This window comes from Acomys minous, assembly GCF_964271855.1.
Source record: "Acomys minous genome assembly, chromosome: 19".
Taxonomy (NCBI): Eukaryota; Metazoa; Chordata; class Mammalia; order Rodentia; family Muridae; genus Acomys; species Acomys minous.
In genome coordinates this window covers 64227434-64298471 of record NC_140499.1, presented here as the reverse complement: position 1 = coordinate 64298471, position 71038 = coordinate 64227434, and the positions used below count along the sequence as shown (strand labels likewise).

The following is a 71038-nucleotide window of genomic DNA, read 5'->3' as shown; positions in this document are numbered from 1 at the left end:
AGGCAATTAATAGTTTCATTTTCTCCCAAGAAGTGCTTCAGAACATTTGCATGCCTAGACATCGCTGATGAAAACCACCCAGAAGGAACACCTGTGGTTTCCAGGATGTGAGTGGTTTGAGATGTGAGATTCTACAAAACTGGCCTGGAAGGGTTAATGCTTGTGGGGAGGGGCGGAAGGGAGAACAAGTCCCTTCTTCAGTTTGCAAGCCTGCACCTCTACTTGGGAAGCCAGGCGTGGAAGACTAGCCCTGTTTAGGCATGTTTGTCTCAGCCTTGAGGAGACATTTAAGGAGAGGTGGCCCCTGGAGGCTGATTGAGGCAGGCTGCCTCCCTCTGCCTTTCACCCAGCTAGCGTCAGAGGGCTCAGTGTTTCACCTGAGCAGAAATTCTTAGTCATCTCACTATCGGAGCCAAAGCATAAAAGCCAGCTAACAGGAATTACCTGTTTCTTAGCCCCTAGTTGCTGGAACGTCTGCCGTTTCCCAGTTACATTTCTTAAAGATGTATTTTATTTTTGATTGCATAGTTATTAGTGCCTCTTCTTGTGGTCTGGCGGGCGTGGCCTACTAGAAGAGAGAAAATCAAATACTGGTCTATAGCTATGCAGTTTATTTGTTTGTTTGTTTGTTTTTGTTTTTGTTTTTTCGAGACAGGTTCTCTCTGTGTTAGCCTTGGCTGTCCTGGACTCGCTTTATACACCAGGCTGGCCTTGAACTCGAAGCGATCTGCCTGCCTCAGCCTCCCCAGTGCTGGGATTAAAGGCGTGTGCCACCACTCTAAGCAGTTTTAATTTTCATTGTAAATGTAGGGCTGGCAGGAGTGGTGGCGCCTTTAATCCTGATTTCTGCGAGGTTCAGTGCCAGCCTGACTTACAAGGTTCCAGCGGCGCGCGTGCACAAATAAAGTGGGCTGGAAAAGACTACAGTGCACACAAGAAAATGACTTAGTAAGTTTTCACTCTGTGGCTAAGTTCAGTGGGCTAAGATGCAGAGCCTGTGTGGCGGATGAGGCACAGGTATCCTGAGACTGGGTACCTCCCCCACCCCACCCCACTCCACTCCACCCTACCCCCACCCCACTCCCCGCTAGGGCCTGACTGGGTGGGCAGTAGACTTGAGCCCAGAGGATGCTCCGTGCCACTGTTGGGAACCGTTAAAGAGAGATGGCTGTGGGGCAGGAAACTATGGGATTTGATGACCGGATGGGGAAAAAATGCACCCGATTCTGTTTTTGGGTGGTGTCCTGGAGCAAGTTGAGGTATCTAAGCAACAGCCAAGGAAATGACTCAGAGATCAGCCATAAACTGAGTCACCACCGCGCCCCGCCCCGCCCCCGGCCCCGCCCGCAAGGCGAATGGGTGGGTCACTGAGCCCCGCCAGGTGCGCTGGCTGCGGAGGTCTCAAGGGCCAGGCCGACTGCAGGATGCAGCCTTCTGGCTTCAGCAGCCAGACTTGGATTTAGAGATAAGAATCGCACCTGCAAGGCAGCGGACACAGCAGAACCGCCCCCCCCACACACACACACTCCACGCCCACACTCCACGCCCTTCCGCCCTCATTCCCCAGCTCTCAGACACGGGGAAGTGTGGCTGTGGTGTCCCATCCCCACCTACCTTCACAGCACAGGATGGAGAAGCCCACAGCTCGGTGGTCAGGAAGGGCGCGTTCTTACCCACTCTGCTTCCTACTTCCTCTACTAAAGGGGAACTTGAGAACCGCGACAAAAGGAACCTACATTAACTCCCCCCCCCCCATCGTCCTTGTTGCTCACCTTCTGAATCTAGCAGTGTCTCTCTCTATTTCTGTCACGTAATTTAAAAAAAAAAAGTTTTATTATATATACATTGTTTTGCCTGCATGTATCCCTGCAGGCCAGAAGAGGGCACCAGATCTCATTATAGATGGTTGTGAGCTACCACGTGGTTGCTGGAAATTGAACTCAGGACCTCGGGAAGAGCAGGTGGAGCCTTTAACCTCTGAGCCATCTCTCCAGCCCCCTGTCACATTTTTTTTTTAAAAGATAGATCTATCTGTCTAATGCTCACGGGTACTTTGCATGTGCAGCTACATACCAGAAGTCAGCATCAGACTGCATGTGGGGCCTGAGAATTGAACTCAGGATCTTTGGAAGAGCAGTGTGTACTCTTAACCACTGAGCCATCTCTCCAACCCCGGTCACATCATTTTTATATGTAACTTATTAGAAGAAGGACCATTAACAGTAACTTTACTTGGTCTGTGGAGGGGCACGCCTGTAATCTTTTGGGAGGCAGAGGTGGGAGGATCAGTGGAAGTTTTAGGACATATCAAATTCCAGGTGAGACTTATCTCAAAAATCAAACCAAACCAACCAGCCAACCAAGCAACACTTCCCCCAAACCATACATTCGTCTGCTTATACTGTGTGTGTCTACGTGTAATATATACGATACAGTTCGATGTAATCAGCCATTGTGAAATCTCATGCGGGTACCTGGATCAAATTCACCTTGAAAACAGCAAATTTGTAACAGGCTCTAGCTTAGTGTTTCTTCTGGGTTTTTGTGTGTGGTGGTGTTTGTTTTTCTTGCACTTGCACTGATAAAAAGCAGTTCATTTAAAAAAAAAAAGACCTCAGATAGCTCTGGGTTTCTGTTAAAAAACTGTGACTCTAGGGCCCTACGGTGGTGGCGCACGCCGTTAATCCCAGCACTCGGGAGGCAGAGGCAGGTGGATCTCCCTGAGTTCAAGGTCAGCCTGGTCTACAGAGCGAGTCCAGGACAGCCAGAGCTGTTACACAGAGAAACCCTGTCTTGAAAGACAAAAACAAAAACAGTGACTCTCTTCTCTGTTCCATAGTGCAAACCATTTATAAATTCAGTTCAAGTGGCTAATCCAACAAAGGGCTTTATTTCTATACATCTATTTCTACTAGTTGCCTAGTTGCAGTTGTCTTTGTCTGGTTAGAAATTACCTCAGGAGCCAAGCGCCTGTAATCAATCCCAGCACTCAGGACACAGAGGCTGGTGGATCCCTGTGAGTTCAAGGCCAGCCTGGTCTACAAAGCGAGTCTAGGACAGCTCTGTTTTGGAAAAAAAAATGCCTTATGAGAGAGAAAAGAATAAACACTTCTGAAAATGGGATGATTTGAGGTTTTTTGTTGTTGTTGTTGTTGGTTTTTTTTTTTTTTTTTTTAGGTTTTTTGAGACAGGGTTTCTCTGTGTATCCTTGGCTGTCCTGGAGTTGCTTTGTAGATCAAGCTTGAACTCACAGCGATCCACCTGCCTCTGCCTCCCAAGTGCTGGAATTAAAGGCGGGCATCACCACTGCCCAGTGATTTGAGTTCTTGCACAGCACAGTGCTCCTGCTGAGCTAACGGGATGAGAATACTGTATCCCCTGCCACAGAACAATACTGGAAAGCTCTTTATTTTTTATTTTATTTTTATTTTTATTGGAGAGCACAGTGGCTGGGGGTATGTAACCTGACTAACTGTATTGTTTTCCCTAGGGCAGTTCCTCCTCCTCCACTCCTCACTTGTCCTTGGGGAAGACACATGTTCAGCTTTAAGAAAGGATGACTGGCACCACCCGCCCAGATAGAGCCACCAAAACCCTGAGGTGAAAATGTCCCAGGAAGAAGTTGTTTCACTCTCCAGGGTACTGTCATATGCAATGGCTCTCCATAGTCATCGTGGGGGTCCATTTGTTGTGCCTTTGGCCAAAGTTCTCTTTGCCTTTATGTGAGGAAAATAAAATTCTACATTCCTAAGTGTGTCCAAGGAAAACTAAAACTAACACTGTGCAAGAAACATAAAAGAAAGAAAGAAAAAAGCGACACACAAAAGCTGACTCTGGAAGGATTCAGAAGCTGACTTCGATGGTTTGGCCACCACCAGGGCAAAAGCGGAGGATGAAGTAAGAGATGCCATGGTGATGATTTGCTTCCCCCTTGCAGATACCATCTGTGTTTTGTTTTGACTTTGTATATTTGAGTATGGTAATGATGTGATAGTCCTAGGATGATAAAATAGGAAGGTGTTTTCCAAAAGCTAATGTAAACATTTGGTTGCTGTCCGTACTGGTCATATCTGTAGCATTTGGCACCTGTTGGTTATAAAATATTTCTGAATTACAGAACAAATCTACTTTATATAATCCACACAACACTGTTTAGATTTGACACAGAAACCCAGAGGTAGAAGAAAAATACTAATATGTTGACTTAAAACATCTACACACACCTGTAGTCTCTGCACTAGGGGTGTGTGTGTGTATGTGTGTGTGTGTGTGTGTGTGTGTGTGTATGGTGTGTGTTGGTGATACACAAAACCTCATTTCAAACAAGCAGAAGCAAACCCAAAAGCCAAAGAACAAATCTCTCATTTGTAGTTTGACGTGTCTTACACAGAGTGGCCTTATCTCTAATCAAATGGCTAGTGGAGGAATAGGAGCCCAGGGGAATGAATGCCTCTTAACAAAACAGGACATAAGACACAGACTATGCACATTACGTGAAGTCCTAAGCATGATCTTTAAAGTGTGATGGTTAAAAGCTTAACACGTGAACAGTGACTCAGCCACTGGCTCTTGGGTTTTAAAGACCTTAAAAGCCATTTCCACCAACTCCCATATGGGCGTTTGGGGACCATGTCTATCTAAAGTGGATGTAAACAGGCCAGCTTTGCTTGTTTCTAGTTACTTTCCACTTTGAAAACACATACATGAGGCTAAAGAAACCTTAATCTTGTAATTAATCATATCAATTCTTAGTATATCGATAAGCATATTTCTGAATGTATTAAAGAATTTGATCATTTTTAAAGATGACTATTAACTTGCATTTTGTTTTTGTTTTTTGTTTTTTCGAGACAGCCTTGGCTGTCCTGGGCTCACTCTGTAGACCAGGCTGGCCTTGAACTCACATTGATCTGCCTGCCTCTGCCTCCCAAGTACTGGGATTAAAGGCGTGCACCACCACGCCCAGCAATGATTCTTCTTTTTTTAAAAATTCATTTATTAATTTTTATTTTATGTACATTGGTATTTTTCCTACATTTATGAAATAGTTGGATCTCCTGAAACGGGAGTTACAGACAGTTGTGGGAACTGAACGTGAGTCCTCTGGAAAAATAACCAGTACTTTTAACTGCTGGGCCATCTCTCCAGCCCTAGAGATTTTTTTTTTCCTGAGACAGGGTCTCTCTGTGTAGCCTTGGCTGTCCTGGAACCTGAGCCAAGGCTGGCCTCGAACTCACAGCGATCTGCCTGCCCGTGCTGGGATTAAAGGCGTGCACCACCACGCCCGACTCCAGAAAAGATTTTTAAGAGTTGTGAAGTAGTAGAAATGAGAGGCTTTGTGATCACAGAGCAGAGTTTAGATAAATGGGAATCACTTGTGTGTGGGTTGTAAGACTTTGGAGATTTGGTATGCCAATTGTTTTTTTTGTTGTTGTTGTTGTTTTGTTTTGGCCTTTGTATGCACCCAGGTGTTTTTAATAGTGTGTCCATTGAAGGAAGCCCGCGCTTGCAGTCTGGCTGCAGGGTGGGGAGGGAGGGGGAATCGGTGACCCAGGTCCACACGCAGGGAGAAGCTGAGAGTCAGAACCAAGTGGAGGGATTGGACTCTAAGTAGAGCTTAGAACCAAATTAACAAACAGACAAGTGGTCCACACGTAGCTTAGGAGTAGTCTCAAGATGACTGCTTGGTTTGGAGAGCCGCGGCCTGCTGCAAGCACGGCATGGCGGAGCCACCGCATGGGAGTGAAACAGGGTTGTGTAGTTCCCCAGATCCGTTGGGCAGTGTAATTCAGCAATTTAGAAGCCAGGTGTAGGGGTGTGAGGTTCTCCAAAAAGCAACCAGACGGGGAGCTAGGGGGTCCGGATGGGGACACTGTTCCCATGGGTGAATAGAGAGATAAATCAGTCGCAAACATGACCCCATGGCATCCCAAATGCTGCAGGGGGACTAGAAACAAGCCGGTACAAGCAGATCATCATGGTGTTGCCAAGGATGGAGGGCAGATGCCCCAGTAGGCACAGTTCCACAGAGAGAGAGGAGAGAGAGAGAGAGAGAGAGAGAGAGAGAGAGGGAGAGGGAGAGGGAGAGGGAGAGGGAGAGGGAGAGGGAGAGGGAGAGGGAGAGGGAGAGGGAGAGAGAGACCATGCTGGTAGCTGAAGGAATGTCCCTCAGGGAAAGAGTCCAAACAAAGGTCAGCGAAAACAGCTGGCCAGTGCCGCTGACGTTGACCAGGAAGGTGTTCAGTGGAGCGCTGAGCGATAACTGGGCCAGAGAGCAAATCTGTTGCGGGCAGGCGTAGAAGAGACCCCGGTGCACCAAGGCAACGGGAGAGCCCCTTCCCACCACTGTCATGGTACAAATGTGATAATAGTGATTCTGATGACACCACACAACATGTTTGTGATAAAGGAGGTTTATTGGGCGGAAGGGGGAAGGGGAGAGAAAAATGAGAGGCGCTCATGACAGAGAGAAAGGGGAGGGGGTGGGAGAGACTGGTGGCTCCGTTTTATCTGGCACACACCTGGCGTGCACCTGGGTGCCACCCCAGGTGATGACGTCAGAGGTTGCTATGGCTCTGAGAGGCAGGCTAGCGGGAAGCACTCTAACACCCACTCCTATTTCTGTTTAAACCTTTCCATCCCAGTATCTCGCCCTCTGATTTCATATCACCTGTGTTCTGTATTTGTTGTGGAGTACCCACCAGAGGAGATTCCTCAAACATGGGTTTAAGCCATCAGAAAGCCTTCATTAGCCAGCCATTGACTACCATGGGTGTTTGGCATTCTAGTGGAGCACTGAGCCTTTCTCAGGGTGAGCTTTTTTAAAAGCAAAATCCAGGGCTGGAGAGATGGCTCAGCGGTTAAGAGCGCTGACTGCTCCTCCCGAGGTCCTGAGTTCAATTCCCAGCAACCACATGGTGGCTCACAACCATCTATAACGAGATCTGGTGCCCTCTTCTGGCCTGCAGGTGTACATGCAGGCAGAGCACTGTATACATACTAATAAATAAATCTTTAAAAAAAAAAATCCATACGCTGGGTTGACACACTTCAGTTACAAGAATGTTTAGCCAGAAGCAAAACTATAGAAGCCAAAAAACAAAACAAAACAAAAACCCAAAGTCAGTGCATTTAGAGACTTCCTAGAACCGTGGACTTTGACGGATGAGATCTTCATTTTCATCTTAGTAGGTGGTGCAGTCTATGTGCCGTTTTATACCCTAAATGGTACGTCTGCCATGGAGTCACCGGGCCTTCCAGACATGCCAGGGTTAAACAAAAATCTGAAAATTCAAAGCCAGGACCCACACATGGTCTCTTTGCTCAGTGTAGTATTTCTCAGGTCCATTAATTTTCCCTACAGATTTCTTGTCTGTATTCTTTATTGTTCAAAAGAATTCCATTGTGCAAATGTACCATGTTTTCATTATCTGTTCATTAGTTAATGATCATGGAGGCTGCTTCCATTTCCTGGCTATTGTGAATAAAGCAGCAATGAATATTGGTGTCCAAATGTATCTACATGTAGGCTATAGAGTTCGCTGGGTTTATATCCACGAGGTGTAGGTAGGCCATATGGTAGCTTTACTTTTAGCTTTTTAAGACACCCCCGCACTGATGTCTATAGCAGCTGCCTCAGTTTACGCACCCACTGAGGGTGGATAAAGGTTCCTCTTTCCCACATCCATCCAGTATTTGTCATTTGTGTGAGAACAAACTCAAAACAAGTGACACCTGGTGAGCGACGCCTTGGGGGGAACTGTGAGAGAGGCCCCAGGAAAAAGAGGCAGAGGGCCTTTTACCTCAGGTACACTCTGTTCCCTGGATTGTGCTCGGTCAAGATTTCATGCCTCCTCTGTTAAATATTTACATTCGATTTATAAGACACGTTTAGTCTTGTTGGATGTCAGAACATAGCTATAGATCCCAATTTGGTCAGTGCACACTCAATCTGGGTACCAAACTTCTGCCTTGGTTTCGTGATTTCCCACATATGCTCTCTACTACCTGCCAAAAAACTGTGTTTAAATTGGCCTGTCCTGAGAAAGGTCTGGAAAAGGCTGCTCTGTTAATATTTAGTATATGCTTACTGATATTTATTTACATGTTTTTCCTGAACTCAACCTTCCTTGGATCGGCGCTTTCTTTATTACGTTCATATATAAAAGCACATTGGAGCTGTCTGTCGCATTAGACTCCAGTCTGCACCTTTCTTTCAGGCCCTCAGATTCCAGGTTCAGCAGATAAGATCTGCGTGGATTTGGGAAAAGCTGACAATACATTTCCTTGATCGCCAATCTAACTGGGGAGAGAAGAAATTACGAAGTGCTTTTAATTAGCATTTCTCTGATGGCTAAGGCTATTGAGCCCCTTTAAATATATTGATTAGCCATTTGAGTTTCTTCTTTTGAAAACTGTGTTTAGTTCCATAGCCCACTTTTTGATTAGGTTGTTTCCTTGGTTAGGATGGTTTCTTGTTTTTGAGTTATTTACGTATTTTTCTGGATATTAATCTTCTATTAGATTTATAGCTGGCAAAGATTTTTTTTTTGCCCTTCTTTAAACTGTTTTTTCACTTGATTGATAGTTTCCTTTGCTGTATAGACTCTTTAATTTCACAGTCTTCTGCTTGTTAATTAATGGATGTAGAGAGAACATCTTGTGTATTGTATGGACGCATCACCTGTCAATTAAAAACCCTGTGGCCTATAGGAAAGGGTAGAGTAGAAGGTGGGACATCTGGGAGGCAGAGAGGATTCTGGGAGAGAGCCAGGTGCATAAGATTCATTTGGGAAGCCTTTAATCTCAGCACTCGGGAGGCAGAGGTAGGCAGATTGCTGTGAGCTTGAGGCCAGCCCAGTCTACATAGTGAGTCCAGGACAGCCAGGACTACGCAGAGAAACCCTGTCTCAAAAAACAAAAAACAAACAAACAAAAAGATTCATCTGTGAAGATGACGCATGGTCCCCGAGCACAGGTAACCAGCCACGTGGCAGAATGTAGATTAGAATAAGTGGGTTATTTTAAGTTATGAGATAGTCTGAGAAAAGCCTAGCTATATGGCCTAGGTATTTGTAAATATATTTTGAGTCTCATGAGTCTTTATTCTAGGAGCTTGGTGCCTGGGGCGGGGGGGGGGGGCAGGGGGGGCCTGCAACAAATGGACTTGTTTTCCGAGTGATTGAGATTTTATTTGTAAAGTCTTTACCTGCCTCTATATCTTGAAGTGTTTCTTCCCATTTTTTTCCTCTAGTGATTTCACAGTTTAGTGTCTTGCCTCAAAGTCTTTGATCTGTTCGGAGTTGATTTTTAAACAGGGTGAGAGATAAAGATACAGGTTTACTCTACACATCGATATCCAATTTCCCCAGCACCATTTGGTGAAGAGGCTGTCTTCTCTCCAGTGTGTGGCTTAAAAAAAAAAAAAAAGGTGGCTATAGCTAAGTAGGATTATACTCGGATTCCTTGTACTATTCCATTGATTTACATATCTGGTTTTGTACCAATACCGTGATGTTTTTATTACTATGCCTCGTAGCATAATTTGAAAATCAGGTAAAGTGGTAACTCCAGAATTACTCTTACTGCTCAGGTTTGGCTTTGGCTCTCTGAAAGCTCTTGTGTTCTAATCCATGAGCCTTGGAAGTCTCTTCTTCAGTAACCAGTGCCTTCCTCGGTTTCCTCCTTCAGTGTCTCAAACTTTGCACGGTAGCAATCTTTCACTTCCTAGCCTAGGCTTGCTTGAAGCTACTGTGAATGGGGTTGTCTCTCTGATTTCCTCCTCAGTGCGTTCGTCACAGGCACCTAGGAAGGCCACTGATCTTTGTGTGTCAATTTCTTATCCTGCTTTTTTGCTGAAAGTGTTGATTGTCTCTAAGAGTTTTCTGGTGTAGTCTTTAAGGTCTTCACTATAGTACCTTGTCTTACTGAGGGTTTCCATTGCTGTGAAGACGCACCACGGCCACAGCAACTCTTATAAAGGAAAATGCTGAATTGAGGCTGGCTTACAGTTCAGACGGTTGATCCATTACCACCATGGTGGGAAGCGCGGCAGCATCCAGGCAGACATGTTGCCGGAGAAGGAGGCGAGAGTTCTACCTCTTGACCCACAGGCAGCAGAAAGGACTGTGTGTTACACTGGGTGCTGCTTTGGGCATAGCTTGAGTGTATATATATAAGACTTCAAAGCCTGCTTCCACAGTGACACACTTCCTCCACCAAGGGCACGCCTACTCTGCCAACACCACACCTTCTAATAGTGCCACTAAATGGGCCAACGGTTCAAACACGTGAGCCGATGGGGGCCAGACCTATTCAAACCACCACACACCCTAGCATCTACAAATTGGGATACTTTGATGATTTCTTTCCTATTTCTTTTATTTTCTTCCCTTGCCTTAGCACTATAATTAAGACTTCAGTAAGTATATGGGATAGCAATGCAGAGTGCACAGCCTTGCCTTGTTCCTTATCCAAATGGAAACAATTTTAACTTTTTTATGTAACATGATGTTGGCTATAGGTCTGTCACATACAGCGTTCATTATTTGAGATGTGTTCTTTTTGTTTCTAGTCTCTTTATAGTTTTGTCATGAGGGAATGTTGGATTTTGTCAAAGCCTTTTTATTTTTTCTTTTGGTTTTTCAAGAAAGGGTTTCTCTGTGTAGCCTTGGCTGTCCTGGACTCACTTTGTAGAGCAGGCTGGCCTCGAACTCACAGAGATCCGCCTGCCTCTGCCTCCCGAGGGAAAGGCTTTTTCTTCATCTATTGATATGACCATGTGATTTCTGTCCTCAAGTCCATTTACATAATGTATTATATTTTGGGGTTTTTTGTATGTTGAATTATCTCTGCAACTTTGGAATGAAGTCAACTTGCTCATGAAAAAAATAGTTGCATTTTATTTATGTATATATTGCATTTGTGCATGTGTATATGGGTGTGCAGGGGCATGTTTTTGTGCCTGTGTGCCACAACATGTGTGGAGGTCATAGAACAACTTATTCAAAGACTCAATTCTCTTTTCCATCATGTGGCTCCTAAGGCTCAAACTCGAGTTTTTAGTCTAGACAGCAGTACTTTTACCTGCTGAGCCACCTCACAAGCCCATAGTTAATATTTTGGTACATCCTTGAACTCAGTTTGAAAGTATTCTAAAGAGAATTGTTTAATGTGTGTTCATCAGGAAGACTGGCCTGCAGTTTCTATTTTGTTGTATTGTTGCTTGGTTTTGGTCTCAGGGTAATAATCTTGGTCTCATATAAATGGAGCTTTGGAAGATTTCCTTTCTTCGCTATTTTGTGGAATAACTTGAGAAGATTAGTGGCAGCCCTTTAAAGTCATCAGAGAATTCTGTAATGAACTCATCCAGGCTGGGTTTCCTTTAGTTGGGAGTTTTTTATTAATTCGTTCTTTGATCTTGTTGCATGTTGTGTATCTGTTTAAATGGTTTATCGCATCTTGGTTTAAGTTTGGTGTGTAATATGCCTTTAGAAATTCATGCATTTAGTTCATGTTTTTTATAAGCAAAGTAGAACATACATTTTCCAGGTTTGTCCTTATGGTTTACAAAAGACACTTAATTAGTATCTCTGGCAATGTATCCATTTTACCTCCGCTTTTGTTGGCTTGTGTCATTGCTCTGCCTCTTGTCGACTTCAGCTACTCATGTTTCCATCTTGTTTATCTTTACAATTCTTTGTATTAAGAAAATAAACTTCTTTTTCATTAATTTCTGCTCTAATCATAAGTATTTCTCTATGTGTATTGCTTGTTCATATTTACCCAAGTTCCTATGGTACAGCATTAAGCTGGTTATTTAGGGCTGTTGTGGTTTTTTTTTTTAAAAACATAAGCATTTATGACCCTGAGGCTCCCCCTTAGGACTCTGTTCATTGCATCCCATGGCTTTGTGATTTCATTTTCATTCAGTTCAAGACATTTTTAAATTTCCTTCTTAATTTCTTAGTGAGTTACTCTGCATTTGTGAATGTGTTGTTTAATTTCTGTGAGTTTGTGAATTTTCTGTGTTTTTCAAGCTTTACTCCATTGTATATTTTGAGACTATTTTGTGTCCTAACGTATGATCTCTTTTGGTGAGCTGCAGAAAAAAAAAATGTCTATTCTGCAGTATTTGGATGGACTGTTCTGTAGATGTACATATCTGTGTCATTTAACTGACGTTTCTCTCTCTCTCTCTCTCTCTCTCTCTCTCTCTCTCTCTCTCTTTTTTTTTTTTTTGGTCAGGATGATCTTTGAGTGATAGCAAGGCATTGAAATCACTAACTGCAACTTTCTATCCAGTACTATTTATTGTGTAGACTTGAGTGAGCCTTTGTTTTGTTTTGTTTTATTTTTCGAGACAGGGTTTCTCTGTGTAGCCTTGACTGTCCTGGACTCACTTTGTAGACCAAACTGGCCTTGAACTCACAGTGATCCACCTGCCTCTGCCTGGGATTAAAGGCATGTGCCATCACGCCTGGCAGGTGAACCTCTAATGAGCATGTATTTAGAATTAATTTTAATGTACTCTTAACATGCTGTTCTTATTAGCAAATACAAAGGGACTTTCTTTATCTGTTTTTGTTTTTGTTTTTGTTTTTTGTTTTTTGAGACAAGGTCTCTCTGTGTAGCCTTGGGTGTTCTGGACTCACTTTGTAGACCAGGCTGGCCTTGAACTCACAGAGGTCCACTTGCCTCTGCCTCCCTGAGAGATCATATATTTTAATTCAATATATTATTGAATTAAAATTACTGTATCTTTTGCTTAGAAAATTGAGATTATTAATAGTCAGAGTTATTACTTAGAAGTGTGAATCAAGGGGCTAGAGAGATGGTTCAGAGGTTAAGAGCACTGGCTACTCTTTCAAAGGTCCTGAGTTCAATTCCTAGCAACCACATGGTGACTGTCAACCATCTATAATGAGATCTGGTGCCCTTTTATGATCTGTAGGTGTATGTGAAGGCAGAACACTATATATGTAATAAATAAATAAATCTTTGCCATGTGTGGTGGCGCACGCCTTTAATCCCAGCACTCAGGAGGCAAGGGCAGGTGGATCGCTGTGAGTTTGAGGCCAGTCTAGGACAGCCAAGGCTACACAGAGAAACCCTATCTCAAAAAACCAAAATAAATAAATAAATACATTTTAAAAAAGTGTGAATCACTTCCTGTAATTATGTTGACGTTTGTAATGTTTGGTGTTTTCTTGATCCTCACTTGGTTAGCTTCTTTTCTAGTGTCTTCATTTTTCCTTGAACCTCTTAGATATCCCTTTCCTTGCCTTCCTGTCTCAGGAATCAGTCCTGGTCTCCTCTGTAGAGCTGGCTTAGTGGTCATGGATTCTTTCAGCTTGCTTTTTATCACGGGCATTGTTCTTATAACAGTTTTAGTGAGTTTAGAAGCTTGTGTTGGCGTTTTTAATCTTTCAAAACCTGAAACACATTGTTTTGTGGCTTTTTGGGTTTTAAAGTTTATATTAGAGGCAGTTGTTATTTATTTATTTTGAGGCAGTTGTTACTTTGAAAGGCCTGCCTCTGTCTGCCACAGGGTGTTTCTCTCTTGCAGCTCTCAGCACACTTTCTTTGCTCTGTGTACTTAGTGTTTTAACTATATTATGAGGTTGAGAATTTCTTTTCTGATTTTATTTTGATACACATTATGCCTTTTGTACCTCAATGGCTATCTCCTTCTCTAGACTTAGGAAAATGTTTGCTATGATATTATAATATTATTGAAAATATATTCTATGCCTTTGTCACAGAGCTCATTTTGTACTATGCTCATAATTAGATTTAGTCCTTTTATGGTGTTTCAAAGCTTTTGTGTGTTCTGTATAAACAACAACAACAACAACAACAACAACAACAACAACCCAAAACCAACAACAACAAAAATGACATTATTGTCCTTCACTGAATATATTACTTCCTTTGCTTTGTCTTCAAACTCTAATAATTTGTCCTGCCCATAAGCCGTGCTGTTGGGGTGGGGCTTCCACTAAAACTTTCATTTCCGGAATCATTTCAGCTTAGTTATTCTTTTCTATTTCTTTATTGAACTTCACGTTTATATCCAGTACCAACTTCCTTATTTCATCTAGCTGTTTGTGTCCTTTCGGAATCCACTTAGGGTGTTATTTGCCTTTTTTTCTTTTTTCTTGAACAAACTTATCATACTCTTTTGAATTCTTTGTATGAAATTTGATGTAAACCATCTAACTGGGGTCATTACTCTGGGATTAGTAAATTTTGGAGGAGACAAGTTGTCTTTGTTTGTCATTTCACTTATGGTTTTGCCTTGGGATTTATCCCTAAGGAGTGTGGGCATGATGCTCCTATGGACTGTGCACAGCTCCTAAGGAGTGTGGGCATGACGCTCCTGTGGACTGTGCACAGCCCCTAAGGAGTGCGGGCATGATGCTCCTGTGGACTGTGCACAGCCCCTAAGGAGTGCGGGCATGATGCTCCTGTGGACTGTGCACAGCCCCTAAGGAGTGTGGGCATGATGTTCCTGTGGACTGTGCACAGCTCCTAAGGAGTGTGGGCACGATGTTCCTGTGGACTGTGCACAGCCCCTAAGGAGTGCGGGCATGATGTTCCTATGGACTGTGCACAGCTCCTAAGGAGTGTGGGCACGATGCTCCTGTGGACTGTGCACAGCCCCTAAGGAGTGCGGGCACGATGCTCCTGTGGACTGTGCACAGCTCGCCCTTGTTCACTCAGATGCTGAGTGAACCCTACTCTCTGGACCAATCCAGACATTGCCTTGTGATGTTTATTCTAAGTATCTCCTGTCTCAAGTTTGTGTAAACGTGTCGCCACTTGTTCTCTGTGTTGCCAATAAAAGCCAACTAGCCAATGCTGAGCAATAACAGAGGACAGGGTGGGACATCCTGGTGAGGTGAAGAGAGGAGAAAGCAGGAAGGACAGGAGGGACGAGTGTGAAGAGGACCAGGAAGCACCAGGAGGAATGAGCCGGACCTAGGATGTGAGCAGAAGCAAGGGTAAAGTGGGAAATCTGACCGAGAGGAAACTGTACTAGTATGTAGGTTACGATGGAGTGATTACCACACAGCATTGTGCTCTAGGCTAATTAGATAGATCCTGCTCTCTCTGAGGAGCTATTTGGGTATAAAGCTGGTTAAGGAATAACTGCTGATTGATTAAATGATGCATCAATATTAAATATTAATAATCATTCAACATAAGGAGTTAGATTAATTTATTTTATTAAATTTAGGTCACCTTTCATCTTTCATTTGGAAGTGTTTGGGAGGGACTAGGTTGTGGCAGAGTTCAGGTGTCATTTTCCTGTTAGACTCCATCCAGACCTCCTGTGTAGCCACAGGTGCCATCCTGGAACAGCTATGAAAAACAGAGTACTAGTTTCTAAACAGCAGCAGCAGCAGCAGCAACAACAACAACAACAACCCTGTTTTAGTTAGGGTTTCTCTTGCTGCAACCAAACACCGACCAAAAAATAAGTTGGAGAAGAAAGGGTCTATTTGGCTTACATTTCCACTTTGTAGCCCGCAGAAGGAAGGGTATGTATTCAAAACAGATCTGGATTTGTGGAAACTCTACAGTATTCGCTGATTTACAGTCTGAGCCACAGGTGAGCATGTGGAGGGAAGTCTCCTGTCTGTCTGAAGTTTCGGGAAGGATCAGATGATACAAACTATCCAGAGTTAGGTCCACATGGTACAGTACATCAAACTACCACAAGGTGGCGCACAAGCCTCGGCTATGAAACCACTGTATCCGAGGTGGTTATTTCTGTGATTAGGTCTCTTCCCCTGGATGGTTAAAGGAACAGCTGTGTGCCTTGTGGGCGATCTGGCTGATGTGTGGAGGTGAAGCTAGGGGGTTGAAAAGTATGAATGGGGAGGAAAGTCAGGGTTCATTCATAAAAGTAATAACATCTACTGAGTGAGTACAACTGACACAGGCAGTACAGGTCAGAATACTGCGGCACTGGGAGGCTGTTTGGTTCAACAGCTTTGTCTCTTTGATGTCATAGTCCACAAAAGGGATTCCACAGGTTGGGACTGGGCCCCCTCTTTGGAGGGTGGCATGTGAGGGTTGGGTGAGTATTGAGTGAAACCGTACCTGTTCAGTTTCTGTCTTGAGACGACCTGACCCCTGGTGTTTGTTTTTCCTCGTGGTTAAGTGTGTTAACTTGCTGCCCTGGAGAGTACACAAGACTGTTCCCCACAGGTTCACTCAGGTCCTCCCCACCCTACCCCACCCTGACGCCTGACCTCTGACCCCTGACCCCTGACTTCTGACCCCAATCCTGCTTTGCCATACCTTCATTATGCTCCCCCCCCCATGCCCTGAACCCACACCACTCACCCATCTCCTCAGCTTTCACTTTTGCCAATTATTTCTCACAATTTCCTTCATTTTTCTACCCTCCATTCGCTATTACTTTCTCCTAATGGAATAAGATAAGCCAGTCAGCCTCTCGGTTTCTGCCTCTTTATCTGCATACCATCTTCTGTTTCTTTCCCACACAAAGATTGCCAAAGTTTTGACATCCCAGTTTTAAAACATCTTTTTGTGAATCCCAGGTTCTCAGCTCTGCTTGGGTATCATCTGAAGTTTCCACTGTGTCACCCTGTCTTTTCCCTTTCGCTGCTGTTGTTACTTACGATAGTGCATTACAGACTTTGCCTTGTGATCTTTGTAAACATAACTGAGCAGGCCCTTTTAGGACAGCTATTTCTCCCATAATTTCCTAGACTATTTTTTTTTGTCTACATGCTCTTTCCCCAGCAATATTTAGAATTATTTTATATGGCTCCCAAAACTATATGATTTCTATAACTTTCTGCCCAAATAAGATATAGCTTTATGGGGTAGGAGAGATGGCTTAGAGGGTAAGAGCACTGGTTGCTCTTCCACAGGTCCTGAGTTCAATTCCCAGCAACCACATGGTGGCTCACAACCATCTATAATGAGATCTGGTGCCCTCTTCTGGCAGGCAGAACACTGTATGCATAATTAATAAATTAATTCTTAAAAAAATATAACTTGTTTTAGTTTTTCTTCTCTTCTTACTCTCCCCACCTATCCTCTTTTTCCTATTCCTATGTTTGAGACAAGGTTTCACTCAGTAGTCCTGGCTACCCTGAAATTCATTATGAGATCTGGCTGGCCTTGAACTCATGATGATCCTCTTGCCTCCGCTTCCCAAGTGTTGGGATTACAGATGGGAACCATCCCAAGAATCTCTTCTTTGTTCTTTGCGCCAAGTTTGTATCATAGGCAAATACTGCCACCAGCTTATACAGGAGAGTCAGTTAAACAGAACCAGTCAGTTCTGAAGCAGACACGACGTTCTGTTACAGTAAAGTTCTTCAGCCTCTAACAGCAGGGGGTGCTTCATTCTTGCCCCTTCCATGAAAGAGAGGAGACTTGCAGGCCACAGGTGCTGCTTCTCACATTGCTCAAGTGTGCTGCCCTCCAGCCGTAGATCCCCCAGGGAGAGCTTTCGTTGCTAATGTGTTACAATGCAGGTATAAGGAGACTCAAGGGCCTCTGTTAAATGGTAAATTGGTTGCCACTAGATGGTTGCTGGTCTTAACCGGTTTGTGTAGGGCTCCCTGTTTTTCTGTCCACTTGTCCTATGTAGTTTAACTTGTCGTAGGAGGTCTGGAGCCTGCTGGCTGCTGCTTCACTCCCACTGGGTTTCTGATCAGTTCCACATCGATCACTCCTAGTTGTGTGGTGGTGGGGTTATTGTTGTAAACCTACCACTGTTGCTTTGCCAAATGCCATGTTATCAAATTGCCTTCTAAATATTTATGTTTGTATTCATGCAACCTGCCTTCTCTTTGTCTTAGTTGGAGAGTCTGTCTGCTTTTTGTAATGGGAAGCAATGAATGCAGAGCCTCAAAGCTGACCGAGGTGCTAAAAAAACAAGTGACTGTAAGCGCTCTGGCTTAAATGAGATGTCGATATCAATTCCTGGCTCAAGGCCCAGGGAGCATCACAGAAGAAGGGGCCGACAGAATAGAAGAGGCAGAGACTAAGGAGAAGTGCTGGGTTTGGGGTATGGCATGACATGGTAGCTGCCCTCGTGAGCTCACTGCAGCTACAAGATCTGCAGGAGATCGGCCCAGTCATTAATCCCACCATGCATGGGAGGGGCTCACAAGGCTTCACCTGGAGATGAGGAACTATTGGCAATTGATGGCTCCTGGGAAAGGGAGAATAAATTTCCTTTGGGGTGTGGTTACTATAGGTGCTAATTGAACACAGTTTGTTATAGTTTGTTTGTTTTAAGAGCATATGAAGGGGCTGGAGAGATGGCTCAGAGGTTAAGAGCACTGACTGCCCTTCCAGAGGTCCTGATCTAATGTCCTCTTCTGGCCTGCAGGCGTACATGCAGACAGAGCACTGTATTCATAATAATAAATAAATAAAAATATTTTTAAAAAAGAGCATATGAAGGCTAGAGGTTTTACATGTTCTGGGGTGGATGGTTATGATCATGACACATTGTGTATATGTATAAAATTTACAAAGAATAAAAAAGTAAAAAAAGATAAAACAAACTCTAGAGCACAAACAGATAGACCAGCCTTCAGTAGGAGCAGGCAAATGTCCTCTAATTATTTCAGAAAGGAAACTACATACCAAGGAAGGTTTGTTCCTTTGCTTAGACAGATGAGTGGGCTCTAGCTGGTCTGGAGGCAAGTGTATGCTGCCGGCCGGTATCAGTGAGAGCTGGGAAAGAAAGGGGCTGCTAGTGACCCATAAGTGATGGAAGAATGCTAGATTTTAGTGTTAATTGTTAGGGATAATGCCCACTGATTCCAAACATTAACACAATAAGGAATGTTTTGTCCATAACCTGGACAGTTGTGTGTGTCTTTATTAGCAGCAGTTAGGAGAGAGCGCTGAAAATGAAAGTCAAGACTCAGTGTGTCTCATAAGAGAGCACAGAGCACGGGGATTAGAATTTTGCTGAATGTCTGTGCGGGGTGGAATGGATGTAGGCTGTTCATGCTAGAGGGACGAATGTGCGCAGAGAACTCGGAGACGGGCATCTTCTGGATGTTTCTGAACTTCTAAATTGGCTCCCGCTAACCCGTTAACCTGCTTTCCAGCTGCAGGTCAGCAGAGTTCCGTGACTGTGTGGGGTAGGGATGGGGCTGGATTTCAATCACCGTCCTCCTCCAACTGAGCGGCCTGCAGTTGATCCTACAGGCATTTAAAGAGAAGGGAGGAAAAACAAGTACTGTCAGAAAAAGTTATCCAGTGAGGTAGCTAACAAAGTAATCCAGACCTGAACTAGACCACAGAGCAGGATGCCACTCAGCACTTCTAGGTGAGAAGACATAAAGGAGCAGTGAACGGCGGCTAAAAACCTATCTCCTTTCTTGTGTTTTTCTCACAGAATGCCAATAATTCTGGAAATGCAGAGAAAGATCCTTCAACAACTGCATCACAAAGGTAAGAAAGTGAGTCATTTCAGTGAACTGATTTTGCTGGTGTTATATGGGTTACAGAGCCCTAATATACACGCATTAAAAATTTACTCGGTCCTGAACTAAAGGAAATAGGGGCCAAGCTGTGAGAATCAAGGACAGTGCACGGCAAGACTAAAAATCAAGCAACTAGAAAAAGATAAACCAAAAACCCAAGAGAGACATCAGGAATAACAGGGTGTTTAGAGTCCAGACCCTGTGCCCTGCCCCCTATACACCCCACCCCTGTTCCCCCTACTCCCCCTGTCCCCCCTGACCCCCCTGACCCCCTCACTCCTGCTCCTCCCCCCTGCCCGCCCAGCGTCCAGTAATGATAGGAGGCATGGCTAATGGCAGGAGCAAGAGCTGAGCCCTCCTCCTCTGGAAGACACTGGAAGCTAGTTTGACTCCTTCTGAGTCTTGGCATTAGTCATTGTCCATTGCAAGAAGCAGCTTCTCTCACCGCACTAGTCTATGGGTATAAATAAAAATGCTTAGAAAGCAGTTTTACTACTTAGCAAACCGCCTGTAGAATGATTCCCCGCCCCCCCCCACCCCCCTCCTCACCCCCCTCCCCATCCCCACCAGGACTTATGACTCTTCAGCCGTAGGTTCTCATACCAGGCATTGGATTCCCTACTATGGAACAAGCCTCAAATAACATAGAGTAGTATCCTAATCCTGACCCTGATTTTCATTTAAAACACAGGGTTAGGGTTAGGTGGCGGTGCACTCCTTTAGTGCCGGAACTGGAGAGGCAGAGGCAGGAGGCTCTGAGCTCAAGGCCAGCCTGGTCTACATAGTAAGTTCTAGGGCAGCCAGGGCTACATAGAGAGACCATGTCTCAGAAAACAAAGCAAAACAAAACAAAAACAAAAGACAAAACAAACAAACAAAAACCCCAGACCAAAACAAAGCGATGGCTTCTGGAAGGAGCCAATCATCCAATCCAACAAGGCACCTCTGTTCACATTGTCTTAAAATTCTACTTTCCAGGTAACTAATAAATAAGGTATTGGGTTTCTATATGACTTTTCCTCCTGCCCTTAGCTTTGTTAGCTCTTCCCCTCACCTTCTCCTTCCCTTATCCCCTGCCTCCACCCCACCCCCCACCCCCATTTTTAACTCCCTCAACTCTCCCTTCACATCGCCACACACGGTTTTGCTACCCTCCCATCTTTGGTATCTCCCCTTCCCCCGCTAGGTTCTCTTCCTGCTCCCGGGCCTCTGTAAACACTCTGTCCAACTTAGACACGGAAATCTAAAAACTTGAATGGAGGGTCTGCACACAAAAGGGAAGCAGAGGGTGTTCGTGTTTCCAGAACTGGGTTGCGGCGCTGTGTAGAGTATTTTCCAGATCTGTCTATTTTCTTGCAAACGTCATAACTTCCCTTTTATGTACTGCTGAGGAAAACATTGTCATCACCCACTGATCAGTTGATGGAGGCTGACTTCATTTCCCAGTAACTGCCAGTAGAGCAGTAGTGGGCGTGACGTGCAAGTATCTCTGGTAGGATGTGGAGTCCCTTGGGTGTATGACAAGCAGGGGTACAGTTGGGCCATATGGTGGTTCTGTTGTTAGCTTTCAGAGTCGTCCACACTGGCTTCATAGCGTCGGCACCAATTTACACTGTCCGCACGTTCTCAACATTTGTTGTCATCTTTTTTTTTTTCTTTATGATAACCATCCTGACCGGGGTCAGATGGAACCTCACAGTAGTTTTCATTTGCATTCCTATGATGACTAATGATGTCGAACACTTTTAGAAATGTTTCCTAGCCGTTTGTGCTGCTTCTTGCTGAGAGCTCTCTGTTCGGTTCCGTAGCCCCGCTTTCCTGCTTCATGCTTAGCTGCGTTCGCTCTTTGGCTCCTAGTTTGGCCCTCGGTTTGTCCTTGTTTTCCTAAGGCCTTGCACTGCATCACTGAGTGATACAGCTGAGCTGTCTGTGCACGTAGAGCTGCAATAAATGTCCCTCTTAGGACTGCCTCCATTTTGTCACCTAGGATTTAGTATGCAGTGTTATTTAATTCTAGGACGTTTATATTTTTTTCTCTCTTGACATTAAGTTCTCAGTTTACTGTTGCTGTCGCCACGCTTCCCAGCCATGATGGCGATGGACTTCTGTCCCCCTGGGCCTGTAAGCCCAAATAAACCCTTCTTTCTGAGTATTTTGATCGTGGTATTTTATAACCAAAATAACAAAGTAACTAATATAGAGGCCTTTCCTATTTGGTTCTAACCATCTTATCATGAGTCCAGAAGGAAGATTTTTATTTTATTTTATTATAATTTATTCACATTACATTCCGAATGTGACCCCTTCGCTTGTATCTTCCTGTTCCCTCCCCCATCCTTCCTATTCCCCTCCCCTAGACCTCTGACAGGTGGGGTCCTCCTCCCCCACCCTCTGACCACAGCCTATCAGGTCTTATCTGGATAGCCTGCATCCCCTTCCTCTGTGTTCCCACAGGGCCTTTCTGCCAAGGGACAGTGATCAAATCTTGGGCACCAGAGTTTGTGTCAGAGGCAGTCCCCTGCTCCCCTCCCCCACTTCCCCCTGTGCAGAATGAGCTGTCCATCGGCTACATCTGGACACGGGGTGTAGGTCTCTGCTTATAGTGGTCTTGGTTAGTGCATCACTTTGTGCATGTCCCCCTGGGTCCAGATCTATCAGCCTTGATAATCTCCTTGTGGAGTTCCCACATCTCAGGCCCTTCCCTCCCCCCACCCTTCCATCCCTCAACTCTAACTCTTCCATACAACCTGCAGCTCTTCGCCCAGAGTCCAGCTGTGAGTCCCAGTATCTGTCCCAATTCCCTGCGGGGTGGAGTCTCTCAGAGGACATCTATGTTTGGCTAATATCCACTTATAAGTGAGTATACACCATGCCTGTCTTTCTGGGTCTGGGCTATCTCACTCAGGATGATTCCATCCACTCACATGTAAATTCCAAGATTTCTTTATTTTTAATAGCTGAATAGTATTCTATTGTATAAATTTTATTATTAAAAATCATTACAGAAGCTGGATACAGTGGCACATACCTGCAGTCCCAGTACTCAGAGGAGCAGAGGCAGGGGGATCTCTGTGAGTTCCAGGCCTACAAAGTGAGTTCAGGACAGCCAAAGCTACACAGAGAAACCCTGTCTCAAAAACAAAACAAAACAAAACAAAATTATCACAGAGCTATGAAAGTAACTCTGTCATAAAAAACGCTTGCTCACTTAAGGTCTCCAGAACTGCAATCAATTGTGATGGTGCGCACCTTTAATCCCAGCATTTGGGAGGCAGAAGCAGGCAGAACTCTGTGAGTTTGAGGTCAGTCTGGTCTGAGAGAGTGACCTGTCTGTCAGGTGAAACCCTGTGTTGAACAACAACAATAACAACAAAAATCATCAGAACCCATGTACACAAAACAAAACAACAAAAAACAGGCGTGGTGGTGCAGTCTTGTAATTTCAGTTCTGGGGAGGCAGAGATAGACAGATCCCAGAGGCTCACCAGCCAGCCAGCCTAGTCTAATTGGTGAGCCCCAAGCCAATGAGATCTCCTGTCTCAACACAGGGCCACTGGACCCCAGGGAATGGCAGCCAGGGTTGACCCTGCCCTTCACATGCAGGTGTACTCACACACACAGGAACCCACATGAGCACATGTGTACACACATGCACACAACATAGACCGTTTCAGTCATAATGTCCCTATAGATTATTCCTCATTTTATAATGGAGCCACGTATAGAGCGACACACTACTACAGAATCATTTATGACAATAAGAATTTTCACTCAGTCTTGTTGCAGATGTCTTTGGGATTTTTAGAGCTAGCCACTCCTACAATGTCACTCTGGCCATTAACAACTTTGACCATTAGTTAGTGACCTTGTTAGAAGCAACGGCTTGGTAAGGACTATGAAACCCTTGAAGCGAATGCTGCAGGTTCCTTTCTGAGGTGCATGGCGTCTTTTGCTTGAGGTACCAATTCTAAGATTCCCCCACAAGTCGCCTACTTCATCTCTGTTCCTTAGGTGGGAACACTGAGGCTGGGAGCTGGGGTCTCCCAAAGCCACGCAGGCCTGGAGCTTACACATTTTGAGCACCAGCTTTGCTTCTTTGACTGCTTGTCTTGTGGTTCCCTCTACCAGCTCTGACTTTGGTGTAAGAAAGATGTCTGCAGTTGTCTCCTGGCCTTTGGTATGAAAACACACAAACTCTGTTCTTTGTGGGTTCTGTTCTGAGCAGCTCCAATTGCACTGGGCAGGTCATTTGCCCAGAATTCACCAACTATGCTTTTTATTCGAAACAATGAAAGCAGGCTTTGTAAGGAGTTAGTTCTAATGTTATAGACTCAACAATGCTTCATTATTTATAAATTTGCTACTGTTGGGCACAGGAGGCCATAAGGGCCAGCTCCTGGCACCGAGAAGGATCTCTGGTATGAGTCAGCTAAACCGTAGCTGGCATCGGATATCTTGGGCCTAACAATCAGCACAAACTAACTAACAACTAATGTCTGGGAAACCATAAAATAAGCAGTGACGTTTATTACTACTACTTTAAAAATAAATAAATAAAAGTGCCACTCTTATGTGATTCTGTATAAATATGGCCCTGAGATCAGAGGCCTGAGACTTGCCTTTGCTTTTGCCAGCCTGTGTGCTGGTCAGTAGGCCTGTGCCTATCACCATGTGGCCTGTGTCCACCCTCCTTCCCACCCACCACCATGGTGTGTCATGCCTGTGTGTGCTCGCTGGCAGCTGCCTACATAGCAGCCTTCATATGGGATAAATAAAGTATGTCTTAACTGTCAGATCCATTCAACCCCTCCCCCCATACCCCCGCAGCCTCCCGTGACTCGGCACCTTGTAGCATCAGAGCGATGACCCTGACAAGATGACCACATTGATACATTCCAGACACGGACTGAAATGTTTTCTGCTGCTGAGTGAGGCAGAAGGGGGAGCCTGGCTCGTGACCCTGGGTAGCGGCAGTTGTGGCTAAAAGGAAGGACTTTCATTGGGACAATTAATAAAGCAGTGCAACAATAGCTCTTTGAACGATATTCTGTTTGAGAGGAATTATGTTTGTGATGCCTCCTCACTGTCATGGTAAGCCCGTCTTTGGCAGGAAAGCCATGGCCTCTGGTTTACACAAGGTCACAAGTCACAGCTGACTTTGATGCTAAGAACATCTCTGAGTTCTGGGATCTAATTCCTGGTGTCCTTCCTGCTTTTCCTTTCTCAGTCTTCGTTTTCTTTCTTACTTTTTCTTAAAAAGATTTATTTATTTATTATGTATACAGTGCTCTGCCTGCATGTTAGCTTGCACGCCAGAAGATGGCATCAGATCACATTATAGATGGTTGTGAGCCACCATGTGGTTGCTGGGAATTGAACTCAGGACCTTTGGAAGAGCAGACAGGGCTCTTAACCACTGAGCCATCTCTCCAGCCCAGCCCTTCGTTTTCTTATTGTTCCTGTCTATTCTCTTTCCTGCCTTCCTTGCTTCTTTTCCTCCGCTCAACACTTCAAACTCTGCTTCACGCGCCTCTCTCTCTCTCTCTCTCTCTCTCTCTCTCTCTCTCTCTCTCTCTCTCTCTCTCTCTCTCTCTCTCTCTCTCTCTCTCTCTGCCTTTCCACCGCTCTGGTGCTTCATCTCCTTACCTGGAGGGGATGGCTATGAAGGAAGGCTGGTTCCTTCACAAGCCTCTGTGATCCCTCTTTAAGTCTTTTGATTAAAATTTTTTTTCGTTTCCTACAAAAGACGATAACATCAACGGAACGCTATGGCACAGCTGTGTCCTGTTTGACTCTGCAGAGGGAATGGGAGCCCTAACTGACCCTGCGCGCCGCTCATGCGCAGGAGAGATCTTCCTGCTAGATCCTGAGGCAAATCACATGTCTGGCATGACGAATTATCAAGGCCATCACTGGCCCCTGGGACAAGGACCTTCCCAAGCCTGACTTCATGTTTTCCACATTACCCCTTCATATTAACCTGGGTGGGGTGTGCGTGAGAAATTCTCCTCAGAGCATACGAGGCTACGTGAAGCTGTTTGTATTGGGCCTTATCGGGGGCCCTGCTCTCATAGGAAGTGCCTTGGGCCTCTAGAGAGAACTGCATGAATTTCTTTGGAAGCCTGGTGGTTTGAAGGCAAACGGCCCATGTAGGCCCATATATTTGGATCCTTGGTCCCTAGTTGGGGGGACTGTTTGAAAGGATTAGGGGGCGTGGCCTTGTTGAAGGAGCTGTGTCTCTAAAGGCAGGCGCTGCTGTTTTTAGAAGGTTTGTGATTTCCAGTGTGAGCTGCCCCCTTTCTGCTCGTGGACATGGATGACCAAGACGTGAGCTTTCAGCTGTTTCTTGACCGTCTATCACACACTGTAAACCCACTGAGACCGTAAGTCAAATTAAAAAGCAAAACGAGCTGTGAGTCGGTGGGGTCCTGGCAGCCTCTGACGGACCTCATCATCTACGGTCCCTGTCACTGCTCACCCTGGCCCTGCCGTGATGCTGGTCTTGAAGATGCCACCACACTGTCCTCACGGCTTTCTCTATCAGAATCATCACAAGGTTTCCTTCCTCCTCTGCGGTGGGCCTCTGCTCAGGTGTCACCTGAGGACAAACCTGTCCCCGAGCCCTGCCACCCTTTCCCGACCCCCGCTGAATACTCTGGTGTCTCAGGCACACTATAGAAGTGTTCTTTGAATCTCTGTACTTTCTATTTTCTCCACGAGGACATAGGCCAGGAGAACAAGGCTTCACTTATGCTGCTCACGGATTTAACCTCAACACCTAGAAAACGGCACCTGCTGGTAGACTCACAGCAGTTATCAACTGAACAAAGAAATCAATGATGTTAACCATCTTAGTATTCCGAACTGCAGTCAACGCCCTGCTCAGCTGGGCCTGCACCGAGGTCCTGACACGTGTTCATTCCTACTTCCCCTCAAGTGCGCTTTCTCCAACTATTTAAGGTAGGCATCGTAAATGCAAGCACAGAGCCAGGTGGAAAACGCAGTGAGTATGAGACACTCAGGCAGCAGAACAGTAAGATGAAAAAGAATTGTAAGTAGAGAAATGGAGAATTCAATTTGCCACGGGGAGCACAATTGCTGTCCTCACACCTCATTCTTGGGGCAGAGATTTTCGGCTCCGTTTCTCAGGAGAAAAATATCGTCAGCTCTTTGGTCACAAGACAGGAAAGTAACAGAGCTTCCACTCTTTTTGTGGGGGAAAGAGAAGTTTAATATTGAAATCTGAAAAAGAATGATAGCTTATACAGGGCATCATAAAAAGTAGGTCTGCTGTGATAAAAGAGATGGACGAAGGTTCTCTGCCACCGAAAGTAATGGTTACTGTCATGTGTCTTGACTATTGATGGTGTAATTCAGTTTTATTCAATGAGCATTAAAAAATGACTCTAATATGTAATACAGGATGGCAATCCTGAAGCATGCAGATCAATATAATCCTCTTATTGCTCCATTAAAATTTAACTCCAGCCAGGCATGGTGCCTTTAATCCCAGCACTCGGGAGGCAGAGGCAGGCGCATCTCTGTGAGTTCGAGGCCAGCCTGGTCTACAAAATGAGTCCAGGACAGCCAAGGCTACACAGAGAAACTTTGTCTCAAAACACAAAACAGAACAACAACAACAACAACAACAAGATTTAACTCCAAAGTGTCTTGGTAACACACTTGTAATCCCAGCACGCAGGAGGATGAGGCATGAGGCTTGAAAGTCTAGAATACTCTGGGGTATTGATGAGTCCAGGGCCAGCCTAGCCTAGATCCCATAACAAGCCCTTGTCTTACAAAACAAAACAAAAACAATTCCAGCTCTGGATAAGATTTAGGATGGTGGAGAAATAGTAGATTTATATATCACGTACGAATGCCTATAAAAATGGTTCTCCCACCAGAAGGGTCATAATATGGTGTTTGATGATGAGAACACAGTGTGCTGGTTCTCCAGGTGTCCTGTTGGGGACTTAATGTTTATATTCCCAAATCCAGAAGAACAGGTGTCAGGCAGGATGCCATGAAAATGGGGACGCTATAGCAGTCTTCTTCCCCAGATAGATGACAGCCACATTTCTGCAGGGAGATAGGCAAGGTCAAAATTCCATCCATCTGAAATCCTGACTTCCTGCTGCCATGAGTAAGAGCTTCAGGAACGACTTCAGGTGGCATGAACTTTCATGGGAATCAGTGGGGCAAGCGGAACAGGCATTAGGTGTAATTATGAGGTGGTGCTGATCGGCTTTGGGAAACCGGCCTCCACCTGCCCTCTTGGAAGGCTTTGATCAGAGGATGCTATTCAGGACATTGGCATCCTCAAGGGGGTTGTCAGCATCCCAGGAGTCATGAGTGCTGTCATTGACACCCCCCCCCACACACACACACACAATGTCTCCTGGGGGAAGCTGGGTTGGGAGCAAAGGTTCAAGTGCCTTTTGCCATTTGGTAGTCTTCCATTTTGATGTGTGGACTCAGAGACTGAGTGTCCCATGGCAACGAAGCAGTGAAGGCCTGTGCTGTGGTATCCCCTGCCTAGGGAGGCAAATCTATTAAACAGAAGGTGATGGACCGGAGGTTAGGCAGCCTGTGGACAAATCTTGGCTCTGCCTGCCAAGTCCCAAGTGGCCATGAGAAGTTACCTGACTTCTTTAGAATTCATGCAGATCTTTCAGCAGACACAAGTGTCTTATTTCATAATTTGAGGTTTAGGGATTCCTACAAACAGATTTCTAAGGTAATATTGAGGGTTGCTTGGTGAACTTGAGTTTTTATGCAACTCTCTTTGCATTTATTTTATTTTTAAAAGAAGATTTATTTATTTATTTAATGTCTCTGAATGCTCTGTCTGCACGTACACCTGCAGGCCAGAAGAGGGCATCAGATCAGATCACGTTATAGCTGGTTGTGAGCCGCCATGTGGTTGCTGGGAATTGAACTCAGGACCTCTGGAAGAGCAGACCATGCTCTTAACCTCTGAACCATCTCTCCAGCCCCACATTTATTTTATTTTTATGTATATGAATGTTTTTCCTGCATATATGCACGTGAACCCTTTGTGTGCCTGGTGTGGTGCCTTTGGAAGTCAGAAGATGGCCTTGGGTTCCCTGGAACTGAAACCACCACGTGGGCCCTCTGCAAGAACAGCCAGTGCTCTTAACCATGGTGCTGTCTCTCCAGCCCCTTTATGAACATTTTAAAACAGATGAAAAAAAAATGAAGTGCAGGGAGGTTAAAGCAGTCGCCCAAGAACACATTGCATGCAGCCAGACCTACAAGTGAGTCTACTCTGGGCGGAGTCTGGATTCCTCATCCCCACTTTATCCCCTATTTACTCTCTTCTTAGACACTTGTATCCAGACATTTTAGGGAGGAGCAGTGAATATTTATCCAGCCTGGTTGTGATAGTCAGTAGGAGTCACGTACTTTAAATGCTATAGGAATGCCGCATGGTTTGCTGGGCAATCACATATATCGTTTAGGCAAATATTTCTGTTGAGATATCGTGTCCAAGTCACAAGGGTACACCTTAATGGATTATCACAAAGTAGACACTCTCGTGTAATCAGCACCCATATCAACAGATAGAATGTCACCTAACCCCCCTTGAGTCCCTCCACTACACATGCCCCGCCCTCTCTCTCTTTCCTAGTGGTGGCATTATTCCGGTTCATAATGCTATAGCTTAGTTTTCCTCTCACTATAACTTTTATGTAAATGTGGTCACTCAGCATGAAGGATTTTGTATCTGGCTCTATTTTGGTCATCACTATGCTATGAAAGTCTGTTAGGATACATAGGTTAAATTCTTCTGGTTTCATCGTACAACTGTTTGCTGTTTGTATATAACACAAATAAATTGCTCTTCTTATTCTTTTTTCAGTTGGTGGACCTTTGGATTGTTTTCTCTTTTGAGCTATTGTGAACCCTGCTGGTATGGTTTTTGTTTTGTTTTGTTTTGTTTCTATGACTTCAAACTCATGGGGCCCTTTCTCCATTTCCTAAGTGCTTGGGTTAAGTGCACTCGGGGATGCGCCTATTTTTACAGTAGAATTGTGTAGGCGTGAGGTTCCCCTACAGTAGCTACTGCCATAGCTCCGAGGGCTTGTTATGTGCCTGTGCTCCTGTGTCCAGGTGAGAATTCTAGTCGTTTTACATCTCTGTTCACACTTGTGTTCACACTTGTTATCACCACCATTAACCTCAGACATGTGCTGGGCGTGATCAGACCTCTGTGGTTTCATCTGCGTTCATCTGACCTCTGTGCAAGCGGACTGAATGGGCGCTCACTGATGTTCTGATGTCCTTTTTCATGGGTTTCAAACGCCTTTTTCCATTTTCTCAAATTTTACGTATTCAAAAATTTCAAATTGCATTGCCCAGTTCTGTGTGCATTCTTAGTCTACTCTGGATACTCTCTCTGTTTCCCCGGTTCTCCAGGACCACTAGATGGATTAGATGACGTTACCACAGGTGGTGCTCACATAAAGGAAGTTAAGGAAGCACCCGGGGACACTTGAGATGCTGGAGAAGTACGGAGATTCTTTTTCTCTAGTGCGTATAGTCCGTGTAGTTGTGGAAATAGTGTTGAGAGGACAGTTAGTATGAACTATCGCACAGCAAGTGCTAATCTGAGGGCCACAGGCTGTGAGTGGATCAGTGTGAGCTTAGCAAGTGCTAATCTGAGGGCCACAGGCTGTGAGTGGATCAGTGTGAGCTTACTAAGGGAGGTAGGCTGTAGTCTAGGGCTTCCAGGACAAGGTTGGAAGTAGGGAGGAGTGGGAAGAGGGCTCCAGGAAGGGTGGGCCACAAGACCCTGAGACATGAAGATGGTGGGAGGAAACAGCATTCCTGTTAACCCCTGGTTGTCTCCCTGCAGGAATTTCTAGTTGTCTCATGCAGGGCTTTATTAGGGTGGGGACCAAGCTCTTTCCATTTGTTTAAGCATGCCTATGTCTACCACGGGGCCTGGCATATAACCAGTGGTTGATAAATATGCTTAAATGCATCCAATCCCACTAATGTCCCTATAAACTTAGTAGGATAGGATCAAAGTAATGGTTAGAGACAATTAGATGAGCAAGCTGATGTTCTCAGAAAGATTTCTGCAGGAAGCCGTGGTCAGTTCTAATTAGAGGGAGATAATAGAGAGAGTCTGGTCAGCTTGGGCTTGATGTGGCACATGGGAAAGTAGAAGGTGTCACTAAGGGTTCTTAAATAGAGGGAGGCAAAGAGATGAAAACAGTGTCTTGCAAAATCCAAGGGTGGCTGAACGGGAAGGAACTAGCAGTGGGAACCCGGCGAGGAGGACAACGGTGACGTGAGGCAGCCACTCATTTGCTTGCTCAACAAACACCTACTGAAACCGTGACAGATATCTGAGGTCAAACTCCAGGCTCAGGAAGGAGAATAAGATGTTCGCCTCGTAAATCTTGTTCACCAAAGACTCTATACACTGAGAGGGCTGCTATGGCGAGCAAACCCATGGCTGGGACCCAGGGGGAACTTAGAGCAGGAGGAACACAAGTGAGGGACTCTGGGCCGTGGGGACTTTAGATCTGCTGGGCGGGAGGAGCCAGGGTAGAGGTCAAAGGAGTGAAGGAATGACACGCTCCTCCCACCACCTCCTGCACTCCCTGGAACTCCCTTCTTATTTCCTGCTCTACTGCTGTTTGACTCTCCCTTCCCCTTCTAGAATATGCTTTCCCAGGTAAAGAGTTCTTATTTGTCCTAGTTTCAGTTATACCCTCAACACCGCACCCGGTACCTCCCACTACCAAAGAGTTTTCTCTCTCTCTCTTTTTTTAAAAAAGATTTATTTATTATTATGCATACAGTGCTTTGCCTGCATGTACACCTGCAGGCTGGAAGAGGGCATCAGATCTCATTATAGATGGTTGTGAGCCACCATGTGGTTGCTGGGAATTGAACTCAGGACCTCTGGAAGAGCAGCCAGTGCCCTTAACCTCTGAGTCATCTCTCCAGCCCCCCCCCCCCACACACACACACAAAGAGTTCTCTTAAAAGGTTTCCTTTCAGTCCTGTAGATGTCTGTGACTGCATGTGGATTTGCGTTCAAGCGTGCCAGGCCCGAGGAGGCCAGAGGCATCGGATCCCCTGGAGCTGGAGGTACAGACAGGTGTGAACTACCTAATGTGGGTGCTGAGAACTGATCTCAGGGGCTCCAGAAGAGAAGCAAGTGCTCTTAGCCACTGAGTCATGTCTCCAGCCCTGCGCTACAAAGACAAACATTTTAGAATACATAAAGGGTCATTGGAGTTAGCTCCCATAGGACAGATAGCATTTAGACAGTGGGTAAAATGGGAGGGAGAGACACTAGTTTGGATGTGCGAAGTCTTATATGTAATGAAGAAAAGAAGATCCATCTGGAAGATGGATTTACAGAAAAATCCTATTTAAAAAAAAAACTATGGTGGCCAGGCATGGTGGCGCACGCCTTTAATCCCAGCACTCAGGAGGCAAAGGCAGGCGGATCCCTGTGAGTTCGAGGCCAGCCTGGTCTACAAAGTGAGTCCAGGACAGCCAAGGCTACACAGAGAAACCCTGTCATGGAAACCCCCCAACAAAAAGAAACAAACAAAACAATAAATAAACAAGGTAAATGGTGGTCTCAGTATTTGTGTCTTTGAAGTCTGACAGAGTGGGGATTCAGGGAGTGACAGAAGAAAGGGAAGTGAAAATCACAGTTCTAGCTTGTGGGGTGACGGCTGACAGAAGCCTCAGAAGTGACAAGTGTGAGCACGGGTAGGGTGTGCCTAACGTGTGGCGTCAGGTCTGAGCAAGGCAGATCGAGAGCATCAGGGCAGAAGAGATGCTAATAACGTACATGGGAGGAAGATCGAAGGAGCAAGAAAGAGGACAGTGCTGACCACGGCCCTGACGCTTGGAAGCTGGAGGTGCTGGCTTCATGAGTGAGGTGGGAAAGATGGTGGCGAGAACATTTCTGGACAGGTGGTCGTCAGTGCCTGGTGCTGCGATGTCCAAACCGTGGAGATTATAGGTATTTAAGTATGCCAGGTGGAGATACCTAGGTAATATATACATAAACATAATATATGCATTATGATATATCCCTTGGCATGGTACCCAAGACAATAGAGAGTATACAAATGTGTATATTACTTTTAGGAATATATATATGTATGTGTATGTGTATATATATATATTCCTTATTTATCTAAAAAGCCTCCTTATAATGTCTAAGTTTTTGTCATTTCACAGTATCTAGAAATCACAGATTAGCCATTTCCACACTGGTAGACATTTAGGTTACATCTGCACATTGCTGTTTTTACTATACTATACTATACTATACCATACTGTACTGTATTATACTATACTATACTGTACTATACTGTACTGTATTATACTATACTGTACTGTACTATACTGTACTGTATTATACTATACTGTACTGTACTATACTGTACTGTATTATACTATACTGTACTGTACTGTACTATGCTATATTGTACTATACTATACTGTACTATACTATATTATACTATACTATATTGTATTGTACTATACTATATTATACTACACTATATTGTACTATACTATACTATAATATACTGTACTATACTATACTATATCATACTATATTATATTGTACTATACTACACTATACTATACTATACTATACTATACTATACTATACTGTTCTATACTATACTATACTATACTGTACTATATTATACTATACTATACTATAGAGTATCTTTGCAGAAAAAAAAAATCTCAGTCTACTACCCTGGTTATTTCTGTGTGCTTCCACCTGAGGAATGTTTAAATACTTGGCACACATCATTGAAATTGCTTTCCAAGTAACTTGTACTCTACTCACTTGACTTGATAATTTCCTTCCCATACGTTCCACCTTATGGCTAGGGTATTTTAAAACAAGCTAGAAGACTGCTTTTACGAAGTTGATAAATTTTTAAAAACTAGGAAATTGGACAGGCCTACCTCAAAGAGGATGATGAGCATCAGAGAACCTCCTTATGGAGATGGCCTCAAATGTGGCAAACCAGCCGCTGGGCAAAAGGACCTCATTTCTGCCACAGACAGAACACTGCTTAAAAAAGGGCAAGCTTGGATGCGGGCAGAGTTGACGGCCAAACTCTGCCAATGCAGGGTAAGCAAGTCCTCAGTAGTTCCTGCCTCACAAATATGTCTGTCAGATATATTGGGCCAGAAGGCTGAAGAAGATGCTCCAACATTATAGAGAGTTTTGGGTGACTGTTCAGGCAGTAAACTGTCTCTGTCATCTTCTCATTTGGAAAGCCGCTAACCTGCATGCCTGGCTTACTCGGATAATCCAGTTTATCCCTTCTCAAGTCTCTAAGGGAGCTGAAGACCAGCTAGCTTACTTTTACAATGAAGCTTAACTGTGTAGGGGCGAAGGTGTTTTTAAATGTAGATAGGTGTTCCAAGTTGATAATGACAATATGTGATGGAGGTTGAGTTACATTAGGAAATTTAGACGCACCAAGATAGGAAAGATGTCTTCTTCAAGGCTGTCAAATACAAATAGCCAAAACACCAAAAATGTAACATTTATATAATTCCTGATTGTGTCATGGTTCTTCTTGTTATAGGTAATCTACTCTATATGTGTGTAATAATATAAATGTATATGTTAAAAAAGGATATATGTTTTTAAAAAGTAGGAAACTGGCTCACTGATGAAAAGTACTGGCTGCTTTACCCCAGCACCTGTGTCGTGTGGCTCACAGCCGATTGTAACTCCAGCTCCGGGTTGCCGGTACCCTCTTTGGTCTTCAAGGGTATCCTCACATGTGACGTGCACTCACACACACACACACACACACACACACACACACACACACACACACATTTTAAAAAATATCTTAAAAAATCAAAACTATTTTGAATTTGCTTTTCCATGAAGATTTCATGTGTGTGTGTGACAGACGACTTTTGATTATTGTAACAAATGACGTATGAAAAAAGCTTCTTTTGGCTCACAGTTTTCAGCATTTCAGCACATGGTGCATGGCCCTTCGCTTCTTGGCTTGTGCATGAAATGCATCATTGCAAGCACACACATCAGAGCAAAGTGCTCGTGTTATAGACACTGAGAGGCAAATAGTCCCACATCCCCCTTGAACAGTCACATGGCATCGCCCATCAGGTTCTGTCTCTTGAAGTTCAACTACTTCTCAATAATATCATGGACCAGCTACCAAGCTGTTGCCACACGGGACTTGGAGGGACATTCCAGATCTTTAGAAACATGGTTATTAGCCATTAGTATAGCCTCCTTCATGGATTTATTTTGATAAAGTGGCTGATAAGCTTATGATGCCCCCTCTCTCGTTCTCCCTGAGAGAGAGATCTTGTTACTTTTTTAAGATGATTTTTTTTTTATCAGATAGGATTATTCATTTACATTTGAAGGTAGAATTTGAAGAGCTGGCAGCTGGGAGCAGGCTCTGTTTGTTTGTTTTAATTTACTATGTACACATTGTTCTGCCTGCATATACACCTCTATGCCAGAAGGGGGCACCAGATCACATTATAGATGGGAATTGAACTCAGGACCTCTGGAAGAGCAGCTTAACCTGTGAGCCATCTCTCCAGCCCCAAGCAGGCTGCCTGCCACATAACCTTGGGGACAGCAGGAGTTCAGATCCCCAGCTCCTGTGTGAAAACCAGAGCTGGTGACAGTCCTGTAATCCCAGTAACTGGGGAAACAAAGATGGGAGGATCCGTGGGCATTGCTGCCAGTCAGTCTTTAGCTGAACTGATGAATTCCAGGTTCACTGAGAGAGCATGTCCTCCCAAATAAGAAGACTGGTTAAAGACCACACCTGATCTCAACCTCTGACCTCCATGTGCGTATGAACACTCTTAATGCCCCCCACCCCATCCCCACCCCACCCCAAAAGAACAAAAAGGCTGAAAGTAGAGAAGGCAAGTCCTTGTGTTTTGGGTTTCCTAAAATATACTTCTAAGAGGTATAAATTAAATGGAAAAAAAATATTGAGCTGGGCAGAATGCCAAGAGGAGGGGGCTGATGTTTGGCTTCAGAAAACATATTATAAGCCGGACATGGTGTCACATGCCTTTAATCCCAGCACTCGGGAGGCAGAGGCAGGCAGGTCTACAAAAGTGAGTCCAGGACAGCCAAGGCTACACAAAGAAACCCTGTCTTGAAAATCCTAAACAACAACAAACAAACAAAAACATATTATAGCTCTTCCTGGGTCGTTGCTAAGCTTGAGAGAGTATCACTCTGTAATTATGGTATTCAGAAGAAGACAGTAAACAAAACCCACACGTAACCGGTTCCGCTCAGGGTCTCCAAGGTAAGACAGAGAAAGAAGGAAGAAGGGAGCCAACAAAAGACACTGATCATCGGGTAATTTAATTATCGACTTTTAATCCAAAGTCCCCAGCAAGCCACATAGGTAAACACCGAGTAGCCTCACTGGGCTGCTGAGCTCTCTGCCTTTCCAGATGTCCTGTTTTTACTTCCTGCTGTGGTCTTTCGTACATCCTCCCCTCCTTCACTGGGCTCCATGGTGGCTGCCACCTCTGGGCCGCTTTTGGTCCCTGAGCTCAGGCCTTCCTCCTGCTCCTCTGCGGCAGACTGCTCCTTTTCCTCTGGGGGATGTCCGTCTTCTTGGATGGACAGCACTACCTCCTCGGGCACTCTGCGGGTCTCCCCGGGTGCTGCCGGATTCTGAGGATCTGGATAGTTGTTGTGACTTCCATGGGGGTCTACCTGACTCTGGGACTCCCCTGTCACTTGTGGTTCACCTGTCCCTGAGCTGCTCTTGCTTACCTCAGGAGCTAGGCTGTTGGGAGTCTCACAAGTGTCTTCACCACTCTGTGTGACTGGTAAAGCCTCACTGTGGTTCTCCTCCCTGACTGCCTTGTCAGGAGTCCTAGCGGCGGCCCTGTGGTTTTTGTCTTGAGACTGCTTCTCAGGTGGTGCCAGCTCTTGGGACCTTTCTTTTGTTCCCAGTGTCTCTTCAGCGGCAGGGCTGTTTCTGTTGATCGCAAGTGCAAGTGTGGTGGTGTCTTCCTCACGGGGTCTTGACTCTTTCCCTGAAATGGATTCTTCCGTAATTGTAGGGAGATTCTGATTTACATCTTCAGAGCTTGGATCCTGCGCATCAGAGCCCTTTTCGGCACCGGCACCGTTTTCGCTCCATGCTCCCGGGAGTTCCTTACACTTCTCATCCTGCGTTTGGGTTTCTGGTGCTGGGGGTCTGGTTTTTCTTTCGGGTTCGTCCCACTCCTCCTCCCTCTGGCCTCCACTAGATGTCTCTGAAGCATTTCGGCTCTCGCTTTGAACGGACTGGGACTGGTCCCGCGTTTCCTGTGTTATTTCTTGTGTGGGCAATGCCTGGGTCTCGGGTGTTCTGCTGTCAGCCTTCCGCTCCGCTAAACGTGCGTCTTCAGGTGGTACTCTGCCAGCATCCTTTCCTACTTCTCCAGCCTCGGATAGTCCAGTATCATCCACCGGCTCAAACACTTCCTGTGTCTCAGATGGTTTCCCAGCAGCAGCTTCTAGCGGCTCTGACGCAGCTTTGTCTTTTTGCGGGAATGGAGCTTGTGTTGCAGCAGCGCGTTCCTCATCTTCAGGTGGCCTCTGCGCCACGTGGTCACTTATCTTGGTGTCACTTTGCCTCCTGGCTGGTTTTCCTCTTTCTCTGGGGATCTCCTGGGTCACACTGCTGCTCTGTTTGGAGCCTTCTACTGGTGTGTTTCTCTTAAATGGGACTTCGTCGTTGTCACCTTCTGTTGCCGGCACCTCTTGTGCAGCTTTCTGACAATTCTCTTCTGGCTGTTGGTTTTCAGGGTCACTGGGCTCAGATGCCTCTCTTGGCAGGTTGTGAATCTTAACGTCTTCCCGTAGGCTCGTCTTAGTGTGTCCATCCGCTTCACCTTCTTCATTGCTGGGCTGAACAGATGAGGCCATTTCGGATGGAAATTCCAGCCTTTCTTGAGCTGGCCCAGCCCCCACTACCTGATGGCTCCCTCCAGGGATTGCCTGGAAATCCTCAGCACCCATCTTCTCTGATTTAGACATCACTCTTGGTTCTGAATTTAGTAATGATATGTCAAGATAAAAGAGATTCAGCAAGCTGAAGATGGCAAGAAGAAACTCCTCAAAACTGATGGTGCCATCTCTGTCAATATCCAGGAGGTTCAACTTTCTCTCCACAGCGTGAAAGAAATGTGGCTGCATGCAAACACAAAGAAAAGTCAGTTTATTCACAGGTGCTCCTGTGCTCTCAGTGTCTTCAGGCCTCCTGAGATTTTTTTTTTTTTAAGTTTTAACTTTACTTCTCTTAACGGCGAAATTGCCTTAAACACTGAGGACCCATCAATTCTGGGTCCATATTTCCATCTTAGCGCCAAGCCTAGCACTGGCAATCGTATCACTTGTGAGCTAAGGGTCTGCAGCTCTGTGCTGAGGTCTGCCTCAGTGAAGCAATAGTTGTGTAATGGAAGCCTCCCTTTTTCTGCATGACTGATTACACAACTGCAGAGAACAGATACCTGGGACGAGGGGATCCAAAGGTCAGTAAAAGCAGAGTGAGCGGCTGGCCAAGGGCAGATGGACAGGCAGCGCTGCTGCCCAGCCTGCGTGGGTTACTGAGTGGCACGTGGGGCAAGATCAGGCTCCTCACCTGAAGGAAGTTCCCGATTTCCCCCTCAAGGAGCTGCCTCAGCTCCCTGTGGGTCAGCGTTGCCTTGTCACCATCCTCATTGGCATACTTGTGGAATGTCTCAATGACACAGAAGATGCCGCTCAGGAACCGAGACATCTTCACAAATGCAGAGGAGGCTGCAAGAAAGAACAGCGTCTGGAGAGCACGTGCTCTTGCGCAGGAAGTGCCTGGGCTCTGTCCCCAGCACCACACAGCAGCTCACAATTATCTGTAATTTTCAATTCCCAGAGATACAATAACTTCGTCCTGGCCTTGGACACCAAGGTAGCTGGGTGCACATACACACATGAAGGCAAAGCACTCATGCACATAAAATACAAATAAGTAAACCTTCAAAAAGAACAAGGCTCGCCTCTCAGGATCGGTTCTCTAGGAAAGGCAAACTGAGGTCTCCCTTTCTCTCCTGCTTACCCCTGGCCACACTGCCTGCTATATTCTGTATATTAAATATTTTATTTGCATTCAGAGGGGTGTTTAGTTTTACAGAGGACGTTGTGGTATTAGAACAGACACTTTATTCTATGCTGCAATTAACAGCAGCACTCATGAGTTTAGGGGACACTTTAATTTCAAGAACCAAGGGGCGTGGGGAAAGGAAGGAAAAGCCTAAGTTAAGCCTAAGTGCTAACATGCTAAAACACACACACACACACACACACACACACACACACACACACACACACACGAAGCCAGCAGAGGGGTTTAAACCTCTGAACCCCGGCAGAGAGCGCCACCTGCTGTCCTCGCCTGGCTCAGCCTAGCCTCATCTGCAGGGAAAGATCTTATCACCCTCAAGTCGATAAAGTTTTGGAAGGAAGAGAGGACGTGTTCAGAATCGAGCCTTGTGTAACACGGTTTTGTGTGTGTGTGTGGTGGTTTTTCTTTTCTTTTCTTTTCTTTTTTACCAACTGATATAGTCCCATGAGCACTAAATGGTAAAACCAAGTCCTGACCCTCCCTCATTAGCTAGCATTTAAACTAATTTAGCTTTGCGTCTTAATGTAAATCTGAGTCCTGTGTCTTATTAAACATAATTTACGGCATGGATCATATATATATATATATATATATATATATATATATTTTTTTTTTTTTTTTTTAGGAAATGACTGGAGTTCTATTATCAGACCGTGTCTTGCAGGACTCCCAGCATTAGCATTCTAAACGGGGGCTGGCTTTCCCCTGAGCCACCTGCACGGTCTGCGCATTCTCACGCAGGTCTCGCGCATTCCCACGCAGGTCTCGCGCATTCTCACGCAGGTCTCGCTCATTCTCACGCAGGTCTCGCGCATTCCCACGCAGGTCAAGCAAAACAAGCCGCCGCAGAGACCCTAGATGCTCAAGTCTGTGAGACTTACCTTGTTCAGGAGCGAGAGCAAGCCGGAAGGTGGGGCAGCAGGCTGTGAGGCTCTGTTCTGGCTCTGGGACCTTTTTATGGAGCCTCTAATTGCTTAGTTAGAAGGAGACACCCTCTGGGGGTAATGACCCGATTCGTCACCACCGAAGCTAGTCTCCCCTCCTTCTCTGCCTTCAGCTCTCACGGCTGTTGGTCCCTCCTTGAGGTAGCTTCCAGTCTTATCAGATTCATCACCAAGGCGAGGAAAGAATCTCTGTTCCACTGGCTGATTTTTTGTAGGTTATAATTTTGAAGTATTTTCGGGGCTTCAGGGTGGCAGATTTCTTGTGTTCTTGCAGTCTTCCTGCTCTTAACCCGAGGACATAATTATATTCTGGTTGACAAATCACAAGGCTGGCAGAGACTTCTGAAGTCATCTGATTCCTCCCTCTGCCTGCATTCTGACCTCTGTCTGACCTAACCCTGAGAGAGGGGTGTCAGTCACGTATGTAAAATGAAGCCCTGATTAATCACGGGGCAAGGTTGAAGATGCTGGTTGATTCAGCTATTTTCACGTTCTGCTCTCCTTGCCCATAGGCCAAGTTGGAAAACAACAGTTTCTTGTTAGATAGCCAAAACCTTGCTTACCCAAGATGATGCTATTTTAAAAATAGGATTGACATCTGCCTTTAAAGGACATTTTTTTTTATCGTTTATGGAACTCAGATATGAGTCTTCTCTCTGTAATGGGGAGAGGGAGCAGTGGAAGCTGAGGTACGGTATGGACAGAAGTGAGTCCCAAATGCTCATTTGGGAGTAATGTTTTAGTGCCTTTAGAAATACTTAATTTTGTTATCTTCCTAGACGGTGTAAAAGAGAACAGAGTGTGTTTTAAGAGATCCTTGCCTCTTTTTACAAAGGACATAAGAAGCCATAGGAAAAAGAGTAAAAGGCAAAGATGAAGTCAAGGAAAGTGAGAAAACAGAGGCTAAAAGGGTTGTCGTTTAGCAAAACCTTTATTCTGAGTTTGCTGACAAGGTAAGAGCAAGTTGACTGAGGGTTCGGGTTCCCCCCTCTGGTGGTCTGTGTCGCTAAACAGTGTCCTAGCACAAAGAAGCCCTGCTGCTGCTGAGAATTTGGTTTTGACTAGTGAACCTTCCACCTAATACAAACAAACTGTTCTTCACACACTATGGCAGACTGCTGGTTCCCTTAGCATTGAATGTGTTGTGTGTCCTTGCCATGGAGCGCAATGGTCAGTCTCGTGAGAAGTGGCTCAGTTGGAAAGAAAAACTCAGGCGGGGATATAAATAACTGTCTTCAAGCAGCCGCCATTCCCATGGGTGTGGGAGAGAGGAATGCTTATGACATGTCAGGTGCCCTGCACGGGCTTTCTTAAGCCTCACAGTGCATGTACGTAGTTATTATCTCCCGACTGATGGAGAACTTAAGGGTTTTTTTTTTTTAAGGTTGAGCAACTTGCACCTAGACATGTTAACTAGGAAATGGAAGTGTCAAGATTTGGAACCTAAAGTTTTCCAGAATATATGACTCCCAGACCACAGCCCCCTGTTCTGTGGGATACAGAGAGTATTCGATGCTGGGAGATTACAAACTACAGGCCTGGAACTTTCTGGATGCCGGACTCTAGTTCTTCCATAGAACTTTCTAATGAGAAGGGTTGCCAGACACTGATGAGTGCCCTGTCCTGAAACACGAGTTAACTGTGGATCTGTTCTCAGAGAGGCTGAGTCCTTAGATTGTCGGGGAGCCCTGCCGTGGGAAGAGTTCATGAGAAAACCCAAGACAGCTATGCTCAGCATTCAGCAAGTTTAGTTAGCCTAGGGACAATACCAGTTGCAGCTGCCTGTCAGTGAGGTGTCAGATTCCAAAGACAAATTGTACCTGCCTTATTTATTGTTGTGTGACCTTGTGCCCTGGCCAGATAGATTTTTTAAAAATTTACTTTAGCACTTACTTTTGTGCATATGTGTTTGCATTCACAAACGTGTGTGTGCACGCAGAAGCCAAAGGAAGGCATTGGGTCCCCTGGAGCTGCTGTTATGAGCTGCCTGATGTGGTGGTGGGTGTTGAAATGAGCTTTGGTCCTCTGCCAGAGCTGCAAGCTTTCCGGCCCTTTCAGCTTTAAATGTCAAGGGTTGTTTTTTTTTAAAAAATTCTAGTTCCTACTCAGAAAGGCAAGGTTGCCTTTTGCCTTATCTCTGGACACTGTACGAGAAGGCTTTTGGTCCCTTATGCAGACCTTCTGTGGTTACAGTGTTTACTGAAAGCCATTGGGCGGGGGCTGCGCAAACCGTGGCACCAATGAAGGACAGTGCACGCTGTAAACCCAGACCCCCTGTTCAGATCCAGCCGATGGACAGCTCATTCTCCATGGTTGTGGGGGGAGCAGGGACTGACTCTGACATGAACTCTGGTACCCTGGATTTGATCACTTCTCCTTGGTGGGGAGGCCAGGCGGGCACACAGAGGAAGGGGAAGCAGGTTGTCAGGATGAGACCTGATAGGCTGTGGTCATATGGTGGGGGAGGAGGTCCCCTTCGTCAGGGGTCTAGGGGAGGAGAAGAGGGTGGAAGAGGGAGGGTGGGAATGGGAAGATACAAGGGAGGGAATAACAATCAGGATGTAATGTGAATAAATTATAATAAAGTAAAATTTAAAAAATACACATACTCAGGGGCTGGGGAGATGGCTCAGCATTAAGAGCACTGTCTGCTCTTCCAGAGGTCCTGAGTTCAGTTCCCAGCAACCACATGGTGGCTCACAACCACCTATACCCTCTAATGTCTTCCTCTGGCATGCAGGTGGACATGCAGATTGAACATTCATATAAATAAATAAATAATTTTAAAAGTTCTTTAATGTTATTTATTAAAAATATATACATACTCTTAGTGAAAAGTGACTTAGAGAGTGACAGCAGAGCAGGAAGGAGACTTTTCTATGTCTTGTGTTTAAAGGTTTTTAGACTGTAATACAATAAGCCACAGATACCTCTACCATGACCATAAAGAGGAATCTGTCCACCCTTCCTTGTCTTAAGCATATCTCTGGAATCTTCGTGGGTGAGGGAGACTAGAAAGGGCCAAAGGCAGAGAGGGAGCAGGGAGAGGGAGGACAAAGCCCAAGAACAGTTTCTCCTGAAAGCTCACAACCATAGTCTTGAATAAAAGCACCAAGTAAAAAATAGATATGACATCTACTTTGGTTTTCTTTTCTTTTTCTTTTTCTTTTCTTTTTTTTTCTTTTTTTTTTTTTGAGGCAGGGTCTCTCTGTGTAGCCTTGCTTGTCTTGGACTCACTTTGTAGACCAGGCTGGCCTCGAACTCACAGCAATTCACCTGCCTCTGCCTCCCGAGTGCTGGGATTAAATGTGTGCGCCACCACCACCAGGCTAATTTATGGTTTTCAATGATTATAATAATGGAAAGTTTGGCAGTGCGTGACCGTTCCAGCTTACTTTCACATCCTTATTTTACTTATTCTAAGTGTAATGGACGCAGCTGAAGAGGCATGGCTGTAAGCAGGCTGTGTCAGAGATGTGTCTAAATGGTCATTCTCCGCCGTCCTCCATTTTATTTCATTTTTGTTTTTTGGAATGGTAGTGTATATTAAATGCATATTTGTTAGTTTTACCAAGAAGTGATTTTTGGTTTTGCTTTTAGAATTTCACATATGAGTTCTGTAGCGACGTCAGTTCCCCCTTTCTCCCCCATTTTCCAGCACACCCCACAGACATGTGGGCATTTGCTACCTAACCTCCTTGGTAAAGTTTTTCCTAGTAATTTATTAAGCAGATCTTCCCAGGAAGGAATTCAACACCTTCTAGAAATGTTAAATGTGAGATTCGTGGAGATGGGGCTCTGCCTAGGTAGGCGAGGACCAGAAACATGGTGCGGTGTTAGCACTGGTTGGCCAACTCATACTGGCTGAGAGCCAGAACACCTACCAGAGACATGAGCTCTCTGGGAAAGCGTGGTCCATTGTGACACTCCTGTGTTCGGAGAGACTCTGCAGCCTGCCAGCCGCTTAACATTGCAAACTTTATTCAACCATGCTACAAATTTTGTGAAAACAAGACTATTAAAGCACTTTAGGGGGAAACCAATTATCATTTTATTGGTATAAATGGGCAAGTAAAAATATTTGCATATGTGAACATCAGCATGAAAAAATAAAGGCCAGGACATAAAAACCAGTGCCAGATAAAAAGGAAATTATGGAGAGAACAGGAAAGAGGTTTAGAAACTCTAGCTAAGGATTGGCAAGCTGGCCCACTGGGTTAAAGGCACTTGCCACAACACGTGAGTCACATACATAGTGGAAGGAGAGAAATGAAAACTACAAGCTGCCCTCTGACCTCCGTTTATACACCAAGCATGAGTGTACCCCTTAATAAGTAAACAAACAAACAAATAAATGTAGGAAAATATCTGCTACTTACTATTTTAAATTTTATTTTTGTAAAGATTTATTTATTTATTATGTATACAGTGTTCTGTCTGCATGTACACCTGCAGGCCAGAAGAGGGCATCAGATCACATTATAGATGGTTGTGAGCCACCATGTGGTTGCTGGGAATTGAACTCAGGACCTTTGGAAGAGCAGGTGGTGCTCTTAACCACTGAGCCATCTCTCCAGTCCCCTACTTATTATTTTAAAACAATTTGTTTCTTTTTATTTTATGCACAGCTGCATGCTGCTTACTGAGTGTATGTATGTGCACTACATGTATTCAGGTGCGTGTAGAAGCCAGCAGAGGGCACTGGATCCTCTCTGGAGTTACAAGTGGTTGTGAGTTTTCCTATGTGGGTGCTGGGTCCTCTAGAGAGCATCCAGGGCTCTTAGCTGCTGAGGCACCTCCCCAGGCCCAATAGTTTTTAATTTTGAGGACACCTCCTCTTACAGGTTTCAAACTAACAATGTATCAGGGCTTCCTTTTCTCCACTTCCTCCCCACATGAGCTATTTTCTGTATTTTTAATCAACATTAAAAAAAATAAAAGTTAAGCATAGTAATACCCATTTGTGATCTCAGTGTTCTCTCAGGGCCACGGAGGGAGGTGGGTCATTTAATGGTGTGAGCTGTAGGTTCAGTGGGAGACTGGTCTTAATCAGCCAATCAGCAAATCAATCAATCAATAAGGTGGAGACATGATTGATGGAGACATGCTTATGTCCACATCCAGTTTCCACATACTTCCGCAAAGGCAAGTGAACACACCCAGGCATCATATCTCACACATATGCGTGCGTGTGCATATACACATGCACACGCACACACACGCACACACTTGCACATACACATGCATGCACACACACACACAAATGCATGCACACACACACACACATGCACACACTTGCACATACACATGCACACACACTCTTGCACACACATGCTCGCACACAGGCATGGGCGCGCGCACACACACACACACACACACACACACCATTTCACCGAAGAGCATTTCACTTAGACTGGGGCAGAACACTTGCTTTATTCCCTGTTTAGTTACATTTTCGCTACTGTGTAGTATGCTGTCATTTACATCCCAAACTGACGTAATAAGCGGCTTCTGGTGTTAGGACTGTTTCATCATGGAAGGCACAGGCAGACGGAGTTTTATCAGCTCTCCCCCTAATCAAGTGCATCTCCCCAGGGGCAGCTGAATCTCCTGAAAGAAGAGCTTAGTTACAGATTCTTACAGTGTGGAGCATTCCTAGAAAGTTGGGGAAGAACGTCCACTTAGGTTAGAACTAGACAGACTGGATTAGAGCACCTCCAGCAACACACTTCACTTATCACCAGTGTTTATATTTTATTCCATGTATTTATTTTTTTCTTGTTGTTTTCCAGTTTATTAAAATGTTCCAATATGTATACAGTAGTCTACCATATGAATGGACGTATACATAATTACCTATTTGTAGATACTTTAGTTGTTTTCAGGTTTTTAGTTATCATTTATAGATTTTTTGGTGGCTGTTTTTAGGTTTTTTTTTTTTTTAAGATTTATTTATTTAGGCCGGGCATGGTGGCGAATACCTTTAATCCCAGCACTTGGGAGGCAAAGACAGGTGGATCGTTGTGAGTTCCAGGCCAACCTGGTCTACAGAGTGAGTCCAGGACAGCCAAGGCTACACAGAGAAACCCTGTCTCAAAAAACCAAAAAAAAAAAAATTATTTATTTAATACACATAAAGTGTTTTGCTTTATGTAACTCCTGCATGCCACAAGAAGGCAGCAGATCTCTTTATAGATGGTTGTGAGCCACCATGTGGTTGCTGGGAATTGAACTCAGGACCTCTGGAAGAGCAGGCAGTGCTCTTAGCCTCTGAGCCATCTCTCCAGCCCTGTTTTCAGGTTTTTATTATTATAAACCATGACATAGGCCAGGCATGGTGGTGCATACCTTTAATTCCAGCACTGGGGAGGCAGACACAGGCAGATCTTCACGAGTTCAAGGCCAGTCTGGTGTACAAAGTGAGTCCAGAACACCCAGGGCTACACAGAGAAACCCTGTCTCAAAAAACAAAACAAAATAAAACAAAACAATAATGCATACATTATGGGCAAATCTTTGTGCACATCATGCTCAAACTTTTAGTCATTGGCTCCTCCAAATTATCATTTAATAAGCCAGTCTTATCAAGAACAATTTTGTAAATGAAATGCTTGATGTTTGTTATAGATAAGTAACTCTTGGAAGGACCCTGCTGGTTGAGGCTGCAGTCCTTCCCAGTCCGGACAGCTACACTGAGCTCGGGCCTAGACAGAGGACTCCCTCTCCCCAGCAGGGCCTCCCGCTCGCTGCCTGACCTCACCTGGACAGTGTCCTTAGGCACAGATACCTCTGAGCACATTTGCTGTATGCTTTGACACAGCTCCCTGCTAGCTCTCCCCTCCCTGCGCCTACAGAATAATTAAGTCCCGTGTTCCTGTTCATATGATAAGACTGTGTTGCCAAATGCAAATAAAAGCATCACTAGAGTCTCTAGCCTTAACCAATTATGCACACCTGTCCTGTGAACACCCCACCCACTCCCCAAGGGCTATACAGCCTTTGTTCACCCAGAACAAAGTTGAGCCATCTCACTGGAGTGGTTCCCGGAGGTCATCCCGTCAGACTTGGGGGCCTTCTGAATCCCCAGTTCCTTGCTTCTGCTCCCTGGTTCGTTCCTGAGACCCAGTGGTCAACGGCCCCAGGAATGAGGGAGAGCCACAGATTGCATATCATCTTATATTTGAATAGAAAAACCTTTGTGTGGGTTGTGCAAGCACTTATTAGTATATATGCTATTACGTGCATGCATGTATATACGCATATGTGTCTAATCAGTGTGTACATTGTAGTTTAAATTCACACTGCATGGGCTTATAGAAGACTAAGGGGTGACCTTGAATAGACAAATGAGGAACTCTGTGGTGGGGGGAGGGGGGGTCTTAACTTTGAACTTAATTTGTTATCTGACCTTCAGGTAAATTTCTGCAGGGTGTGAGTTTGATTACCTTAGCCATAAATGAGAAAGGGAGGGGGAAATGATCTGGACCCACAGTTCTCTACTGGGAAAGCAAACTTATCTTACAAAACAACTGTCTAATAGTGTTTCCTGCCGGGTTTACACCTTGGGTATGCCTGTCTTGATCACTGTTGTGTGCCTGGCCAGCTCCCTGACCGGAGCATAGTTTGTATTCAGTAAGTGTTTGTTAAGAAAGACAAGACTGAGGGATGTCCGCTAAGATGAAAGTACCCGGATGTAAGGCACTGGGCCTATTCCCACCATGAGGCTTTCTTTCTGTAGATTTTCCATTTTCATGACCACTGAACGACACAGTGGTCATTCCTCCTGTTTGCTGATTATCCACTTTACCCTTTGCACAGGTTACTTCTTTTCTTCCTTTCTTTTTTCTTTCTTTTTAAAGATTTTATTTATTATGTATACAGCATTCTGCCTGCAGGCTAGAAGAAAGTACCAGATTTCTTTGTGAGCCACCATGTGGTTGCTGGGAATTGAACTCATGACCTTTGGAAGAGTAATCAGTGCTCTTAATCTCTGAGCCATCTCTCTAGCCCCTGCACAGGTTATTTCCACTCCTCATAATCCCAAGGCTAAGGGTACCGAAACCGAAGAGACTATATGAATTGTCTCATGTTACATAGGTAAGTTTGGATCTTTTTAAAATTTACATTTTCACCCCCCTCCTGGCAATGGGCAAAGAGATACCTATATCACTCAGGGGCAGAACAGATAGAAGTCCTCTGTTCATCCTAGCTTGATGCCTGGCTTGGTGGCCAAAGCTATTTTAGGCCTAGGACTCATAAAAATCGAGCCAAATTAATCCAGGCAGCTCAGTGCAGGAAGAGGACAGAGAACTTCAGACAGCTGTGCAGCCCACAGGTCGGGTCCACAGCACAGATGGGCCATAGACCCTCGCTTGCTGCCGTGCCACACATGGGGAGTGGAGGATGTCACCCAGGGGCCGCCAGCTACGTGGCCAGCCTGCAGCAGGAGTCAGCACAGTGTGCAAGTATGTGGTGGACAGATGGAACTGGTGACCAATGGCCAGCCCTGCAACCTGGGGACATAGTGCGGTCCCAGCCACTGAGAGCCATGTCAAGGTCTGTGGCTGCGGCACCTCCCAGGAGCTGCACTCCGCCGAAAAGCTGGGCTCATGGTAGCCGCACTCTGAGAGCGGGCCCTGTACCTCAATCAGGCAGCACAGTAAAGCTGCCATGGTGACAAGGATGTGGGTGAGCTGGCCCCGAGCAAGTGAGTGTGAGAGATCCTACACCGCCACTCATCTGCTGTGGGAAGACACAGGCACAGTGATGCCTCCCTGCCCCCCCCCCCCCCCCCCCCCGCCTCCCGCGCCCCAGCAGTCGGGAAAACTGCCCACAGGTCATGAGCTCCGGAAAGCTATCCCTGGCCCTCACCAGCTGTAGCAGGCTCTGCTCCTCGCCTGGACAGCACCGTAGAGCTCGCCCTGGTAGAGGGGGTGCCCCTAGGGTGAGAGCGTGGGAGAGCTGGCCCCACCACCCTTCTGCAGTGAGGTGGTATGGGTGTAGGTTGACTTCTCCACCTTACAACGTGCAGTAATTGTAGTGAGGAGAGCTGGCCCCTGGGGCAGGAGAGCAGGAGAGCTATCCCTAACCCAGTCACTGGCTGTAGCGCTCAGAAAAGCTGGCCCTGCATCTCACCTGCCCATCACAGTGGGATTGGCCCTTCTCAAGGGACTTGCCGTTTGGAGGTTGGTGTGTATACATAAGATTTATTGTGTAGTTTAAATTCTGATTTCCTGTCTAAATGGTGTGTAAACTCTGCTCCCCAATTGTCCCCCTGTTATGTCAATAAAGCAGATTACAACCAATCAATGAGCAGGGGAGAGAATAGGGCTGGACTTCCTGCCAGCGCGGGGAGGAGGAGTGGGGGGGGGGGGGGAGAGGCCCGAGCAGTAGGCCACCTGGAGAGGAGGAGGAAGGGGCGGAGGAAAGCTACAAAACTTCCAGTACCGCTGCGATGTTTGCTGGGAGTAAGACAAAATACAGAAAGGGTTAAGAACATAAGTAAACTGATCAGATTGTATTGTGAAGCCTTGTATTAGAAAAGAATCTCAATTATTTGTGTGATAGCCGCGTTAAAGAATAAACTAAAAACTGGGCAGTGGCAGCGCACGCCTTTAATCCCAGGACTTGGGAGGCAGAGGCAGGCGGATCGTTGTGAGTTCGAGGCCGGCCTGGTCTACAAAGTGAGCCCAGGACAACCAAGGCTACACAGAGAAACCCTGTCTCAAAAACAAAACAAAACAAAACAAAAAACCCAAAACCAACCAAACAAAAAAGAAATAAACTAAAAGAAACAAACAACTTTTTAAAGAAATAATTTCAACATTGGTGTGATAGCTCAGGAGGCAGAGGCAGGAGGGTCACCAGTTTGAGGTCAGACAGATGTTCTGTCTCAATAGAACGGGAAACAGAAGGAGCAGAACAAAGGCACAGAAAAAAGGAAGGAAGGAAGGAAGGACGGCTGGATATGTTTAAGGCTGTTGTGTTGATCACTTCTCCTTTTGTTTGTCACCTCTCATCAAAGCATTACAACAGACTCAAGTGGCTGAGTTTGCAGAGTCCCCTGTACATCTCAACCCCACGTCACCTCCTCTCTCCCCTTTGTAGTTCACCTTCCTGTGAGACAAGTCTTCCCATGCCTCTGTTTATTTTCCTTGTATCCCCATATTTTTAAAAACACATTTTTACTTGTTACAATTGTGTTCTATTCTAACTTTTTTGACCCTGGCTTTGCTTGAAACTCACCCTGTTTCCACTTCTACTCTGCCCCTTGAGCCAGATACATAAAGTTAACAAAGCACTATCATAATTTGGAACTTTTCAAATCCTTGTCAAAAGCTTTAAATATGATTTTTCCCCCTAGTGAGAGAGTCCATATATTTCCTCAGAACTTCACAGAGCTATGTTTCTTTTTGTTCACCATGGGGAGAAAACATACAAAATAAATGTCCAAATTATTGTACTCTTTAATAATCTGATTAGAAAAATAAAACAAGTATCAAGCCAACTAAGGCAGAATACTGTAATCAATTAAAGATAACATTCTTTGTGTCTTTGTTTTGTTTGAAACAAGGTCTCATTATGTAACCCCAAGTGTCCTGGAACTCACTTAATAGACCAGGCTGGCCTCAAACAAACAGAGATCCACCTGCCTCTGCCTTCCAAATCCCTACCTATATTTCCAGGCTGAATAACATATCTTAGAATCCCAGTGAAGAGAAATATTGTGTGTCAACATGGCTTGGAAAGATTTTAGGGAGGAGCTGGAATTCAATAAATTATAAATTGAATAGAAATTTCCCTTGGCTACATGAGGGAGGAGGCATACCATGCAGGGACAGTTCTACCATCAGTCTATGAAAAAGGACAATCAATGTTGTCCTAAGGACTAGGTTTGAGCCCAAAACTGGTCCCAAAGATACCATGAGATCCAAGGTGCAGAAGGTGATGGACATTAAATTGTGGCAAACAGACAGTATGTTAAAAACTTACATTTTATCTTATTAAAAATGTGACACATTTCTTAAAAGGGAGTGATAAAAATCAAATTTTAAATTTGGGTTGAGCGCTTGCCATTAACAGCCTGAGGGTTCAAAAAAATTATGACTGATTAGAGTCTTTTGGACTATTTTTAGGTTTCTACATGTGGCTCCCAGCTTGTTACTAACAAGGGAATGTGCTTATTATAGTTCCATTTACACAGATTATAATCTTCACAAGATTATAGGTCCAGTACTCGTGCTGAAAAAAACTCACAATTATCAAGACTGAGTGCATATATTAGGCATGTATAATTAGTATAAAAGATGAGGCCGGCATGGGCCCCCTGTTGAATAATAATGGCTATTGAAGTTTTGTTTGAATGGGAGTAAATTCTAGAACTGAGTTGTCACCTTAGAAAAGAAGGAGAGTGAGATGCACATGTTAAGATTTAAAAAAGAAGGATCACCATCTTTGGTCGTTAGAAGATTAAAGAAAATGACATCAGTTTAAAATGTTCTCTCTCTCTCTCTCTCTCTCTCTCTCTCTCTCTCTCTCTCTCACACACACACACACACATTTATCTATTTTTAATTTTTTGGTTTTTCGAGACAAGAGTTTCTCTGTGTAGCCTTGCCTGTCCTGGACTCACTTTGTAGACCAGGCTGGCCTCAAACTCATGGAGATCCTCCTGCTTCTGCCTCCCGAGTGCTGGGATTAAAGGTGTGCGCTACCACGCCCGGCTCACTTATTTATTTTTATTCACTTTCCAGCCTGATCACAGGCCCCCTCCCTCCTCCTCTCCATGTCCCACCCTCACTCACCCTCCCCACTTTCCCATCCCCCCATCCCTAGAGATGGGGAAGCCACCCATGGGTGCCAACCCACCCTGATACACCAAGTGACAGCAGGACTAGGCACATCCTCTCCCACAAGGCAGCCCAGCTATGCGAAAGAGATCCAAAGGCAGGCACCAGAGCCAGAGATAAAATGCCCCCCCACCAGCTCCCCCATCTCCTCCCACCCCTCCCCACCCCCTGCACCAGGCTAGGTTATTCTGTAGGTCTTCTTGTGGTATCCTTGATCCCTCTGGTTCCCTCAATCCTTCCCCCAACTCCTCCTCAAGATTCCCCAAGCTCCACCTATTTGGCTGCTGGATGAAGCCTCTCAGAAGACAGCCATGGGGGGGGGGGCTAGAAGCATAGCAGAACATCATATCAATAGTGTCAAAGATTGGCTCTCTCCCTTGGGGTGGGCCTCAAGCTGGGCCAGTCATTGGCCAATTACTCCGTCCATCTCTGCTCCATCTTTATCCCTGCACTACTTGTAGGTAGGACAAATCCTGGGCCAAAGGTTCTGTGGATGGGCTGCTGTCTCCCTCCCTCCACTGGAAGTCCCACCTGGCCACAGGAGGTGGCGCCCTCAGCCTCCATATCCCCCTCCGGAAGAAGTCTCAGCTAGGATCACCCCCACACACTCCAGGTAGCACCATCATCCTGACTCAGAGATGCCCCCCCCCACCGATTTCCATTTTCTCTCCCAACATTTCCCCCTCCCCACTCCTGATCCCCACCTGTGGTCCCCCCTGTGTCTCTCTCCCATCCAGCTCCTTCCCTCGATCTACTTCAGATGTCTATTTTATGTCCCCTTCTGAGTGGGATTCGAGCATCCTCCCTTGGGCCCTCCTCTTTACTTAGCTCCTTTGGGTCTGTGAATTGTACCATGGTTATCCTGTACTATATGGCTTATAGTACTTATAAATGAGTACACTCCATGTGTGTCTTTCTGGCCCTGGGTTACCTCACTCAGGATAATATTTTCTAGTTCTATCCATTTCCCTGTAAATTTCATGATGTCCATGTCTTTAATAGCCAAGTAGTATTCCATTGTGTAAATGTACCCACATTTTCTTTATCCACTCTTAGGTTGAGGGACATCTATATTGTCTCTCTCTGTCTCTCTGTCTCTGTCTCTCTGTCTCTGTCTCTCTCTGTCTCTATCTCTCTCTCTGTCTCTCTCTGTCTCTGTCTGTCTCTCTCTCTGTCTCTCTCTGTCTCTCTCTGTCTTTCTCTCTCTCTCTCTCTCTCTCTCTCTCTCTGGCTATTACAATTAAAGTTCCTATGAACATAACTGAGCAAGTGTCCTTGTTGGTATGGTGGAGCATCTTATGGGTATATGCCTAGGAGTGGTATAACTGGGTCTTGAGATAGATCTATTCCCAGTTTTCTGAGAAATCTCCAAGTTGATTTCCATAGTGGTTGTATAAATTTGCATTCCCACCAATCACCAGCAGTGAAGGAGTGTTCCCCTTGGTCCACATCCTAGCCTGCGTGTGCTGTCACTTGAGGGCTTTTCTTAGCCATTCTGATGTAAGATGGAATCTCAGAGTTGTTTTGATTTGCATTTCCCTGAGGGCTTTAGCTTTAAATTTTTTTTCCTCCCCTCCCCCCCCCCCCCCCGAGTTCGAGGCCAGCCTGGTCTACAAAGTGAGTCCAGGACAGCTAAGGCTACACAGAGAAACCCTGTCTGAAAAGAAAATTCTCTGTTTAGCTCTGTACCCCATTTTGTTTTTGAGACAAGGTTTCTCTGTGTAGCCTTGACTTTCCTGGACTTGCTTTGTAGACCAGGCTGGCCTCGAACTCACAGTGATCTGCCTGCCTCTGCTTCCCAACTGCTGGGATTAAAGGTGTGCGACACTACTGCCCAGCTGTAATATATTTTTAATTGGGTTATTTGGCTTGATGGTGTTTAATTTCTTGAGTTCTTATATATTTTGGATATTAGCCCTCTGTTGGATTTAGCATTGGTCAAGATCTTTTCCCATTCTGTATGCTGTCATTTTGTCCTTTTGTCGCTGTGTCTTTCAGAACCTTTCCAGTTTCAGGAGGTCCCATTTATTAACTGTTGATCTTCTTGCCCCAGCTCTTGGTGCTCCGTCCAGGAAGTTGTCTCCGTACAATGCTTTGAAGGCTATTTCCCAGCTTCTCTTCTATTAGATTTAGTGTAGCTGGCTTTTATGTTGAGATTTTTGCTCCACCTGGGCTTGAGTTTTGTGCAGGGTGATAAATATGGATCGATTTCCATTCTTCTACATACAGCGTTCAAGCCCACTCTTTGACATAGCTGCCGCCACTTCTGTATTCAGCTCATAAGGCGAAATTCGGTTCAAAACTTAAAAAAGTTTTCAACTCTGCTTCCTAGAAGCAGTTATTCATAGCTGGCGCTAACATTCCCTGGCAGAGGGTCAAGTTAACCTACACTAGATGATTCAATGATGCACTCCGATTGCACTTTTTGTTATCCACACACCTGGCTACACTTGGGATGTCCTCTGAAAGTCCCTAACCACCACCTTACTTACCCCACTTGGGACCAATCAGCTTAAAGGTTAACTGATAATGCTTTGTCTAGTTAGCCCAAAATGCAATCTTGCTTTGTACATTTAGCCAAAATGTATTACTGCCCCCAATCCCTTGATTTTTGCTCTTGGTTTCCTTATAAAATACTACTCTAAGAACAGGTTCATGTCACAGTTAGGCTCCTGAGTTCTCTCCGTGTCCCTGGTCATGACCAGTCCTGAGGTGTGCATTCAGAGCAAACCATCCGTCTCTAGCTGAGATCGGTGTCTGAGGTGTCTGAGAGGTTTGTGTGGCTCTTCTTTCACTATAACAGCAGACACCCAGTTAGACCAGCACCGTTTGTGGCACAGGCTTTCTTCTTTCCATTGTATAGTTTTGGCTTCTTTGTAAAAAATGAAGAGTCTGGGTGTGTGTAGGTGTTGGGGTATGGTCTGATGTATTTTGACGCTAATTACTGCTTGCTGTCTCTGTGACCCACCTTTTGATTAATAAAAAGCCATCCCACCTGGGCAGGGCAGAGGAGACAGAGGTGTGGCTAAGATTCGGGGGGGGGGGGGGAGAAGGGAGGGAGAGAGAGAGAGAGAGAGAGAGAGGGAAAGAGAGAGAGAGAGAGAGAGAGAGAGAGAGAGAGAGAGAGAGAGAGAGAGAGAGAGAGAGAGCACCATGAGGAGGAAGGAGAAAAGCATGAGGAGAGGAGAGGAAGGACACCGTGGGTAAGGTAGAGGGAAAGCATATGGCCAGTGTGGAGAATCCAGCCCAGATGAAGAACATTAGCAAGTATTTAGGATTATGGATGGAGGTAGCTTAATAGAAGTTATTGGAAGCAGATGGCATGGGATCGAGGCAGGGATCCCATGCCTGCCCCACCATGGGACGTAGTTTAGAGGATTAATGTCTGCTATGCCCCAGGTTAACAAAGGCTATTTTAAAATATAACACGTGTCTATGTCTTAGTTGATTACTAGCATACTGATCATATAGATAATTTTTAAAAATATATACAGGTTTATTTCTGGGTCTTTGATTGGATTCCATTGATGTACCTGCCTGTTATTATGGCAATAGCATGTAATTTTTATTATTATTACTTTGTAGTATAGCTTGAAATTAGGGATGGTGATACCTCCAGAAGTTCTTTTATTGTATAGTATTGCTTTGGCTATCTTGGGTTTTTCATTTTTCCATATGAAGTTGAGAATTGCTCATTCCCGGTCTGTAAAGAATTGTGTTGGGCTAGGTATAGTGGTTTATGCTTTTGATCCTTGAACTTGGGAGGCAGAGGCAGGCAGATCACTATGAGTTTCAGGTTATCCTGGTCTACAGAGCTAGATCCCAGACAGTCAGGGTTATACACAGAGAAACCCTGTCTCAGGGGGAAAAATAATTGGGTTGGAAATTTGATGAAAATTGCATTGAGTCTGTAGATTGCTCTTGGTAAAACACATACTTTTATTGATAATCTTACTAATCCATGAGCATGGGAGATCTTTCCATCTTTTTATATCTTCCTCAAATTTTTCTTCAGAGGCTTGAAGTTTTTGCCATACAGGTCTTTGACTTGCTTGGTTAGAGTTACACCAAGATACTTTATATTATGTGGCTATTGTGAAGGATGTTTTTTCCCTAATTTCTTTCTCAGCCCATTTATTGTTTGTACAAAGGAGGGCTACTGAGTTTCTGAGTTAATTTTGTATCCAGCCACTTCACTGAAGGCATTTATCAGCTATAGGAGTTCCCTTGTAGACTTTTGGGGTTCACTTATATACACTATCATGCCATCTGGGAATAGAAATGTTTTGACTTCTTCCTTTCCAATTTGTATCCCTTTGATCTTCTTAAGTTGTCTTATTGCTTTAGCTAGAACTTCAAGTACTATATTTAATAGATATGGAGAGAGTGGACAGTCTTGTCTTGTCCCTGATTTTAGTGGAATTGCTTTAAGTTTCTCTCCATTTAATTTGATGTTGGCTCCTGCCTTGCTGTGTATTGCCTTTATTATGGTTAAGTGTGGGTCCTCTATCCCTGATCTCTCCAAGACTTTTAACATGAAGGGGTGTTGGATTTTGTCAATGGTTTTTTTTTTTTATTATCTATTGAGATGATCATGTGTTTTATTTTCTTTCAGTTTTTTTATATGGTGTATTACATTGATAGAGTTTCACATATTGAACCACTCCTGCATTCATGGGATTAGGGCGACTTGATCATAGTGGATGATGTTTTTGATATGTTCTTGAATTCAGTTTGTGAGTATTTTATTGAGTATTTTTGCATCAATGTTGATAAGAGAAATTGGTCTAAAATTCTCTTTCTTGGTTGAATCTTTGTGTGGCTTAGGTATCAAGGTGACTGTAGCTTTGTAGAATGAGTTTTGCACTATTTTTTTTTTCTGGTTCTATTTTGTAGAATATTTTGAGGAGTGTTGGTCTTAGCACTTCTTTGAAAGCCTGGTAGAATTCTGAGCTAAAACCATTTGACCCAGGGCTTCCCCCCACCCTTCGTTTCTTTTTTATTTTATTATTTATTATTTTTTTATTTTTATTTTTTGGTTGGGAGATTTTTAATGACTGCTTCTATTTCCTTAGGGGTTATAGGACTATTTGAATTGCTTAGCTGATCTTGATTTAACTTTGGTGATTTTCTAATTTTTGTGGAATACAGGTGTTTGAGATAAGTCCTAATGATTCTTTGGATTGCCTCATTGTCTGTTGTTATGGCTCCCTTTTTATTTCTACTTTTGTTAATTTGGATACTGTCTCTCTGCCTTTTAGTTTGGCTAAAGGTTTGCCTATCTTATTGGTTTTTCTCAAACAATCAGCTCTTGGTTTTGTTGATTCTTTGTTTTGTTCTCTTTGTTTCTAATTTATTGATTTCAGTCCTGAGTTTGATTATTTTTTGCTGTCTACTCCTCTTGATGACCTGTTCATTGGAGAAAGTGAGGTGTTGAAGTCTTCCACTCTTAAGGTATGGGGTTTGATGTGTGATTTAAGCTTTAGTAATGTTTCTTTTACAGATGTGGGTGCCCTTGCCTTTGGAACATTAAATGTTCAGAATTGAAACATCATGTTGGTGGATTTTTCTTTTGATGAGTATGAAATGTCCTTCACATCTCTTTTGATTAATTTTGGTTGATAGTCTGTTTTATTAGATATTAGAATGTATATTCCAGCTTGCTTCTTGGGTCCCTTTGCTTGGAAAACTTTTTTCCACATCTTCTCTGAGGTAATGTCTATCTTTTTGCTGAGGTGTGTTTCTTGTATGCAGCAGAATAATGGATCCTATTTTTATATCTATTCTGTTAGCCTTTGTCTTTTTAATGAGTAACTGAATCCATTGATGTTGAGTGATATTAATAAACAATGATTCTTAATTCCTATTATTTGGATGTTAGCTGTGTTGGTGTATGTGTGTTCTCCTTCTTTTGTTTTTGTTGGTGTGAAATTATTTACTTCCTGTGTTTTCTTGGATGTAGTTAGCCTCCTTGGGTTGGAGTTTTCATTTTAGTATTTTCTGTAGGGCTATATTAATAGATAGATATTATTTAAGTTTGGTTTTGTTTTGGAATGTCTTCTTTTATCAATCTATGGTGATTGAGAGTTTTGCTGGGTATAGTAGTCTAAGTTGGCATCTGTGGTCTCTTAAAGGCTTCAAGACCTCTCTCCAGGCTCTTCTCGTTTTTAGAGTCTCTGTTGAGAAGTTGGGTGTAATTCTGGTAGTTCTGCCTTTGTATGCTACTTGGCCATTTTCCCTTGTAGCTTTTAACATTCTTTCTTTGTTCTGTAGATTTAGCATTTCCCTTATTATGTGGCAGGAGGATTTTCTTTTCTGGTCTAATCGACTTGGTGTTCTCTTAGCTTCTTGTGTGTATATAAGCGTCTCTTTCTTTAGGTTGGGGGAATTTTCTTCTATGATTTTGTTGAAAGTATTTTCTGGTCCTTGGAGCTGGGACTTTTTATTATTATTATTATTAATTTATTCTTGTTACATCTCAATGGTTACCCCATCCCTTGTATCCTCCCATTCTTCCCTCCCTCTCATTTGGAGCTGGGACTTTTTTTTTTTATCATCTTCTATTCCTATTATTCTTAGGTTAGGCCTTTTCATAGTATACCAGATTTCCTGGATATTTTGTGTCAGGAAATTTTTTAGATTTAACATTTTCTTTGACTGATATATCGATTTCTTGTATTGTATCATCTTCTAAACCTAAGATTCTCTCTTCTATCTCTTGTATTCTCTTGGTGATGCCTGTGTCTGTTGTTTCTGTTCTGTTCTCTAGGTTCTCCATTTCCAAGATTGCCTCAGTTTGAGTGTGTGTGGTTTTGTGTGTTTGTTTTTTTTGCTTCTACTTCCATTTTCATGTCTTGAACAGCTTTATTTACTTCCTTCACCTGTTTCACTGTGTTTTCCTATACTTCTTTAAGGAATTTATTTGTTTCCTCTTTGGATTAAGGGTCATTTTCTTGTACTTTAGTTATGTTAGAATATCCAGGGCTTCCTGTAGTAAGAGAGCTGTGCTCCGAAGGTGTCATACTGCCGTGGCTCTGGGTGATTGTGTTCTTATGATGGCCTTTAGCCATCTGCTTGTCCCTGGACGTTCTTAATGAAGCTGGTATCAGGAAGGCAGGCCTAGTCTGGATGTTCCTGACACAGCAGGCCTCTGGCGGGCAGCCTTGGGCTCGGTGTTCCTGGTGCAGCAGGCCTGGTGATGGCTGGTGTAGCAGTAGCTGGACAGTGGAGTTCAGGGGGCACAGAAAACAGTTCAAGGTATCTGGGTGTGCCCCAGTGAACTCAGCATCTAACCTGAACATTCCTGGTGCCATAGGCCTGGTGAAGGCTGGTAGAGTGGTGGCTGGACAAATCAACATGTTCTCTCTTAATGAATAAACCTGGGTGACAAGAAGCAGCTCTGGGAAGGATTTTAAGAGACAGATAGAGGGAAATTCAGCGGTGTTTGGCTGGGGCAACAAGATCTTTGAAGCTAAAATAGTTCATGAACTCTTTAGTGAATTAAGTCTTTTTCCTGTTTTCTGTCAGCTAAACCTAAGAGTTAGGGTGAGAGTCATTAGAGGCACTTCGGGACAAGTTGAATGCTCCAGTTAGAAAGAATTCTTTCTTGAGGCAGGTTCTTTTTTTTGTAGACTTGGTTAGCCTGGGTCTCATTACTTAGCTCAGATGAACCTCAAGCTCATGATCTATCTGCCCTTGCTTCTCAACAAAATGCAATTTTATAATCAGATAGCTATTTCAGCATATTGATGAAAGACAAATCATTGGAAACCTAGAAAGTCCAAGAAGCTTACACAAGGTCTCACGATAGTAAAGTGGAGGAAGAGCCTAGAATTACTACTTCACCCCCACATGTGTGTTGCCTGGAACAATGTTTTGCACAGATCATGAGCTCAATAAATAATTATTGACTGAATGGCGAGTGAATGAACCTCAGATTCTTTTATCCTTACAGGATTGTTTTCATTATACCATAGAGCTGAAGTTTTATGTTCTGAAATTTGAGAAACACCTTGTTTTGGTTCATGATATTTTAAGTGATGATAAGTAAAAAAATATATATATGCCAACTTCTAATTTTCCAACTAGGTCTTACTCTTAGCAGAGATTTCTTCCAGTTATGGACTTAAGTCATATGGATTTTTTTTTATATATATAGAAGTTGCTTCCCTGTGTTATTTTAAGACTGTAAAACTTTAACCTAAATCTGTGACAATTATTTGCAACAATAACAACAAAACATGAAGAACAAATCAACCAAGCAAAGCCTGTTTGCACAATGTTAAGGATAAAGATGCTAATATAGGGCTTTACCTCCCAATAGATCACAGTTCTACCTTATGTGCTGTATTAGTTGTTCAGGCCTGTCAAGCCACAGACTGCAGGCTTGAATGAACTTATTTTCTCACAGTCCATAAAGCTTAACGTCCAAGGCCAAGGTGTCAAAAGGACTGACTGCTAAGGGTTATAAGGAAAGGATCCATCCCATACCTTTGTTCTTGGCTTTTAGGTAATTGTCTTCTTTTTGTGTCTTCATATCTCCCTATTTCTGTTTGTGTCTGTGTTCAATTTTTCTTATTGTAAAGATAGTACCCATGTCAGATTAGGACTGAAATTTACAACCTAATTTTAATTACCTCCCCCTCCCTACACACACACCAGGTGTAAGACAGCGACCTCTAGAGAGAACTCTAGTCTATTCCCGGAGACCCCACTAAGAGATGGAGTCCATTGTCAAGGCAAACGCATAGGAATTTGAGTCGACATGTCAAGGTCTGTCTAGCTCTTTCAAGCTGCAGACTCCCGAGAAACAGGGCCATGGCCTTTTATAGGTTTTAGACAAAGAAATGAGTTTTACAGCATGTGATTGCTTGGCATTTGGGCAGAAATGCTGCAAGCAGAGTCTTGGTGTTTCCTGGGTGGGTAATGGGTGGAGGGACAAGTTGACCTATGGAGAAGATTGGTTGAAGCAGTCACAGGGGGCGTTAGGAACTTTCTTAGTTGGGAGGGGTAAGTACATTCTTAGGAAAGTGGAAAATTTAAACACAAGCTGTAACACAAACTTGCTGTCCTTGAGTTAAACTGGACTCTCAGCACAGGTGGGCTGTCCTTGGGACAAACTGGACTCTTTAAGCAGATAAGATTTACAGACTTTGGCCTTAATGGGGGCCCTTAGGGAGGCTGGTTTTGTCAGAGGCAGGGTTTCTGTGAGTACCCTCGGCTGTCTTGGACTCACTTTGTAGACCAAGCTGCCCTCGAACTCAGAGACTCTGACAAGTAGAAATGCAGAAAAGAGAGATTATTGGACTATGGAGGTATCTGCAAGATGTGTTGAGAGCTCCAGAGCTGCAGCTTTTGTGAGTCTTTACCCATGTTGAAGAGGTGAGTGTTTCAGTGATGTAGCTGCCTTTGAGTCATATCTGATCCTATTAAGTTACCCCTCATCCATACTACTGTAAGTAACCTCCTAAAAACTCACTGGCTCACAAAGTTGGCGGTTGGTGTAACTGTTTCTTTGCTCCGTCATGGGTTCCAGTTCTGGGGTGAGTAGACACGTGATGTGCCTCCCTAGGAAAAGTCCGTCATAGAACAATGCTCCATCCTGGTTCCCAGTAGCAACTGAAGTGATGTTACCAAGATGTCTAGTTTGAAGTTAATCGTGCAGTTGCCCAAGGTACATCACTCAGCTGCAACAAGATGGTTGGTCTCCGGAGTTTTCTTGCCACTGTGGTACAAGTAGCAAGGTAGTATGCTTTACTCATACACTTGTCAAAAGAATTACATTATTAAAATGGATGAAGCAATAGTTTCTTCTGCGGAAACTGTTGTTTTCCTCATTTGTAAAGTACTCTAAGTAATCTGAATGGCTTTGATTATGTTGCTTCACTGTTAAATATAATATCCTAGAGGTGGGAGTTCATAAGGAGAATCTCTCATGAGGATCCTAGGGGAAAACAGTGTGTTTCTTCCAGGGCTTCTGTGAAGAACTCTAATGAAGGAAAGCATACATGTGGAGGAAAATGGTTTTATAGTTAGAAGTAGTTTGAAAGAGCACAAGGATTCCTTAGCTATGCTTTTGATGATCATCTTCCATTTGTATTCAAGTGTAAGAGTCTGGACTCCTTTCAATTAAGTGTCTCCTCTTCAGCCAGAATGAGAATCAGAAGCTGCAAGGTTAGCCTCCCCATCTCTGACTGAAGCGCTGACTACGGCTTTAGGGCATTATTCATGATCCTCATAATTAAAAATAGCGATATTGTTTTCTTTCCCTCCCTCCTTTCCTCTCTCTCTCCCTCCTTCCCTTCCTTCTTTTCTTCCTTCCCATTCTAAGATAGGCTTACTTTGTGTATCCCTGGCTGTGCTAGAGCTGTAGACCAAGCTGGCCTGGAAATCAGATGCCCACCACCTTTGCTTCCCAAGTGCTGGGATTAAAGAAGTGTACCACTTCTCCTGGCCTGAAGTAGTGATTTTCTTTTTGTTTGTTTGTTGTTTGTTTTTGTTTTAAGACAGGGTTTGTGTATCCTTGGCTGTCCTAGTTTTGCTTTGTAGACCAGGCTGCTCTTGAACTCACAGCAGTCCATCTGCCTCTTCCTCCCTGAGTGCTGGGATTAAAGGTGTGGGCCGCCACTCCTGGCACATAGTGGATATTATTAATGTATTTTTGAAGAATTTATCTTGTTATTCAATGAAATAATACAGGCCAATACAATAACAATCCAGGTGCACAAGGCTGTGTGCATTATGGGATAGTAATGTGTAAGATTTAGACTAATTACTATTTAGCATTTTTCTGAATCAGGCATCTCATGGACTACTTTGCTTAAATCACTGAGTAGCCTATAGAGCTACTTCAAAATTTTAGGTCATGCTCCATTACTGGCTTAGACACAAAGTAGCTGCTCCATTTTAAAAGGAAATAGTTACAAACAGTGGGAGTGCAGTATTTGTCTTGACCAGTGTGAGTCTTTACAAGAAAGGGCATAGGAAACAGTAGCATCAAGAACAAGACACTTGGAAAGGGACTCTGTGTGGTAATGAAAATAATATAGGGGTCAATTTAACTTTGTCCAACACTCAGTGAAAATGTATTGGCCCCCAAATAAAAGAGGTACTTCCAGGATCATAAGTAAGTTCTCTCTAAGCTAAAATGTACAAAAGTAGAATTATTCTCTAACCCAACAAAACTTGGGTAAATGCAACAGAGCTCTACAAACTGCAGCAGTTTTAAATTTGAGTTATTTAAGAAACACCTTGCTTTTGCTTCATGAGATTTTAAGTGATGCTAAGAACAATTTTTTAAAAACCCAATTGCAATTTTCTGTCCAAGCCTTACTCTTAAATAATATGGGAGTCACCTTAATTGGGATAAAATTTTTGGGAAAAACCAAAGGTTCCAACCTCCCTTTTTCATATTTGGAGATAGCAGATAGTAAAATACCCTAAGTGACTGGAAAATGTGCATTTCCAGATTATACATGAGTTATGATAGACATAATTAAAACAGACAAGTATGGGGCTGGAGAGATGGCTCAGCGGTTAAGAGCACTGACTGCTCTTCCAGAGGTCATGAGTTCAACTCCCAGCAACCACATGGTGGCTCACAACCATCTATAATGTGATCTGATGCCCTCCTCTGGCCTGCAGGTGTACATGCAGGCAGAGCACTGTATATGTAATAAATAAATATTTAAAAAAAAATAAAACAGACAAGTATAATTATTTGCCAAACATTTATTGAGATTTTTTTTTGTTTTTTGTTTTTTACAGTCCAGTTATTTGAACAAGAATGTCTTTAAGGCAGTGTAAGGCCTTGAAGGATTGTGGGCTGATAAGTCTAGCCAATAGACTTCTAGAAATTTGTTCCGTTCATACACTTTCCCCTTTCCTTCTTCCACCACAGTGTGAACTCTTGTTGGACCAAAACAAGAAAGATGTTTACAGGATCTTGAGTAGATTCCCTCCAAACCAAATTGTACAAAAGTAGTAATATTCTCAAACCTTTCAAAACTTGGGAGAATGGAACAGAGCTCTACCAATTACAGCAGTTTTAAATTTGAGTTGTTTGAGAAACACCTTGCTTTCACTTCATGAGATTTTAGGTGATGTTAAGTATAAAAACATAATGCCAAATTCTACTTTTCTGTCCCAGCCTTTTTCTTATTAGACATTTCTTCCAGTTATTCACTGATTTCATATAGTATTTTTTCTGTATAAATCATCCTTCACCCTTGCATTATTCGAGGGCTGTAAAATTTCAGCCTGACAATGGAATCTGTTGCAATTATGTAATAAAAACTGAGAAAACTATTTGGAGGTAAAGACAAATGAAATCTAGACCAAAGAAAGTGTCAATTTAAACATAAAATGAAAGCTGTAGACAAGATGATCCACTACTAAAAATAGTGGTCCAATTATTTTGAATATCAAATTGCTACATTATTCTTATTATTTGTGAAAGCAATAAATCAATGTGCTTCTCAAAGTTCCTTTAAAAATTAAATGGCTTATTTTTTTAAAAAATGCACATCATATCCGCACTCAAAGACATCTTGCAATAAAGAAACTACCCGAGGAAGAATAAAAGACAGGAATCGAAAGAAAAGAAATAGGTATAGTTTAAGATTCAGGAGGAAAAGACACGTTCTAATTAGAGAGTTTTCCCACAACCAGAAACACACGGGTTATCATCTGCGTTTCTCATTTTCTTTTGCTTGTAGCTTTGGCTGGTGCCAGGATGTTGGCAGCATCCTCTAAGAACGGTATTGAGACCTTTGCTCTTGGATGTACTCGTAGAGAGGGCTGGAACGCACTGGCACGTGGGCAAACTGGCGCGTGCCAGACTCCAGGATCTGGCGGCGCCTCTGCTCCCCCTGCCGACGGATCTGCTCTTCTTGGAATTTTCTCTCCCGCTCTTGGCGACGCCTCTGTTCCTCTTCCTTACGTAGTTCTTGTTCCTGAAGGCGAATCTTATCCCTGGCAAACTGCTCCTCAGCCAGGTACTGACCGTCTCGCTTCTGCCTCCGCAACTGCTGGTCCTGCTGCAGCTGTTTCTCTTCCCGGAATTTCCTGTCGCGCTCCTGGCGGCGCCGCTGCTCTTCTTCCTGGCGAAGCTCTTCCACCTCACGGAATTTTCTGTCTCCCTGTTGGCGCTCTAGGCGAAGATGTTGCTCACGTTCCTGGCGACGCAGTTCCTGCTCTTCCCTTTCTTTCCTGAGCTCCGGCTCTCGGGGGAATTTTCTGTTTTCGCGGTCCTGAAGACGACGCTTCAGTCCCTCTCTTTCCTGGCGGAGCCGCTCCTCTTCCTGAACCTCTTGGTGCAGCAGTTCCTCCCTTTCTTGAAGAAGCTCTTCTTCCTCACGGGCTTTCCTGTCGCGTACCTGTTGCTCGCGTTCCTGGCGCCTCCTCTGCTCTTCCTCGCGCTCCCGGCGGAGCTCTCGTTCCTGGAGGCGCTGCACTTCCTCACGTTCCCGGCGGAGCTCTTGTTCCTGGCGGCGCTGCTCTTCCTCGCGCTCCCGGCGGAGCTCTTGTTCCTGGCGGAATTTTCTGTCCCTCAGCTGCTCTTCCTCACGTTCCCGGCGGAGCTCTTGTTCCTGGCGGCGCTGCACTTCCTCACGTTCCCGGCGGAGCTCTTGTTCCTGGCGGAATCCTCTGTCGCGTTCCTGGCGCCGCAGCTGCTCTTCCTCACGTTCCCGGCGGAGCTCTTGTCCCTGGCGGAAACCTCGGTCCCTCAGCTGCTCTTCCTCGCGCTCCCTGCGGAGCTCTTGTTCCCGGCGGAGCTGCTCTTCCTCGCGCTCCCGGCGGAGCTCTTGTTCCTGGCGGAATTTTCTGTCCCTCAGCTGCTCTTCCTCACGCTCCCGGCGGAAACGTCTGTCCCTCAGCTGCTGTTCCTCACGCTCCCGGCGGAGCTCTTGTTCTTGGCGGAATCTTCTCTCGCGTTCCTGGAGGCGCTGCTCTTCCTCGCGCTCCCGGCGAAGCTCTTGTTCCTGGCGGCGCTGCACTTCCTCGCGCTCCCGGCGAAGCTCTTGTTCCTGGCGGAATTTTCTGTCCCTCAGCTGCTCTTCCTCGCGCTCCCGGCGGAGCTCTTGTTCCTGGCGGAATTTTCTGTCCCTCAGCTGCTGTTCCTCACGCTCCCGGCGGAGCTCTTGTTCTTGGCGGAATCTTCTCTCGCGCTCCTGGAGGCGCTGCTCTTCCTCGCGCTCCCGGCGAAGCTCTTGTTCCTGGCGGAATTTTCTGTCCCTCAGCTGCTCTTCCTCGCGCTCCCGGCGGAGCTCTTGTTCCTGACGGAAACCTCGGTCCCTCAGCTGCTCTTCCTCGCGCTCCCGGCGGAGCTCTTGTTCCTGGCGGAATTTTCTGTCCCTCAGCTGCTCTTCCTCACGCTCCCGGCGGAGCTCTTGTTCTTGGCGGAATCTTCTCTCGCGCTCCTGGAGGCGCTGCTCTTCCTCGCGCTCCCGGCGGAGCTCTTGTTCCTGGAGGCGCTGCTCTTCCTCGCGCTCCCGGCGGAGCTCTTGTTCCCGGCGGAGCTCTTGTTCCTGGCGGAAACCTCGGTCCCTCAGCTGCTCTTCCTCGCGCTCCCGGCGGAGCTCTTGTTCCTGGCGGAATTTTCTGTCCCTCAGCTGCTCTTCCTTACGCTCCCGGCGGAGCTCTTGTTCCCGGCGGAGCTCTTGTTCCTGGCGGAAACCTTGGTCCCTCAGCTGCTGTTCCTCACGCTCCCGGCGGAGCTCTTGTTCTTGGCGGAATCTTCTCTCGCGCTCCTGGAGGCGCTGCTCTTCCTCGCGCTCCCGGCGGAGCTCTTGTTCCCGGCGGAGCTCTTGTTCCTGGAGGCGCTGCTCTTCCTCGCGCTCCCGGCGGAGCTCTTGTTCCTGGCGGAAACCTCGGTCCCTCAGCTGCTGTTCCTCACGCTCCCGGCGGAGCTCTTGTTCCTGGCGGCGCTGCACTTCCTCACGTTCCCGGCGGAGCTCTTGTTCCTGGCGGAAACTTCTGTCGCGCTCCTGGCGGCGCTGCTCTTCCTCGCGCTCTCGGCGGAGCTCTTGTTCCTGGCGGCGCTGCACTTCCTCACGTTCCCGGCGGAGCTCTTGTTCCTGGCGGAAACTTCTGTCGCGCTCCTGGCGGCGCTGCACTTCCTCGCGCTCCCGGCGGAGCTCTTGTTCCTGGCGGCGCTGCTCCTCCTCACGTTCCCGGCGGAGCTCTTGTTCCTGGCGGAAACTTCTGTCGCGCTCCTGGAGGCGCTGCTCTTCCTCACGCTGCTGGCGGCGCTCTCGTCGAAGTTCCTTCTCACGTTCTTGGAGGCGCAGCTCCTCCTCCCGGAATTCTCTCTCGTGTTCTTGACGCCTTCTCTGTTCTTCTCGTTCCTTCTGCAGCTGCCTTTCGTCCTCAAGGAACTTAACATCTCTCTCCTGTAGCCGTCTTCTCGATTCTCTCAGGAGCTGCTCCTCCTGCCGGAGCTTCTCATCTTGTCTTCTAGCTTCCCTTTGGCGCTCTTCTTGCAGCTGTTCTTCCGCTAGGAACTGCCGGTCGCGCTGCAGTCGGCGCCTTCTCTCCTGCTCCAACTCTCTCCTTTCTTCCTCTTGCAGGGCCCTCTGGTCCTGACGGAACCGTCTCTCTCGCTCCTGAGACTCTTCCAGCTGCTGGATAGTTTCCTCATCCTCTCTGCGTTTGGAGAAGAGCCTGTTATTACGAAATTCATTTTCTTTCTTTGGTTGCCACTGCCATTTCAGATCCCTGCGCTGTTCTTCATCCCGCAGCTCCTGCAGCTCCGCCTCTTCATGCTGCCTCTCCTGCTGCAGGCGCCTCCTTTCCCTCTGCAGCCGCACCTCCTCCTGCTGCAGTCGCTCTTCCTCCTGCTGCAGCTCCTCCTCTTGATACTTCCTTTCCCGCTGCAGGCGTCTCCTTTCCCTCTGCAGCTCTTCTTCCCGCCGCAGCAGCTCTTCCTCTTGCTGCAGGTCCTCCTCTCGGTATTTCCTCTCCCTCTGCTGGCGCTGCTGCTCCTCTTCTTGCAACAGCCGCTCCTCACGAAGCTGGCGCTCCGCCTGGCGTCTCCGCTGGCGTTCTTCCAGGAGGCTGTCCTGGAGCTCTGCCCGCTGCCGCGTCTCCTCCCGGAAGCGCTGCTCCTCCTCACGTAGCTGAGCGCGCTGCTCCTCCCGGTCGCGGAACCGCTGCTCCTGTTCCAGGCGCTCCTCTACCCACTGGCTTCGCTGGCGCTCTTCCTCAGCGAGACGCTGCCTTTGGAGGTCTCGGCGCTCCTCCTCCTGTTCCCGGAGCTGACGATCCTGCAGCTCCTGGCGAAGCGTCTGTTCCTGCCTGCGAGGCCTGGAGTAGACCTTGTTCTGACGGGCTTCTGCCTCGTTTTCGAGCTGCCTCTGCCACCTCTGGGTGATGCTCTCCTCCGGTTCCCGGACCCGTGTCTGCTCATCCTCCTCGGCCAGCAACTCCTGCTCCTGCCTCAGCTCCTGGTCTCGCCTCAGCTCCTGCCTGAGCTCCTGCTCCTGCCTGAGCTCCTGGTCTCGCCTCAGCTCCTGCTCCTGCCTGAGCTCCTGCCTCAGCTCCTGATCTCGCCTCAGCTGCTGGTCTCGCCTCAGCTCCTGCTCCTGCCTCAGCTCCTCCTCTCGCCTCAGCTGCTGGTCTCGCCTCAGCTCCTGCTCCTGCCTCAGCTCCTCCTCTCGCCTCAGCTGCTGGTCTCGCCTCAGCTCCTCCTCTCGCCTCAGCTCCCGCTCTTGCCTCAGCTCCTGCTCAAGCCTCAGCTCCTGCTCTCGCCTCAGCTCCCGCTCTTGCCTCAGCTCCTGCTCAAGCCTCTGCGCCTGCTCACGCCTCGGCAGGGGTTCCCGTAGCTCTTCTGGCCGGCGCTTCTGCAGCAGTCTTTCTTCGGTCTGGCGGTCGCTCTTGAGTTCTTGCCTTTCTCGCCTTTGCTGTTCCGCTTCCTCAGAAAACTCCTCAGCGTCACGACCCTTGCTCCAACTTAGCGGCTCTTTCTCTGCCAGGCGCTCCTCCAGTTCTTGAAGTTCCCGCCTTTTCAGTCTCTGCTCTTCATCTAGGTGTTGCCTGTCGCGCTGCTCCAGCCTCTCTTGCCTCTTTGTCTGCTCCTCAGCGCGCTCCTCCTGCTCATGTCTCTTCTGCCAGCTTCGGCGCCCAGGTTCTTCTTCCAGTTGTCTGTCCCGGGGCTCGAATCTCCTTTGGTCTTCCTGTGTCAGGCTCCTCTTTTCCCTAGGCAAAGCTCTCCTCTCATCTAGCTCTGCAGCCTGACCAAGAGCATAATAGCAAGCTTGAGCAATCTTGGAAAGGAACACGAGGAATTCGTTGAAATCAACACGCCCATTGCAGTCGCGATCCAGAAGTTCTAGGGTCAGGTCTACCGTCTCAGGGTCATGTGGTTTCTATGAAAATATTAAAGCAAATGTTTTATAATTATTTATAAGCAGTAAACTTTTACTTTCACACTTACGTTTTGCTGCGATTGGGAGATATTTAGAGCAATCAGAAAAGGCACAGTTTGTTTTTATACATATGTGAACAACTCATTTCAAAGCATACTCTTGTTGGAAATAGTTGTAATTGTGTGCTGATCAAAGCAACAAATTCTTTCTAGATGGGTGAATAAGAGTGGAGATTCATCCTTGTGATAGATAAAATAAAATTTTATAAAGATTTCCAACAGACATAGCCAGTTTTAAATAGCCAGTTCTACTGATTTAGTTTCTATTCTATGCTTGAAGAACCGAGGTATTTACAGCAATGACATTTTAATTGAGAAACAGGCAGACTTTGGTTGCTGAAAGTTTGAAGCCAAAAATGTCCCTTCAAGTCTACTAACTTGATTAGGCATCATTAGTGATAATGCCCTATTAACTAACACTTCATTCCCATTAACAATGCCATCAAGGTCATTAAATACATGCTATTAACTTCCTTAGTTCTCAGATTATCATACCAATTTAAATATCCCAGGCTCAAAAGTGAATGAGGATATAATGTAGACCTATCATGTTTTAAGATCAGTATTAATCAGTGGTCTTTTCCGTGGTCTTTCATGGGAAGAAAATTGATAGGCCCACATCTATAGATTTCTTTCTCTTCTGAGGTATTACCTGAAGGACAGCTCCAAGTTCCCTTTCAAGGAGGTTCTTCAAGTCTTTCTTGCTTAGTGATGCTCCATCACAACTATGTGAGGCATATTCATAGAAAACTTCAGTGATATCAACAATGCTTCTTATAAGTGGAGACATTTTTTCCCTTAAAATTCAAGTAAACCTAGAACAATTAAGATAGGATTTAGAATCAAATCTGATTTTGGGGAAACTTCATTCACATAGATTTAGACAGATATTTACACTTTTCACTAATAATGTCAACTTGCATTTTCAGAGCATTTTGTCTTTGAATACTGTGTTCAGGAAGAGGAAGAGAAATATTGAAAAATTCTAAGCCAAGAAACTGTCTTCAAACTATATTACAGTCAGCTTTTCATTGATATCAGTATAGACTATCCACCCCTCCCTTTTGTTTCAGCATATTTCAGAGCAGATACTGAAAGGATGAGAGCAAGAATTTAAATTCTACATGTTGCTACTCAGAATAACTCTTAAAGTCAAGTAAAGAGGACAGGTAAAAGCCAAGATGCGAAGCGAGAGACTTGAGCATCTTCAGAAGTAAGTAGAGACATGAACAGCCAATTGTGTCTGCGAAAACATGTCAACAAACAGAAGAGTGAAAAGGAAGTGTAAGTTATTCCTTAAATTTGTAGCCCATCAGGGACTAAATCATGTCATCAATTGTAAGATTAAAGAGTGTTTCCTCATCAAAACAAAATATTGTAACATTTAGATACAGCAACTCAGAAAACCAGAATGCATGATATCTACCTTAACTCAGGTATACTATGGCTATTCAATCTTCTATTATTGAAAATTATTTGACTCTCTTTTAGCCTTACCTATCTTGTCCAAGTGGGATAGCTTTTTATTAAACAAAAGGTGAGTCACACAGACAGTAAACAGTAATTAACATCAAAATATATCAGACCATCCCGGCAAACAAACCTGGAGAACTTTGAGTGACATTGTTCTTAAGGCTGGCTTTGTGAAACTCAGGCAAATCATTTGAGTGTTGGATTACAGAAATGGGAGGGGTGCTCTGGGAATGCTGCTCATTGATAGAGTCACTGCTAGTATACGCAAGATTATGTGTTCAATTCCAGGTAATGCCAAAACATATCAAGGCACACGGCAAAAACAAAGCCTTATCCAGCAACAGACTAGTGTTAAAAAGAATGCTTGGATGGCTTTCCTGGCTGAGTTCTGTATTATCCAACATCTCACGTACCAACTCAGATGTGAACTATATGAAGATGCCTATGTCATACATGACACATTAAAACTATCAGAGGGTTTGCCCACTTTTGAGATGATAGTTTTTCACACTGTTTCTTGATGTGTGTTAAGTATTGAGTTCAGAGCCTCGAGAGAACTCCTGCTCTCTGTTCAAGTGATGGCTCCAACCATAAAGAGATAGGGTGGGCCAGGCAGTGGTAGCGCACGCCTTTAATC

General features: G+C 45.0%; 2 protein-coding genes and 1 long non-coding RNA gene across 18 annotated transcripts in view; 1 reads left to right on the top strand and 2 right to left on the bottom strand.

Annotated features, from left to right (window-relative positions):
* The first annotated feature begins 19410 nt into the window (after nucleotides 1–19410).
* LOC311590037 lies at nucleotides 19411–24431 on the top strand. Its single transcript, XR_014776735.1, has 3 exons — nucleotides 19411–19464; nucleotides 22250–22352; nucleotides 24324–24431. It is a non-coding gene; the product is annotated as an uncharacterized lncRNA (long non-coding RNA).
* An 11472-nt stretch (nucleotides 24432–35903) lies between these two features.
* Nucleotides 35904–39686, bottom strand: TCHHL1 (trichohyalin like 1). Its single transcript, XM_084769202.1, has 3 exons — nucleotides 39592–39686; nucleotides 38192–38349; nucleotides 35904–37740 (listed from the first exon to the last, which is right to left on the bottom strand). The coding sequence occupies exons 2-3, from the start codon at nucleotides 38327–38329 to the stop codon at nucleotides 35974–35976; spliced, it is 1905 nt and encodes a 634-aa protein (XP_084625328.1). The 5' UTR covers nucleotides 38330–38349; nucleotides 39592–39686; the 3' UTR covers nucleotides 35904–35973.
* Nucleotides 39687–63218: 23532 nt separating this feature from the next.
* Nucleotides 63219–71038, bottom strand: part of TCHH (trichohyalin) — an 8264-nt gene continuing 444 nt past the window's right edge. Inside the window, exons 2-6 of one of the 16 annotated variants that reach the window (XM_084769268.1) lie at nucleotides 69581–69743; nucleotides 66181–68869; nucleotides 66015–66084; nucleotides 65221–65840; nucleotides 63219–65148 (exon numbers count right to left, since the gene is read on the bottom strand). In XM_084769268.1, the coding sequence (XP_084625394.1) occupies nucleotides 64253–65148; nucleotides 65221–65840; nucleotides 66015–66084; nucleotides 66181–68869; nucleotides 69581–69718 (4413 nt within the window). In that variant the 5' untranslated portion in view covers nucleotides 69719–69743 and the 3' untranslated portion in view covers nucleotides 63219–64252. Of the gene's footprint in view, nucleotides 65149–65220; nucleotides 68870–69580; nucleotides 69744–71038 lie in introns of all 16 variants that reach the window. The other 15 variants (XM_084769278.1, XM_084769266.1, XM_084769271.1 and 12 more) reach the window with 15 other exon arrangements.

Coding starts and splice junctions, on each gene's coding strand:
- TCHHL1 (XM_084769202.1), bottom strand. CDS start 38,329: ATGTCTCGGTTCCTGAGCGGCATCTTCTGTGTCATTGAGACATTCCAC. Junction 37,741..38,191: donor AAATCGGGAACTTCCTTCAG/GTGAGGAGCCTG, acceptor GTTTGCATGCAG/CCACATTTCTTTCACGCTGT.